This window comes from Callorhinus ursinus, unplaced genomic scaffold (assembly GCF_003265705.2).
Source record: "Callorhinus ursinus isolate GAN/ISIS: 27379988/994484 unplaced genomic scaffold, GSC_fseal_2.0 scaffold33, whole genome shotgun sequence".
In the NCBI taxonomy this organism is placed as follows: Eukaryota; Metazoa; Chordata; class Mammalia; order Carnivora; family Otariidae; genus Callorhinus; species Callorhinus ursinus.
Window position 1 is genome coordinate 3,621,671 of NW_027397095.1, and position 71,908 is coordinate 3,693,578.

The 71,908-nt window shown below is 44.5% G+C and overlaps 1 protein-coding gene across 4 annotated transcripts; it reads right to left on the bottom strand.

Annotated features, from left to right (window-relative positions):
• Nucleotides 1–7,450: 7,450 nt before the first annotated feature.
• Nucleotides 7,451–38,441, bottom strand: ARHGAP36 (Rho GTPase activating protein 36). Of its 4 annotated transcripts, XM_073879148.1 has the most exons (13): nt 38,306–38,398; nt 33,720–33,977; nt 15,464–15,622; nt 14,186–14,251; nt 13,429–13,664; nt 12,979–13,171; nt 12,710–12,765; nt 12,319–12,469; nt 11,730–11,878; nt 11,348–11,524; nt 11,014–11,111; nt 10,771–10,877; nt 7,451–8,701 (listed from the first exon to the last, which is right to left on the bottom strand). In XM_073879148.1, exons 2-13 carry the CDS (start codon nt 33,820–33,822, stop codon nt 8,544–8,546), a joined length of 1,653 nt encoding a protein of 550 aa, XP_073735249.1. In that variant the 5' UTR covers nt 33,823–33,977; nt 38,306–38,398; the 3' UTR covers nt 7,451–8,543. The 4 variants fall into 4 exon arrangements, with proteins under 4 accessions (XP_073735249.1, XP_073735250.1, XP_073735248.1 ...); XM_073879149.1 differs by lacking the exon at nt 33,720–33,977 and having other exon boundaries at nt 38,306–38,441; XM_073879147.1 differs by lacking the exons at nt 33,720–33,977; nt 38,306–38,398 and adding an exon at nt 27,681–27,795.
• Between the last annotated feature and the right edge of the window lie 33,467 nt (nt 38,442–71,908).

A 71,908-nucleotide genomic window follows, 5' to 3' on the forward strand; every position in this document is an offset into this window, starting at 1 on the left:
TTTTGTGTATGGTGTAAGAAAGTGGTCCAGTTTCATTCTTCTGTATGTGTTGTCCAGTTTTACCAACACCATTTGAATGAGATCTTGCCATTTACAACAATGTGGATGGAAGTAGAGTGTGTGTTATGCTAAATGAAGTAAGTCAATCAGAGAAAGACAAATACCATATGATTTCACTGATATGTGGAATTTAAGAAACAAAACAGTTGAACACAGGGAAAAGGGAAAAACAGAGAGAGAGAGAGGCAAACAATAAAATAGACTCTTAGCTATAGAGAACAAACTGAAGATTGTGGTGGGGGGGCTAAATGGGTGATGGGTATTAAGGAGGGCATTTGTTATGATGAGCACCGGATGTTGTATGTAAGTGATGAATCCCTAAATTCTACCCTGAAACTAATATTGCACTGTATGTCGACTAGCTAGAATTTATTTATTTATTTATTTATTTATTTATTTATTTATTTATTTTTATTTATTTGAGAGAGAGAATGAGAGAGAGAGAGCACAAGAAGGGGGAGGGTCAGAGGGAGAAGCAGACTCCCCACTGAGCAGGGAGCTGGACATAGGACTCCATCCTGGGACTCCAGGATCATGACCTGAGCCGAAGGCAGTTGCTTAAACAACTGAGCTACCCAGGTGCCCCTGACTAGCTAGAATTTAAATAAAAACTTGAAACAAAAAAATATATTTATATATAAATAGGCAGACTTTAAAAAGACATTTCTTTAAAGAATATACATAAATGGCAAATAAACACATGAAAAGATGCTCAGTATTGTGAGTCATTAAGGAAATGTAAGGCAAAAGCACAATGAAATGTCATTTCATACCTACCAGGATGGTTGTAATTTTAAAAGACAAAAAATAACAATATTGGCAAAAATATGAAGGAACTGGAAACCTCACACATTGCTGGTGGGATGGGAAAATGATGCAGCTACTTTGGGAAACATTGTGACATTTCCTCAAAGTATTAAACATAGAGTTTCTATTTGACCCCCAAATTCCTCTATGTATATGTATCTACCCCAGAGAAATAAAAACATATGTCCCCACAAAAATTTTTACTAAAATGTTCATAATAGCATTACTCACAGCAGTCAAAAGTGGAAACAACCCAAATGCCCATAAGCTAATGAAGGTATAAATAAATAGTATGTCCATGATATGGAATACTTATTGCCAATAAAAAATGAATCTAGTACTTATATATAATCCAATATGGGTCAACCTTGAAAACATTATGTGAAGTAAAAGAATGCAGCCACAGAGGACACATACTGTGAAGTTCTTCATATAGAAAATGTTTGCAATAGGTAAATTTATAGAGACAGAACTTAGATTAGTAATTGCCTAGGGCTGAGGGCTAAAGAGAAATGGGGAGTGACTATAAATGTGTATAATTTTTCTTTTAGTGGGGAGATAAATGTTCTAAATGTGAAATGCTTAGAGATAAATCTGACAGAAAGGCAAGACTACTGAAAACTAAAAATATATCTATAATACATATATAATACATAAGAAACTAAAAATACATATTATATATATTATATATTACATATATATAATTCAGCCATAAGAAAAGAAGGAAATCCTGTCCATTTGCAACAACACGGATGCACCTTGAAGGCATTATGCTAAGTGAAATAAGTCAAACAGAAAGACAAATATTGTATGATCTCACTTATACGTAGAATCCAGAAACATCAACTCATAGAAACAGAGAACAGAATCATGGTTGCAGGAGCTAAGGGGTGGGAAATAAGGAGGTATTGGTCAAAGGGTAGAAACTTCCAATTATAAAATGATTAAGTTCCAGGGATCTAATGTACAGCATGATGGTAACAGTTTATAATACTGTATTGTATACTTGAAAGTTGCTATGAGAGTAGAGCTTTAATGTTTCACCACCACAACCACCACCACACAACAATGAAATGGTAATTATGTGATGTTAAGGATAACCTTATTGCAGTAAATACTTTGCACTATATATGTATCAAATTATCACATTATACTCCTTAAACTTACACAATATTATAAGTCAGTTATATCTCAATAAAGCTGGGGGAAAATTCTATAGCAATCAAGAGAGACAATACTGACATAAAAGAAAACAAATAGAACCATCAGACAGAAAAAATGCAGAAATATACACAAAATGAATGGAGAAATTATTATTATTATAGTCTTTTCAATAAATGGTGCTAGAAAATGTGGATATATGTGGAAGAGAAAAAATTGAACTTCAACCCATACCTCACACTATATACAAAATCAACTCAAAATAAATTGTAGACAGATAAAGAAAAACTAAAAATATAATTTTTATTTTTATTTTCCTAATATGTTGCATTACATTAGCATCACTAGACTTTGGTGAAATGCAAATCAAAATCACAATGAGAAATGATTCACACCAATAGAAAGGCTGTAATCAAAAAGACATAATAAAGATAAAAAATAAAATAAAAATGGCTGGCAAGGATGTAAAGAAATTGGAAATCTTATGCATCACTGGTAGGAATATAAAATGGTGCAGTCACTTTAAAAAAAAACTGATCCACATATGAGTGAAACCATATGATAATTGTCTTTCTCTGCTTATTTCACCTAGCATAATAAATTCTACTTAGAATATTAGCTGTATGTTCACAGCTGAGAAATTACACAATAAAATAAATGTTTGCTATGTCTGAAAAAAAAACCGTCTGACAATTTCTCAAAAATGTTAAAAATAGAGTTGCCATATGACCCAGAAACTCCATTCCTAGGTACAATACCTAAGAGAAATAAAACCATATCTTCACACAAAAACTTGTACATACATTTCATAGCAGCATTATTTATGATAAGAAAAAGGGGAAACAACCCATGTGGCTTTCAACTGATGATTGGATGAATAAAACTATAAAACTTCTTGGAATAAACATAACAGAAAATAGTGGGGGGCCTAGGGTGCAAAATTTAAGGACCTTCTCACTCTCTGGGACTTGAACAACTTTTCAAGTGAGATCCTCCTTAAATTCTGTGCCCTAGGGTCCTCATCTCCTCACTGTAGTGTAGACTTTGGGAGAAATGCTTAATGATTTGGGGATAGGCAAACATTCTTACAAATGACATCAGTAGCAAGATCCTAAAATTTTTAACATGGTGATCAGAACTTTGTTAAAATAAAAAACTTTTCTCTTTGAAAGATTCTGTTAAGAGAATGAAAGACAAGTCACAGACTGGAAAAAAAAATAATCCAGAATGTATAAAGAATTTTCAAATTTCTATTAAAATCTCAGTTAAAAATAGGCGGGAGATTTGGACAGACACATAACTAAAGGATGGGGCAAAATATGAAAAATGCTCAACATCATTATTTAATAGGTACATGCAAATGAAATATGATACATCCATATAATAAAATGTTATTTGCTATTAAAAAGGAATGAAGTACTGATGCATGCTATCATTTGGATGAAACTTGAAAATGATATGCTACATGAAAGAAGCCAATCACAATATATCACACATTCTATGATTCCATTTACATGGAATGTCCAGAATAGGAAAAGTCTGCAGAGATAGAAAGTAGTTTAATGGTTGCCTAGGCTTGGAGAAGGGGAGGATAGAGAGTGACTGTCAGCTGGTATGTGGTTGCTTTTTGGAGTGTTGAAAATAGGATTAAATAAATTATGGCAATGGTTGCAAACTCTGTGAATACACTTAAAATATTGAATTGTAAACTCTAAATTATAGATTGTATAACATGGCAATTATACCTAAATACATTTTTAAAAAAATATCCAGGAGACTTCTGCTCAGGACAAGATCACATGGACCTTTTTGCCCAAGTTCCTTCCTACTAAGTACAACTATAAACCCTGGAAATAACTTCAGAGCAAACTGAAGGAGAATTCTGAAAGATGAAAGAGGAAGGTGTACCGTACTGGTTTGGGATCCCAGGACTGGAGAAACAGGACAGTATCAAGACATCCTATGTCCTCTCACCCAAAAGAAAAAGGTGACCCAGGCCTGACAATTCCTGAATGTCAGCTTCATTTTAGCAACAGAAGGTACCCCAGGAAGTCTCATCCTTCCTCTAGATCAAAATGGAAGTCCCACCTACAACAGGTGAGCCAGGCAGCACTACATATCAATAGCAGAAAGATAACAGAAAATTTTTAAAACACTTGGAAACGAAATTAACCTTCTAAATAATCCATGGGTCAAGGAGAAAGTCTCAAGGGGAATTAAAAAATATATTGAACAGAATGAAAATACGACATATCAAAACTTGTGGTACACTGTGAAAGTACTGAATGCGTACATTACTAAGTTCCTACCTCAGGAAATTGGAAAAGAAAGGAAAGAAAACCAGAAAAAAGCAGAAGAGAGGATGTATTTGAGGTGAGTTAGAGTCGAAAGAAATGGAATATGAATGGGTAGAGAATTAGAGAAGGAGATGACCTGGGGCATGTGAAAGGATTGCTGAGTGGCCTGGGGAAGAAGCTCAGGTTGGAAATTTTAACTATTAGGTGCACCAATATGTGGAGTGCTACTCCTTTCTCTCACAGTGGTCATTATGAGATTGGAGAGATCAGATTTTTGGAGGACCTCAAACCTGTGACTAGCACAGATGTGGTATTTGGAGAGCAGGGGGTTGAAGATGCGGTCAGTTCTAAATCAATATACTGTGACATCTGGCTGGATAAGAAAAGAAATAAAGAGGAAAGGAAGGGCTCGAGGTATTAGGCACCTCAATGAGGTCAAATAGCAGATGACGTGGGACCCAGTCACTGATAGGAGATTCGAGTCACAGTGGGATATTGAACTTGAGTCTTCAGAAGTCCAGTCATGCCCAGCGATGCCAAGTGGCTGGGGGTGGTTAAAGTGCTAAGAAGCGAAAGGGCAGGGTGGTGAAGCCAGAGTGTATGGAATGGATCTTCCATGTGGTTATTGTTGAGGTCCACCTAGGATGAGGACAGGACTTGGAGTGTTGAGGAAGCCTACTGAAATCGGCCTTAGAGTACAGGAAAGAGTGAGGATAATACCCACATCTACTCACCACTCTCAGCTCAAACCCTCTGGTTAACAGTCAGCACTGGGGAGGAAAGTAAGAAAAACAGTAAGATCAGGAAAAAATCTGGTTTCAGGGAAAGCCAGGAATTAAAAGCAATGTTTTGAAACTACCTTTCAGCTTATCTGGCTTGTGTGTTGGTTTTTAAGCTGAGCGAGGAAAGCACAGGCAAACTCTTCTGGGGACACATTTTACTATTTTAATCCCATAAAGTTCTGGGAATGGCAGTCAGAAGGTTTATCTGAATATTAATCCAGATCTCTGACTTCAAGCAAGTTGTTTCCCAATAGAAACCCTTGTGTGACCATTTATATAACAAAAGAGTTGGAATGGATGAGCTCTGTATTTCCCAATGGCTTTAATATCTATGGTCCCTAGATGCAAATGCTAGGGTCCACCTGACATAGCAGTTACTGTCTAACACCTTGTCCTATCTAGAGAGAAAGGACCTAGGAGGAAGGAACATGAGACTTGCTTGTTGAAGTGCAAATCCCATCCAAAAAACTGCCCAAAGATATCACCATGCATCTTCTTGTCAGAGGAAGAATTCTGAAATGGGTGGCCCAGCACAATCTAGTGGTTTAACACTCCAGCTTTGGAGACTGGCTGTTTTCCACTAACCAGATATGTCATTTGGGCAGATTATTTGACCTCTCTGTATCTCATTTTCTTCAAGACAAAAATGAGGATTACAGTAGCATGTATCTCAAAGAGTGGCAAATATTAAATAAAATGATGTATGTAAAGCTTCAAACCCAGTGGCAGATACTTTGGAAGAACTCAGTATGTGTCAACTATCATCATAATAATGATTATAATTATTATGGGAGGGAGCTAGTATTACATTTCTGCTCTCTATAAAACTCTATGCAAGGATATATCCTAAAGCAAAGTGTGCAAAAATAAGTAATACACATTTCACTTTCTGGGGCCCTGTCCCTGATATGGGAAATTTCCAAGCATGTCATGAAGTCTTAAGTTTTCAAGAAAGGTTGAAGTTTCCATCAATCAAACTGCTACATGTTCTTCTCTTACCCCTAAAAATCATAGATTTCTAGATGTTTTCAGGTTTTCATTTTTCACTGGTCCAAGGGGAATTTCTCAGTTGGGAACATCTAGCTGTCTTTCCCTTTATTCCCCTCCTTTCCCCCTTTAGGGGCCTTCCTTTTAAGCTTTATTCTTTCCCCTACTTCTCCTTCATCCCTCCTTAACCATTTATTCTACTTTAACTCTTCAACTACAGTTCTTCCCCTGTCTTCCATTTTACTCCTTTTTACTGCCCCTTCCTCTTTATCCCATATCCCTCCTCCCCTTTGCTCCATGTCATCCCTCCATCCCCTTTATTCCCCATCACCCCTCCATTTTATCCTACGTCCCTCCCCTTTATTCCATGTCACCTGCCCATTACCTCTGCCTCTTTATTCCCCATCACCCCTGCTTTTTATTCCCCATAAATCCCCTTTTGTTCCCATCACCTCCATCCCTTTATCTCACAACACCTTTCCCCTTCATACCGCATCACCTCCTCCTCTTTGTTTCCCATCACCCCTCCCTTTTATCCCATATCCCCCCTCCTTTTATCCCATATCCTCTCTCCCCTTTATTCCATGTCACCCACCCCTCCCCTTTATTTCCCATCACTGCCTCTTTATTCCCCATCACCCCTGCCTTTTATTCCCCATCACCCCTTTTGTCCTCATCACATCCACCCCTTTATCCCACAACACCCTTCCCCTTTATACCCCATCACCCCTCCCTTTTATCTCATGCATTCTACTTTAACTCTTCCATTCTCTTTATTCAACCACAGCTCTTCCCATCTTCCATTTTACTCCTTTTTACTCCCCATCACCCTCTTCTTTATCTCATACCCTTCTCCCCTTTATTCCATGTCACCCACCCCCCTTTATTCTCCATCACCACCTCTTTATTCTGCATCACCCCTGTTTTTTATCCCCCATAACTTCCCTTTGTCCCCATCACCTCCATCCTTTTATCCCACATCACCCTTCTCCTTCATACCCCATCACCTCCTCTTTATTCCCCATCATCACCCCTCCCCTTTTGTCCCTATCACCTCCACTCCTTTATTCCACATCATCCTTCCCCTTTATTCATTACCCCCTCCCCTTTATTCCATGTCATCTCACCCAGTTATTCCCATCACCCCTCCCCTTTATTCCACATCTCCCCCTCTGCTTTATTCCATTCCTCTCCCTCCCATTATTCCATGTGACCCTCTCTCCTTTATTCCTCTTCCCTACCTCTCTTTCCCCTTCAGCTCCAATCAGAGCTTCCCAACTCACCAACACAATTTTCAAATTAAACACATACACACACACACACACACACACACAGAGTAAGCCATGAATATGCTGCTGTCACAATACAGATGTTTATTAATGATTAAATGCCAGAGAAGTTTTAACAATCACAAATCTTCGAGCTCTGCGGTTGTTATCCATTGTGTGATCAATTTCTATCCCTCAATACAATACATTCTTCATTCTATGGACCTTAGCAGTTGTTACCCATCAATATCAGCTATAATTTTGGATGTCATACATAACCCATATCTGTGTGTTACCAGAGCATGTCCCGCAAATTTGTACCGTCCTGCATAGAGGAACTACAGAGACGATAGTTAAGAACATTTGTAATCAGGTGACTTTAGCTACTTGGAACTGTGTGTTTCTACCTAACTAGCTGTTTTGCTGACAACAGGATGTGAACTCCAGCTGTCTGTAAAACAGATCTAGGTAATAAAATCAAATTTTTCCTCTAACTTTTGATCCCAGAAGGCTAGTTAGGCTTACATTTGAGGTTTCCCTGTTAGCGTGACCTGAGCCAAACTGCACAGAATTTTGAGAGTGGCTGTTGGGTGAGCCATTGGTCTAAATAATTTTGGGGGGGAATCCTGAGGTGGTGGAGTTGCTGCGGGGACACGGCTATGAGTTGGTGTGACATGGTTTAGCATTAATTATTTGTCAGCTGTCAGTAGGCTGACCTAACGTCCTAACATGCCTCTTGAGGGCCTTTCCAATTGAGCTCTCGGGAGGAGGGAAGGAAAGTCAGGAAAAACATGCAATTCCCTTTTGGGGGGAGGGAAAGCACCTCGAGATTTGTGAGCTTCTCTGGGACAAGTTATTTACCACAAATGTCACATCAATTTAAGGAAGGGCTGCAGTGTGGGAAAGCCAAGATCAGGGGTAAAAGAGAAAGGCAAGGTAGCACCAGGGAGCCTGGGCATGACACAGAAACATCTCTGCTTTTACTAGCTAAAGGGACCAAACATCCCCAGTGAAGGGGCTGGCAGTGAGTTTGGAATTCTCAGCCTGACCCGAGCATCAGGTGGAAGTCCTTCTTACCCTCAGATCTTTACCTTCAACATTCTCCTCAATGTTTCCTGTGACATCCCAGGTCTACCCCCACCCTTTTCCCCCGTCCGGCACCTTATAGAAGGAAAAAACATCTAAGGAAAGAAGTAGCCGATGCCAGTTTTGGCCTCCTTCTCCCGGGGCACACGGAGCAATGGGCGGTCTTGCTCTGGAATGGGGGGGTTACCCGCTCCTTCCTCATCGTCATGGGAACGGGCAGTGCCGGGAGGCACAGCTGGCTCCTCAGAGGAACCTGGAAAATAGTAACAATGTTAATTCCTTATGTTTCTAGACTTCATACTTTGCACAGCACCCAAGGGACTAGGACCTAATTTTGCCCTTCAAATACAATACGAGGTAAGAAGTTAGAATAAGAATGAGTATCCCCATTTGACATGTTAAGAAAACCGCAGCCTAACAGTAGAACATAGATCTCTAAATCTAGGCCCACTGTGGAAGGTTTTGGGGGTAGGACTGAGTTAGAGAACAGAAAGAGTGAGACAGATACCCCGTGCTCAGAGCAAATGGACAATACCACCAGGAAGGCGGGGAAGAGGGCAGCCTCCTAACAACCACCACCACCCTACAAGCAGCCTAATTTCACGAGGCAAATGAGTAACAAAGCTGGAGCCGGAAGTTTACAACACTTCATGGAGGGAAGAAAGCAGGTGTTGGTCATCAATGACTCTGGGGAGGACTTGTGGTTCATTACTTGGCCAGGCCGAGACTTGTTTTTAAGGAGTGTTGTATCTACAGGAAACATAACATATCCATCTTCTTTATGGATTGCCTTTGGACTCCAAACTTCTCTGGAGTCAAGATCGTTAGGTATTGGGACAGCTTCCACATTGATGATTTCTTCAAGACTGGCAGCCAGGTCTGGCTGAGGGTCTGGAATTATGCTGAGAATGGAGGTTTCTTCAGGCTCTGGAGCCAAATTGCTACCTTCGTCCTCTTCAAAAGTGTTGGCTTGGTCTTTCTGAGAACTGGGAATTTCCTTGTGAACTTGAGCATCCTCAGGCTCTGGAACCACATTAAGAACTGAGTCTTTTTCAAGATTGAGGTTTTCTTTAGAGTCTTGGATTCCACTGACATCAGAAGCTTCTTCGTGTCCTGGGATTTCTTCAGCATCTGAGGCTCCTTCACTGTTTGGGACTCCACTCACATCTGAGGATTCTTCCTCGTCTTGCATTTCATCAAAATCGGACACATCTTCAGGGCTTGTTACCACATGGAGAGCTGGGACCTCTTCAGGGTTGGAGTCTTCTTTAGAGCCTGCAATTCCATTCACTTCTGGAGTTTCTTCCTGATCTGGAATTTCTTCAGTATCTGAGGTTTCTTCATCATTTGGAACTCCATCAAGAGTTGGCACCTCTTCAAGGTGGGGATCTTCTTCAGAGTCTGAGAGTCCATTAACCTTTGGGGATTCTTCATGATTTAGGATTTCATGACTCCCAGGGGCTTCTTCAGGGCTTGGCACCACATGAAGAGCTGGGACTTCTTCAAAATCAAGGTCTTCATCAGAATCTGAAATCCCATTGATCTCTGGGGTTTCTTCGTGGCCTGGACTTTCTTCAGCATTTGAGGATTCATCATTTGGGATTTCACCAAGAGCTGGGACCTCTTCAAGACTGGGACCTTCTTCAGAATCTGGGTTTTCATCATTACCTGAAGCATCTGCATGGTCTGGGATTTCTTCAGTGTCTGGGGCTTCTTCATTGTTAGGGATTACATGGAGATAGGGAATTTCTGCGAGGTCAAGATTTTGGTTGTCTTCAAAATCTGGTCCTTCTTCAAGGTCGGGGTTTGGGTTTTCTCCAAGATTTGGGATTTCTTGCACATCTGGGGTTCCTTCAGGGTCTGGGACCATATCAAAATATGGTATTTCTTCAAAGTCTGGGATTTCAGTGAGTTCAGGAACTTCATCATCAGGGTCTAGAATATCTTCAAGGGGAGGAAAATCATCAAAATTCAGGGTATCATCATCATCGTCATCATTGTCATCATCATCATTGTCGTCATCATCATCGTCATCATCATCTTCATCAAGCTCTGGGATGCCTTTGAGATGTGGGCTTTGAATCTCAAGGTCATTTGGGATCTCGACACCTTGAACTTCCCCAAGGACTACTCCTTGATTGAGATACTCAAATACTGGCTCTTCATGGACTGACACATCTTCCTTAGAGGATTCATCTTCCTCAAGGGGCTCATCTTCAGCAAGGACCTGGCCTTCAGGAAGGGCCTGACCTTCACCAAGGGACTGACCTTCACCAAGGGCCTGACCTTCACCAAGGGCCTGATCTCCAGCAGGGAACTGACCTTCATCAAAGGGCTTGCTCTGAGCAAGGACAGCAGCCCGGGCTTCAGCAGAATTTTCCACTGGATCAGAAAGTAAAGCATCCTCTTCCATCTTTATGCGTGCACTCCTGGATTGGAATGAATTTGAAAAAGCAAGTCAGTTTTTATACTTAGGTTGTCTAACATGATGGTGGTCTGGGATTAGAAGCCCCCACAGGCAATGCTGCTTCGGGCTAAGCTTAAATAAACCAAGAAAACACTCACTGGATCTTCCTCAAATTCCTGCGTCTGATAAAATCCAGGGCTTCAGGACTGGATTTCCACACACGCTTAGCAACCTGCTTCTGAATATGGGGAGGCACCTGAGGGTAAAATGAGCAATGTTAGCCTTTATTGCATGACATTTTTAAATTTAGACTCATCTCTATCAGGTACCCAGAACTGAAGGCACCATGACCAGCTAATGCAGGAGGAATTTCTGGGAGATTTGGTGGCTGCCTGCTTTGGCTACCCTCAGGGATGCATGTACGTCTCTCCCTTGCCTTGTTAATAGGAGAGAGAAAGCTGTGAAGTAAGTTTGTCCAGAGGTTCCATTTACCTGGAAGAGGATATCCCAGTTATCAATCATGGCACGGACCACATTGACAGAAGCAACATAGTGGTCAATCCCCAGTCTTGTCTTCCTGGACTCCCTCTTGGCAAATCTCCCCTTCTTCAGGAGAGCAGATCCAAACACCAGAGCCAAATTGGTGGAAGTCATACGGTTGCCTGAAACCTATGAAAAGGAAAGCAGAAAGTGATCGACTCTGAGGTGGTGATGGAAATGACACAAATAAATGTGTCTCTTTTTGTTCTTGTTTCCCTCTCCTACTGTGTGTCTCTGTCTCTCTCTCATATACTCCCACACATGTCCCCTACTACTCTTATTACCCTTTTCCAGAGTTTTGTTTTGTTTTGTTTTGTTTGTTTGTTTGTTTTACCAATTGTCCATCAATGCCAATGGAGTCCTCGCAGTTCTCAGTGATTTTATGCAGGGCCTTCAGCAGACGCTCCAGGGTGTCACTATGGCAGGGTGGCATCAGGTAAACCAGCAGTTGCAGGGCAGAAAGCTGATCCTGCGGCTTCAGAGCTAGAAGAAGGAAAACAGGGGCTGGCTCAGGGGGCTAGCCTTGGCAGCAGCCTGATACCAAGAGAGAGGTGATGATGCTTGAAAACTGAGGAAGGCTATGGAGAAAGTACCCAGGCATTTTGTCTTTGCTCATTCCCAAAGCATTTGAGCTCAGGAACCCTAAAAGCAAGAAAGTGCTCCCATCAAAATCAGACCCCTTCTATAGAACCTAGGTTCTTCTTTGCCCTGAGAGGGCACACACAGCTTCAAGAAGCTCTAGAGAAATTTCCAAACAATAGACTTATAATGGAATATGAAAAGATGCAAGGAAAGCATTCTGGATTCTGGTGTTTATTCTGTTTTAGTTCCTTGGGGTCCTGCAGCCAGAGCTCTGTCCCGAGACCCCCACACCCCCATATTACTTCCTTTCTTTGCCTGAGAAGAGAGAGCAGAAGACTCACTTGCTGTCAGAAGGAAGGACATATACAGATCATCTGGCAGCAGAGAGTCCTTCATGTCACGGAAAAACTCCTTGAGGAGTGCAGCCACATCATGCACGTTCTGAGTGTCATCCAGCACGACATCCAGACCTTGATCAAATTCTTCACGGAGCTAGGAAAAAGGAGGAGAATACATGGACCCTCTGCCCTGCCCACCACAGGCCACCTCCTGTCTTATGCTTCAGTGGAAGTAGCTGGCAATATGGTGTGCCTGAGGGGTTACAAAGACCTTGATTCCCCCCACACACACCAGGCATGAAACTCCCCTCAGGACTGTGGGGAAGACCCCCCCACACACACACACCTGCTTTTCCTCACTCAAGGAACATAAGTATAAACATAACCAATTTACCTCACGCACTCTCTCCTCCGAGTATTCCAGGGTGAAAATCCCCACAGTGCTTAAGCCTGAAAGAAAAGACCAAGGGATGCTAAGCGTCTCTGGTCCCCTTCCCCACCGCATTTCCCCCTCCCCAGCTGAATTCCAACCCCAGCTGGTGGCAGGGGAATGTTCCCATCCTCAAACCCGTGACCTCTTTTCTCTCCCCATTTCTAGAACACCATTCTTTCCCTTTAATTGCCTCCTACTTTGATTTAACCATCATTTTCAGGTCCCCTTACCATGTTTTTCAATGAAGCTGCAGCAAGCCTCAACAACCTGGGGGATTTGTTTAGCAATCGGATTGAGGCTCATTTTCCTTTTGGATCCCAGAAGTCGCTGGCCAATTGGAAAGGAAATCTTGGAAAGTTGCAGGGTCTGCAGCAGCAGGGCCCCGTCCTCCAGTTCGGCCAGGCTGTCCACAGATACTGCACCCTGTGGAGAAACCCAGACTATCTTAAAAATGGGGGCAGGGGGCGCAGGAAGGTCTCTTCAGACCTTCCTGAGGATTGCGTCACATTCGTTAACAGGAGACAGTCTCTTCGTGGCAAGCCAATTACAGGCCTCCAACGTGTTCTGTTCACCTCCCCCTTCCTCTGAGGACACGGGTCTTGACCCTCCCCCCCTCCCCCGCATCCCTGGATGTCTCAGTTAGGGCCACTGCCTGAAACCTGGAGGGTTGTTTAACTCACTCGACGCCCACGGCGAGTAAACTCCCGGGGCAAGGAGGGCTCATCCCGCCTGCGACTGAAAAAGCGCCTGATACGCCCAAACATCCTTTGCACCACGTTTCCCCGACGACGGCCCGCAGCCTGACCGGTGGATTCTTCAATCTGCATCGCGGCTGTTAGTTCAAGATGCTTGCGGCGGGTAAGCTCGTTCACCAGCACCTCTTCCAGACGAATGCCAAAAGTCTTGAGTGATACGACTGGGGAGCCAGGGAGAGAAAGAATGAGAAACGTCAACGCTCCGCAGCGCTTAAATCAGGAGGAACTGCAGGGGCTGTGGCATTCCTCTCAGCAACCGTCCGCAGCCAACCCCACCCCTCCAGACCCGCAGCCTCCCTCCCTGAGGAGTGAGCCAAAAAGACCCTGCAGTGGTTTGGCGGAAGGACTCAGCTCCACTCAAACTACCCCGACGGAGCTAAAGGTCCCTGCCTTAAGTCCTGACAGGGGGGCGACAGCCTCGAAGCAACGAGGGCAATTTCTTCTGGGCGATCCCTCTGGGGTGCGTGTACCGGGAAGGCTTAGGCAGATCAGCTAGGACCGACCCGTGCCTGCAGCTAGTGCGCCATTTCCTGAAATCATCCCCCACAGGGCTGGGTGGGGGAGTAGTGCCCCCAGAAGCAGTGGGCCCCGCCCAGTCTCCAGTAGCCAGGGACACAGTATGGGAGGTTGGGGGGTGGGCAGCATCCCATTTAGTTCCTAAGAAAATAAGAGAGCCCCTCACCCCTCTGCTGTCCTCTCAGAATCAGAAACCACTTCTCAAAGGTGTTTGGACGGTCAATAGGTAGAGCTATGGGAAAAGAAAAAGAAAAGACACGCACGCTCACACAAAAAGGATTTAATAAATGTCGAAAACATTGCAATGCATTGATCCGCAGGGAGGGGGGTGGCAAACAGCTGGGTCCAGCACCCTGAAAGTGTTGTGCTTTCTCCCAGCCTCAGTTTCCCCGTTTGACAACGGGACCCAAGCCTATCCACCACACCTGAGTCTCAAAGAATTTAACCAGATCAGACGATTGGAGGCGCCGCGTGCGCACCGCACACCGTGTCACGCACGGCAGTAGCTCCACACAAGGCTTCAAGCCTCAGTTGAGGGCTCTGTGGCGCCGGAACAGTGCAACAGGCTAGGGGAGGGGCTCCGCCTGCGGCGCGGCGGCAAGTAGGGGTCTCCAAGTTCCTGCGGGCGCGTTCGCGGCCCGGCTGCCGTCGGCTCCCCTCGCCGCAGCCGCAAAGCGGCGATTTGCGCCGTCCCGACGCTCAGACCCCCGCAGCGGGGTCTCCTCGACCCTCGCATGAAACCCTCAGGCCGCTGCAGTTGCCGCTGCCGCTGCACTCGCCTGGCGAGCCCGCCGCCCCCCGCACTTTTCACTGCCGCAGAGGCGCCCCTCGGCCCGCGCGCCCCCTCCCGCCTCCCCTGGGCCTCCGAGTCCGCTAGCACCCTCGGCCCTCCCCACACGCTCGGACCCCATCCAGGGCTTTGTCCCGCTCGCTCACCCGCAGCGGGCTGAGGTGGGCAGCTCTCGCAGCGCACCTCCAGCCGACGCTCCCGCGCCCGCACAGCCCTCCCGCTCGGAGCCCGGATTGGCGCGTGTCTCTCCCACCGTCTCGCTATCTCCCTGGACTCGCCGTCTCTCGAGCGCGCCGTCTCTGTGCGTTCCAATCCCTCCTCAGAGTGTCCCTCTGAGCCTCCGCCTCGCTCTGACTCGTTCGCGCACCGCACCTGGTGCGTCAGTCTCTTCACCTGCTCTCTGTCCACCTGTCTGTCCCTGCCATCCGCCCGCCTGTCTAACCGCCCCTCAAGCCCCCCAGTCTTCGACCCAACTCAACTAATCTTGACCTCTCCCACAATTCAAACAGCCTTCAACTCCCGCTTCCTCAGTTGTCGGGACGCCCGGGGACCGGAGCGGGAGCCCCTCCCACCCTCCTGGACCCCAGATTCGGCCCTTCCCGCCCGGGGGTCCGCTCGCCGGAAGACGGGGACGCCACGCTCCGGGCGGCTCACCTCTGTCAGGTTTGAATTCAGAGAGGAAATGTCTGGCCACGAGTTCGTGGTAAGCAGTCTCTTGCAGCTTCAGACGCTCCAGCTCCGACAGGCTGTGTATTGATATCATCTTCATCCTGCGGTCCGGATTGTGTCCTGGGGCTCCTCCCAGGACGTTCACTAAAAAAATGAAGGCGGACAAAAACAGCAAAGGGGGCATGATTCTGGGGCACAGTGTCCTTGCTGCCTTCAGAAAAGGAATGCAGCCACCCATTCTGGAATCGGATGATTATCAAGGCTGCATCATCCAATTGTCACTGGACCTGGTGGAAGGAGCTTTGGGGGGGGGGGGGGGAGGGTGGCAAAGGGGGAGGGAAAACTGGGAGGCGGCTTCACCCTCAAGGAGAGCTGCCTCTGGTTGCTTATTTAAAAAGAAATTAAAAAAAAAAAAACAACTTAAAAAAAAATCAGCCCTGAACCGACAATCGAAAAGAGAAAACCCAATTAGGAAAAAAAAAAAAAAAAAAAAAAAAAGACAGAAAACAAAACAAAAAAGAAAGAAAAGGGAAAAAAAAAGAAGGAAAAAAAGATTAAAAAGAAAATCAACCAACCTTATTCACAATTTTAAAATGTACACTGAGACAAGAATAAGGTAATATTGTCCATCAATTAATTAGAACAGTGATGGAGTTCATTTTTATTTTTTAATGATACTACTCTATGCTGTCCAGGTTGGATGAAATTTGGACACATCCATCTAGGTTAGGAGCACTGAAAATTTGTACAACTCTTCCAGAAAGCAAACTCAACACCTAAGTATGGAGCCAAATATCATCCCCAGGCCCTTTGACCCAGTAATTCCCTTCTAGGAATCTATCCTAATGAAATTTTCCTTTGGACAGGAAAAACCATATGTACATGAGCCATAACAGGAAAACATGTAAGGGGAAAAAGGTAGCCCAGCAACAAGGCTAGTTATATAAATTATGGAATGACCACAGTCTGGAAAATTATGTAATCATTAAAGTGATGTTTACAAAGAGCTTTTAAACAGCAAATAGAAAATATAGAATTGTATTAATTATGATTATAACCATGTGAAGAAAAACATGCATAAAAGTAAAAGACTGAAAAAATGCACCCCCATATGAACAGTATCTGTATTAAGTGGTAGGATTTTGTTTGCCTTTTGCCTTTCTCTATTTACCAAAAATCGTGCAACTTGATTATATGATTCTTTTTTCATGAACAAAACATCAGTTTGTACCAAAACAAACAAACATCATTTCGAGGCCATTTCTAATGAGACTCCCTACTACAGGATTGGATGATCAGAGTGAAGTTTGTCTTAGTGTATTGGCAAACCTGTTTTATATGTCCCTTCTCCGTGGTACCCACCATCTCAAACTGCTCCTGGGCTACATAGGATCCCTCAGTGGGGATCTCCCTGGACCCCATACAGCATTCTTTCCCGCACATCCTGGCCTCTGTTACTCATTTATTCTTTCATTCGTTCATTTTTTAAAAATCTATATGAACTACCCACTTTGTGCCGGGCACTAAAGATGCAAATATGAGCAAGATAATACTACTCTTTTCATAAAGGATCTAACAGTGCAGTGAAGGAGACATACAGGGTGGCAACAATTTACGAAATCTTGTGATAAGTCAATGGCCAAGATATAATCAAAGTACTGTGAGAGCAGAAAGGAGGAAACATCTAAGTCTGCCTGGAGACAGCGGTGGGGCGGGGGGGAGTCCAGAAAGAGAGCAGCTTGTGCAAAGGCAGAGAGATGGGAGAGAGGTTGTTATATTCTTAAAGCTGTCTAAAGGGAATGGAAGGAGACAAATCTGCATAGGCAGGGATGAGCTCAGGAATGGCCCTGAAAGCCATGTTATGGAGCTGGACCCTTCTCCTGAAGGCAGTAGGGAACTACTGCAGGGTTTTCAGTGGGAAGTGACAGTCAGAGCTGCGGTTGGAAAAAGCACAGGGAGCAGTGAAAAGCCTGGTTTGGGGAGAGAGTCTGAAGTAGGTAGATCAGCCAAGAGGCAAAGAGATGTTGATACAAGCCACAGTCACTGGAGCTAGGGCAGGGGATGGATTTTATGGGTAGAATTGATGGAACTTAGGGGAATTGGAATAAAAAGGAAAAATTTAGGACAGCTCCAAAGGTTATGGTTTGGGTGAGTGAGTGGATGCTGGTTCTTGACAGAGAAGATAATTTGGGGGAACTAAACCTTTTGACAAGAAGGGAAGTGGTCATATGCCATTTTTTTTTCTGAGCCCCCGTTTGCCATTGGAGTTTTATGGTAATATTCTATATATTATAATCGAGTTGGGGGGGCTTAAATTCCAAAGATCAGGTAATGTGGCTTTAACAGAGGAAAAGTAGGTAGGAGTTTATCATTTAATAATCTAATAAATGAGCTCTGTCCAAAGGAAACACACAAACAAACGCACAGACCCACAAAAATCCCACCCCTCTTCTGTTTCCAAAATTCACTTTTGCCCACTTTCCTTAATGGCCAAAAGTCATGCATGTCAATAATAAATTCCTGCCAGATAACTGAAGTGCAGTATGAGAAAAGACGAGGAGTCTTTCTATGGCTTCGGAACTGAGCTAGGAGGAAAATCCTTAGCATGGATTTTTTTAAAGCTATTTCAACTGCAAAGCACCATCCCCTGGACCCAAGGTGAATGCCCAAGCCCAACCACCAAACTGCATCCACAAAAATGATCATTTTAACCAAAGATACATGCACAGCACCCACCTCAGTCCCAGAGTAAGTCTCTAGCAAGCCCCCATTCACAATAGCAGGTCCAAAACCTATTAGCCCAAGGTCTCATCCTGACATATACAGCCTAGCTCTGGCTGAATTTTTCTGATATTATTCCCTCTTTCCTCCCTTTCTCTCCTTTTTTCCCCTTTCCCCCCTTCGCCCCCCCCTTTCCCCCTTTCCCCCTTGCCCCGATTCAGACATTTTTGTACCTGCTTTGCAGCTGCAGCTACTTCTTCCAAGGCTTCCCAGATCTGGTCATCCAAAGAGTAGGCTGGTTCTTTAACCCAAAAATCAAGATGAAAATCGATCCCTCTCTCCCCCCAAAATAAGGTAAGAACAAACAAGAAAACCTCAAAACAACACCAGCCAAAAGAGAGAGAGAGAGAGAAAAGCCTTTGAGAGATGAGTCAGCCTCGATGCTTACAATTACGAAGGAAATCAAAGGCCTTAGAATAAACCGTTTGTCATTGCCTCCTGCTCAAAGATAGAGGGCTAAACTTAAGAGCAATCATATGCTGCAGTTGTGCCAGTAAAATTGACACTGTCTTGCTTGCCTTCAAGTCTCTCAAGGCACCAGGAGAATACAAGACAGAAGCAGAGTTAGGGAGGCCAGTGTGCCCAGACAGGAAGCAGATGGAAATGGTGGGGAGTGGGGACAAGTAAGCAGGCTTCAACACCACCAAGAGAGAGAGGCACAGTAGCAGGTTCTTGAGAGCTGAATACTTGTCCTTAGGCCTGGTTTTCCAAGCTCCTCACAGGGAACAAGGTGCCAAGAGATCTCTCTGGCGCCAAAGTGTCTTCCCCTTCCCCCTTCAGCATGCTATGGGGTTGGCCTGAAGTGACCATGACATCAAAAAATACAGGAGAAGGAAGCGGAAAGCGGGGCCTCTCAGTTTTCAGTCTTGAATTCAAGACATTCATGAAAACAATATCCTTAGACAAATACCTGTGGTGGCCCCTGGAGTTAGAGCTAAGTAGAACTAAGTGCAAAGCAGAGCTTTACAATCTCTTAGCTGTGTGACCTTAAGAAAATCAGTTGAATTCTCTGAGCCTCAGTGACTTCCTCTATAAAATGGGGAAATGATACAATGCCCGTTTCAGCAGTTGTGTGAGAATTAAATGAATAAAGTATGTGTGCTATTTAGCATTGGTTTTTAATAAACACGTTAATCTTGAAGTTTCTTTGCAAAGGGCCTGAGTTTACCAGAAAATATCAGGTTTCAAAAGTAATTACATAAAATTAGAATTTGCATCAATGCATACAACATCTTACTCTGTTCAAGCTCTTTTACTAAATTTGAATTAAATTAAAACAGGTAAAGAGATCTTGGGAGACTGTTGGAAATAGATCTTTCTTCTTCAATCTCCAATGGCATCGGGGGCAAGTCTTAAAAAAAACACCATCTTACAAAACTTAGGAAAACTAACCGTATAGGTCCACTTTTCAAATGCTATTATTCAGGTTAGTAAAATGCTTATATGTCTCAAAATTTATTTTTCTTTCAAATATCCAATTTTACATTGTCACTGGTGAAAGAAAGCGTAATTGTATTTAGATCAGTCAAAGGGCTAGGATATTAGCAGATGCCAAAAGAGAGAGTTTGAACAAAGAGCAGAGGGACACCCAGAGCAAGTCTCTGGCAATATCAAAAAGGGAAACACACATAAGTGGCATCAAGCTTGTTCCTCACGTCCTCCCGAAACACATGGCACAGATGGAGAAACAAATTAACGTCAGAAAGGTCACCCGCTTTGACATTGTTAGGACAGAAATGCTTTCAGCGAGGCATAAATCCACAGCCCTCACATTTTGGAGGACTAATTTACTCCATTGCCCCCATCAAATAGTTTGGAATTGAGCAGTGCTCACTAGTAAACAGCTATGAGAATAAAAGTGGGGACTGCACTGATGCCATCATTTGAATCCTTATAAACTTGGCACTTTATGGCACCATCAGAATTTTGCTCTAAGCCTCTGATTGCTCCTCCGAGTTTGAGGAATCGATAGTGGATGAGACAGGCATTGCGTCCAGGTTATTCAAATGTCTACAGGCAGTGACAATGGATAAAGACATCCCCAGTAATATATCACAACATGGGAAAGAGATACAGGTTTCTAGATGAAAACATCTGGGCACCAGTTCGGTCTGCTGGCACAATACCTCATCCATCCCTGAGCATTAGTGAGTTAGCCTTTAAGTTGTTATCCTGTAACCTCCATTTCAGCAAAGGCTGCAGTCATGATGAACAAAATGGCTCATTTTATCCTATGCAGTGATGGTGCCCCAAGATAATTAAATTTGGGGACAGAGTTCTTCAATACGTGAAGTCAGCCCATCACGCCGTAGCCAAAACTCATAAACTGGGGGTAGTATTGTTAAAATATATTGAGAAAGGATGGGGAGGAGGGACAGCTTCTGGCTTCAGAAAAAAAAAAAAGAATGTTTCAGGAACTGCTTAGTATATCAGAATGGATCAGAGAGAGAAGGGACCTTAGCCATCACCTAGTCCATAGCCTCCATTCCACAGTTCAGAAAACTGAGGCTCAGAGAGGGACAGGAGTTTGCCCAAAGCCACACAGCAATTTGACAGCAAAATCTAGACCAGAACCCAGTTCTTCTCAGTTCTAGGGCTCTTCCCACTGCCCCATCCACCTTTACTCTTAATAGCTGCCAAATAACGCATGGTTAACTACCAAAATCAAAAGAATGGACACATAATCAAAGTTTGATTCCATAAGCCAGGGGAAGTCCCATCTGAAGGCAGACCCATGTATTACAATCTCTCTGTGAAATAAGTACAGTCATCATTCTATAGAATGTGGGATGCCCTTTTTGAAATGTTATTAACTACAGAAACTACTGGAGCCCAGAATGGTGAAAGGCAATGTTTATGCTACAGACATCCCAAAGGATAGTGTAAACAAGGTGATGTGACACCAAATACAAGGAGCTATAGATATTCTCACTAGTGCTGGCATCACAAGTCGTGTCACCCTTTATCTGTTTTCCCCTTTTGGTTGCTGCTTCTAGTATGTCGTGGCCAAAAAAGTAAAAAATAAGATGTTCCATCAACAAGAGGTAACCTTTTGAATGTCTTGTCTCGTGCTTCTCATTTTCTCAAAAGCTTTTAATATGCCCATTATCTCTGGGCCTTAGCACACAGTAGGTGTGCAATAAGTGTTCCTTAGGTGAATCATAGGATTATAAACTTTGAGGGTTTTGAGAGAACATAAAGGTCTAGTAATTATAACAGAAACAGCTATTCGTGATTCATGGATAAATGAATCATGCTATTTTATTCTCACAACAACCCCTGGGAAGGAGGGAGGTGGGGTATTATGTTTCCCCATTTTACAGATAACAACAACCTAGGGCTCGGGAGAGGTTGTGACTTACCTGAAGTTGCACAAAAAAGGCCATGGAATCTGATCTGGGAACCAGCTGTCCCTACCTACCCTAAGGCCAGGCCTTGCCTTTCCCACCAAATCATGGTATTTCTTGGTTGTTCATCTGCTGCCCGGAACTGGGACAGTCTGAACTGTGACTGCATTCTTTCCTAAGAAGGCAGCTGGATGTCTGAGGTCTTATTTATACACACTATTCTTGGGAAATGGGAATAGAGGTAGATAAGATAGGTCAATTGATCGACTGATTGTTGGCTATAAGTGAAGAAGATGATGATGATGATGATGAGAGAAAGAACTGGCTCAGAAAGACTATTATGAAAGATAGAGGAGAGGAGTAGATAGAAGAAAAAGGCACCAAAAGCCCTGTGTGTTCCTCCCACCACATCCCTCACCCTGGCCTACCCCCAAGCTGACAGGGTGTCATCCTGGAAAAGTCCTGAGATATGGACTGGAACTTGGGTTCAAATCCCAGCCTCGCCACATGTAAGATCACACACTCACCAACCAAGTGACCTGTAGCAAATTATCTCATGCTTCTGAGCCTCAAGTTCCATCACCTTACAAAATAAGAATCATGATACCTATTAGGTGTGACTGTGGTAAAGATTAAATAAAAGACAGGGCAGAATGAAATAATCCTCCAAAGGACACAGTGCTGTACCAAGGTGAGGAATTGCCCCCCATAATATCTGAAAGTGAAATCTGAGCAGAAGTGCCACTATCTGGAATGAGGCAGACAGTGTCCCCCCTGGAGAGTGCCTTTGTCCCATCCTTTGAAGGCAAAAATGGGTACTCAGCCCCAGTCAGCAGGAAGCACACTTTCAGAGGGGATGAGTTCAACTCTTTCTTCACTGTGTCTTTCAGTAATCAGAGATGCAAGACAACTAACTGTGTGTGGAGGGGGGACAGGGGTTAGTCTAGGCTGTGAAATGTAGACAAAAATGAACTGGCCCACAAAAGGGATTTAGTCTCCACCTTTGTCTTCCACAGCACACTGTGCAAGCCATCTATGCTAGGGATGGGGGAGGAAAGTGGGGAGCCATCTGAAGTGGAAAGCCCCAGTTTCTGCCCTTGGGATCTTACAGCCTAGTTGGAGGTCACATAAATGTCAAGAGCCTTAAGGCCTGTCAAGAAAGGCCCATGGGTCTAATATCATTCTTCCCTGCACTAATTTAAATACATTTCCTCTCCTTTTTTCCTTTAAGGAATATTAAGAATTGACTATTTCCTCAGGTCCACTAGCACTAGGAAGACCCTTACTCAGCTGTAGGTTTTCAGTAACCTTTGATTTATTTTTCCCATCTTCTCGACTCCCCTGTCACCCCAAGCCCCCCTCTTTAAGACACACTCCCTTTCAAAACACAAGCATTCATTCTCATTGACATCCATGCACACACACACTCTCAAGCTCTTTCACATATGTATTTTTAGACACACACACACACACACACACACACACACACAGAATGTATTCGCTACAACAGAGAGAAGGAGAGAAATAAGACCCTGCCATCAAGCATTTGTACCTGCAGACCACAGCTGGGGCTTCTACAGAGTGGGCATAAGACAGAAAAGACCAATGGAGATACTCCCCCAAACTGTCTGGACAGACCCCTAGAAAGGAAACCTCTAGAATAAAGTTGTTCTCAGAATCTATGCTGAGAGCTACCTCTTCCCCATCTTTGTTTCCCCACCCCCACCTGCTTCTCTTCTCCTTTGATTGTATCTTCCCCCAACAAGCATCCAATTTGCTGCCAGTTTTCTTTCTCAAAATCCTGTCTAAGTGGATGTCATAGAGAATTGGGGCTGTGGGAGATGTTTTCCCCGGTAGTTGTCATGCTAAGAATGGTATTTTAAAACTACATTAAAATAACCATATTTTTAAAAATATCAGGTCTGTCTAACTACCTATCTATCCCCTCTTCAAAATTAGACCACCGTCTCGGCTATGATGCAGTGAAAAAAACCCTAGACCAGGAATCAGGAGGCCTGCCTAGTTCCCAAGCTGCTGAGTGGCCTTGGGAAAGTCGGTGAGCATCTCCAAGCCGAAACACAACTGGGGTAATTTATCATCCTGTCTGTCTAAGAGCACGGCAGAAACACAGCTCTCAAGTCTACGGAGTCCTTGGTACTTCCACAGGACTTCCCCAACTCCAGGACACGGGGCCACACTGCCACTGTCCACAGCTGGGAAGAAAGGGCGCCCCTGGCCCCTCCGCAGGCCTAAGGGCGCCAGAGAGCGGAGGGGTTTAAGCGGGTCTCCCGGTCTCTCCCTCCTGCCGCTGCAGCTCTACTGTCTGCCCTTGACCCTCTTCCCCTCCCCCCCTTAACCCCCCCCCCCGCTAGGTGACGGCTGAGGGAGGGAGGGAGGGGGAGGGGGACAGGGACAAGAACCCGCCGGGCGCGGACTTTGCGCCCTCTGCCTCGGAGGCTAGTCCTGGGCCTCCGGCTGCCACCCTGCAGCAGAGCGCGGCCTTCTGGCTGGGGTGCGCCACGCGCGTCCCGCCCCGGTGTGGCTCCAGAGAGCGCGGAAGCTGCAAAGTTAAACAAAGCCCCGCGGCGCGCAAAGACCCCTCTCAGCTCCCACTCCCTGCGGAGAATGCGAAAAATTAAAATCTTGCTCGAGAGCTCGAGGTTTGAACATTGAACGCGAAACCCTGGAACTTGAGCAGCACTCGTGGGCTTCCTCTCCCTCCCTCACGTCGGGTCCTCCCTCCGGGACCCTCACCTCCCACTCTAGCCCCTCAGTGAGCTGCACTCAGGTCCCTGGAGCCCTGCCCCTGCACTACCTCTTGGCGACTCTTCTGGTCCGGCCAGGGAATAAGTGGCTGCGTGACCCGCTGGTCAGTCGTGCGGCTCGGCCACGGCCTGTCCTGGGACGAGCTGCAGGCTCAGCGAGCACTTAGCTCTGCCACTCAGATTCCCCCACTCCCTGTAAAGCCTTCCGAGGTGGGGCAGGGGCTGATTCATAGCAATTTTCCACGCAGCAGCCAGCTGAGTGCCTTACGCATACCTGTTTGCTAAATTCCCTGGGCTACTCCCACTGTTTCTCGCTGTACCCCACAATCTTCGCTCCCTTTAGTCAAAGCTGATCTCTCCTTCAAGATTCAACCCAAGGGTCCCTTCCTCTGAGTGCTCCAAATTTCCCCTCCTCTGGCCATGCTACACAATCTCACATTACAGGCGAAGGAAAGGCAGAAGTGGAGGTTTAGATGGCTAAGAAACTTACCAAAGGGCACAGAGATAATCAGTGGCAGAGTCAAGAGGAAGACCCAGAACTCCTGGACCAAAGCTCAGCGCACTTTTTGCTACCTTTCATTGCTTTCCCTCTGCCCTTATTTGTATGGCACTGGAGGGCAGGGAACATCTCTTGTTGGCCCTTTGCACTCAGGGACGGAACCAGAAATAACCCCCTCCCCTCCTTGCCTCATGCTTCTAGTTCCTTGTTTCCCATCTTGTCCAGGGCCTCTGCTCTTGCAAACTCAGAGACAAAAAGGTCATTTTGTTCAAAGTCCAGGGCAAGAGCAAACAGAAGCTGACTTCACAAAGTCCTCTACCCACCTGGATGAGAATGGTCTCAGTAACCCCCCCCCCCCCCCCCCGTCCCCGCAACACACAAACAAAACTATAGTCTTCATCTTTCTTTTTGTACCTTCTTGGCACCTTGTGAAATCAGAAGGCACTCACACCTGCCCAAACCATCTTACCTTCTAATACCTCTTCCAAAAAATGCTGCCCTTCCAATCTGCAGCCCAGCACTGATATGTACAAATCACTGTTCAGCCAAGCAAAAATATATTATGCACAAGTACTAAATATTCTCATCTGATGCAACAAGGGTAATACGGGGTTATAAACGCAAGCTCTCAAGTGGGGAGAATTTCAAATATGCAATTACACCCCCTCCCAACTGGATTTTATCCTCTCCTGGACAAAGTAAATGGACAAAGGGAGGGTGTTGTTGATGCAGAGGGACAGGAATGGAAAAAGAAAGAGGACAGTCAAGAATGCCAGAGACTATGGGTGACCCTGGCAAGAGGGAAGGAGCAGGAAGCAGAGCCTGGGCAAAGGAGAGAAGGAATGAGAGGGAGGGGGGAGGAAAGTGGGCAGATGCTGACTCCAGGTGTACACAGATACTGGGGCAGCCCAGGGAGACATGGACTGACTCCGCAAAGGCTCAGGGAGGTGGCTCTCAGGGACCTGGACTGGAAGTGAGATCCAGAAGCCCGGTGGCAAGCCTCTCTTATTCCCTAGCAAAGGGAGAGAGCTTTTGGCTCCAGCAGCAGAATGGGTGGCGCTCTTTACACTTGAAGTACCACCTCACCATCATCAGGACCAGGAAGATGCCCTCTTCTCCTCCTCCTCCCTCCCACCCCTCCCCCCACAGTAATTCAATAAATCTTACCCAACACAGGAATGTAATTTGAATGCTCAAGGCAGTTTTCCTTTCCATTGAAGAAGAGGATCTCTCCCTCTCTTCCTGCTGAAAATGGGTTGGATGCTGCCCCTTTATACATTCTAGAGCACCAGATCAGGAGAGGGGGGAAAGGGAGGGAGCTGCAGTTTGAGGCTGGTCCAAATTGTCCCTGGCATCTCTCTCTCTCTCTCTCTCCCTCTCCCCCCCTTTCTCTCTGTCTCTCCCCTGTTGGATTTTTCTGTAGCCCCTCCTTCTGGCCCTGGCAGCTCTGCTCCCCTTCCTCACTGCAGCATCCTGAGCCACTTCTCCCACTTTTGTGATATGGGCCTGATATTGGGGAGCATCTTTCTGGTGATGCTTGCTTTCTAATGTGGGATCTTAGGCTGATATACCAGGGAAAGATTTTAGTGGGGAGTGGGTGGGTGTCACAGAAGATGAAAAGAGAAACCCATTCAGGTAGCCAACTGCCTTGTCAGGAAAGCAACACAAGTCAGCGTTGGGGACCGTTGGGAGTCATGATTTGAACCCGAGTGCATGCGGAGCCAATTTAGGCAGAAGAGCGACAGGTTGTTGGCTTGGGTTACAGTGATTGCCTTGGTAACATAAATACATAAAAACTGCACAATATATTAGTGAAAAGGTAGATCACTGAAGATCACTCAGTCTGTTTTCTCAACTGCAAAATAGGGGAGTAAATGCTCACCCTATAGCACCATGGGGAAGAGCGTGTGAAATAGCATCAGTAAAGTACTTAGCACATGGCCTGGCACAGAGCCCCTTGCCCCCTGAACTTCCTTCTGGTGTTGGCCACAGGAGGGAAAAGAGCTTTCCCAGGGTCACATAGCAAGTAGCAGAGTCAGGATTGGAACTCAGGTATCCCAAACACTCCCCTCCCCCAAGAAGGGTGCTTTCCACTTCACTTCCTCCTCTAAGAAGGCTGTCAGGGCTCTCCTTGGGGACACGGCTGGAGTGGAAGTGGGGAGGTGGGTTAGGAGCCAATTCTATGCATCTGTATATAAAGACTCTATCACTTAGCACCAGCCCCCAGGGGCTCAGGCCTCTGCTTCATCCCCATGCTCATCATCACTCAGGTAATCTCCCCATGCCATCTTGGACTGATTCATTGCCACTTTAGCACCACCCCTGCTGCTCAGCTCTGAGACTGTGAGTCACCCTCTAGCTGGCCAGGGCCTCTGCCCTCCAGGAAAGAGGCTTTCTTCTTAATTGACTGCAGAAGCCTCAGCCGCAGTGGAACAACGCCCTTCCAGGCAGCCTGAGAGATGGACAGCGTTGAGGAGGAAAGGAATAGCCCCCTACCCCAAAGCCTTCGTCCTCTTCATCCCCACAGTGCCTGGGGTGCCACTACTGGAGTCCTCTCTCCGGATTCCTTATGATAACTCCTTTGGTGCCCTCAAGTCTCAGCATTTCCAAAAGATTTTACCCAGGACATGTCTTTGCCGCATGTATACTGCCACAGTGCTGCGTCTGGCACTGTGCTAGGCACCCGCAAGACATAAGGTAAGAGATGTCCCTGGCACCCAATGAGTGTTCACGACAAACTTTTTAAAAAGATTAACGTGGCAACTTGGAAAGGAGGAGAACAACACAGGGAGAAATAAAATAGGAAGTACCTGTGAGGAGTGGAGGTGATGGACAGAAGGGCCTCGCCGCAGCCCCAAGGACTGGGGCTGTGACCTGGAATGTCTTGTGACTATCAAGTGGCATCACTAAAATCACTGGTGCAAGCATTTCCCTTAAACACAGAACATCGCTTAAGTAATTGAATGCTAACTGAACCCCTGTCTGTCCTCTGCCTTTCTGGCCTGGCTTGGGGGCATCATCTGGTGGCCATATATCCCTCCCTCTGATTCCCCGGTGCCCCAAACTTTCAAATCTTTATCTTTGATTAGGGTTGGGGAGAGGAGGAGGGACTGGAAAGGAACGGAGGTCTTCCAGATCTTAACTGGGATAAGCACTTTGCATGTGTTTCCTCCTTCCAACTTCACGACCACCCCGCCGACCTAAGTCAGTGACTTGCTAAGCTAGTCGGCTAAGCCTGCAGAGTCGGAATTCGAACTCCCAAGGACTCTCGGAAGCCTCTGGCACCGAGCTTTACAAAATGCGCCGCAGGGGGCAGATGTCCTCTTCTTCCACCTCTCTTCCACCCGCTGTCCATCTCAACAGAAAGGATGAAAGCAGGCGACGAGAGCCAGATGGTGATCTGGCCGCGGGAGCCTTCTGGAGTGACCCCTGTATCCTGTAGCCTGTACCTCAGAGTTTCCTGCGGGGGCTACTTCGCCCCGCCTTTGGCGACTCTACCGCCCCCTGCCGCCGGTGGCTCCCCCGCCCTGGCCGCTGTTCTCTGGAGGGCTTGTGCGCTAAGAAAACAAAACACACAAAAAAACTCACCGGTTGCCCAAGAGCTGTCACAGACTGTCGCGGGCTGCAGATAGCTCTACCAGATTTGGTGACATAAGCGGGAGGGAGGAACATTTATGACGCCCTACTATGTGTCCAGCGCGGGGTCAGTGATTTTTATGCAGAAAATTATTTGCTTTGCAAAATAGTGAGTTCTCCATTAAGAAAAGTCTTCAAGCTAGGTTAGGACAGGTTTCGCAAAAAGCTTCTCTGCAGATCTAAACTCCTTACTTCTTGAAACCAATAAAGCCCTCCACCCTTAAACAGTCCCACTCTCTCAGGGAAAGGAGGAAAAAGCACCCCCTGTGGGGCAAAGGTCAAGGCGGTGTAAGGGTTTGGGGGAGAGTGCAGGAGGAGGAGCCTCCCGGGGGGTCGATTATACGAGGAAGCAGGGTCCCCGCCGAGCCTTCATGCTCGCCACACGCCGGCAGATTCCCCCGACCTTCCAGTTTTCCTGGGTTGCGACTGGATCCCGCCTGGACCCCGCCTGGACCCAACTCAATCCCTTTGCTTGGGACGGGGGACCAGGCGCTTTAAGGGGCAACACCTCAGGTCAAAGGGAAAAGAGCCTCTGTGCCTGCACCGCCTCGCCAGCCCATCCCCCCTCTTCCTTCCCCTCCTCCCCTCCTCGCCCCCTTCTCTTCCGCCCGGAGGGAAGGAGGGGGCGGGCTGTGTGTGTATGTATGTATGCATGTACGCGTGTGTGCGCGCGCGCGCGGGTGCGGTTCGTCTGTGTGTGCGTTCGGTGTGTGGCTGGGTGTGGGGTGTGTGTGCGCGGCGCACGTTTTAGCCCGAGTGCTTGGTGTGGAGTGTATTTGGTTTGCGCTCGGACATGGAGCATGTGTTTTGTGCGGTGTTTGTGTGTGCACGCTCTAGGTTGTACGTTTCTGCCCGATTATAGTGTGACTGTGTGGGTGCGATCCGGATGTGGGTGTGTTCGATGTATGGTTTCTGCCGGGGTTCGTGGCCGTGCTGTGGTGAGTGTGTAAATGTGTGCAGTGTGCATGTGTGTGTGCCTGTTGAATCTCATGTGCATATGTGTGTTTGGTGTGTGTTTACCCTTAGATGTGTTGTGCCAATGTGAGTTTACGGGTGGTGTTTGTTGGGGTGTATAGTGTGTGAGTGAGTTCATAAGCGAGATGTCTTTATGTGAGCCTACTTAAGGTGTGTGTTCAAAGGTTCATGTGCATGAAGGTGTGGGGTGTGTGTGTCTTTGGGTGTGATGTGGTCATGTGTGTGGTGGGGTTGCATGTGGCTAGTGTATATGCTCAGATGGAGGGTTGGAGACCGTGTGTATTTTGGAGTGGGGTTGGAGCCTGAGTGTATGGGTATGGTGTGTGAGAGAACAGGGTTGTCTAGAGAATCCAAGTGACTGTGTGCTTGGTGTTTTTTTTTTTTTTTTTATTTTATTTTATTTATTTATTTATTTTTAGTTGGGGGTGGGAGGCGTTCCTCCAGGACTGGGACGAGGAAGGAGGTAGGGGTCCGCGATTCGGGCAGGGTCGCCCGCTGGCCTGCCCTGTCCCGTCTGGGTCCGCCTGCCCCTGGCTGGTGCGAGCAAGGCCCGCTGGGGCAGGGTGTGAGCTTACCTGGCTGCTTAGAGGAAAGAAGAGGAGGGCGCTGCACGTGATTGGCCAGGTAGGGCGACCAGGGGCGCGGTGCAGGGGCTGGTGGGAGTAAACTGGAGAGATTCTTGGTCACTCCTCGACACCCCTCCCCCCCCAGGATATCCCAGTCCTTGCTTAGCTGAGCCCAACTATTTGCTCAGGCCCTTGCTGTTTCACACCTCCTTGGCTTTGTGTGGGCAGATCCAGTTGCCTGGAATCCCTTTCCCCCTGGGCCTCGTGACAAACTCCTACTTATTTTTTGTAAGACCTAACTTAAGAGTCACAAAACTTTCTCTGCTTTTCTGTACCCCTCCCTCCCAGTTGAGTGCTCCCTCCTTTGAGCCACCATAGTTACACTCTTCATACTTCTCATGACATGATCATACATAACTGCAATTATTGGTCTCTCCTTTTAAACTCTGAGCTCCTGTAGAGAATGCCTGGTATATAGTAAGAATAATGGTAGTGATCATCATAATAACGTTACCATTTATTAAGCACTTATTGTGCACCAGGCATTAGGCTAAGCGCTCTTACATGCATTACCTCCTTGAGCCCTCACAATGACTCTGTGAGGTTGGAGCTAGGATTATTGCTATTTTACACACCAAACATCAAGCTCAGAGAAGTTAAGTAACTTCCCCAAGATCACACAGCCAGAGGGAGGTGGAGCTGGTATTTAAATACAGGTTTGCTATGTTCCCCAAACCTTTCTTCTATATCAGGCAGCCTCACCAAGAGTCTCCTGATTCCTGCTAGGCATTGAAGTTTCTATCAAACAGTATCATTTCCCAACAAATCTTTCTTTTGAGTTTACTGACAGCACCAAGAGTGCTCAGCATAATTGCTTTCTTTGTCTCTCAGACAGTTGATACCTTCTCCACCTAATTACCTGCTTTGTTGACACCTCAAAATCTTTAATTACTCTAGGCTCATAAGCACCTCACCAGCTCCAGTTCTGGGAGCTCTCCTTAGGCTGGTGCTGAAAGAAAGATCAGAGAATGAGCATTTTCTAGCCATAGGGTCAGGGGAATTGGGTATGGAGAAGGATGGAGTGAGGGAAGGATTTCACAGCTCCCCCAGACCCATTTTTACAACATTACCACCAGAAGTTGGTATGCAGTAAATTTCAAACAGGACAGGCATCTCCATATCAAGCTGCACATAGAAAAACAAGCAGAACCCCCCCCCCGGAAAAGATTCCTGAATGGCCCCATTTTGTATTATTCATGTTTGGTGGGGAGCACTGTGCTTGCCTAATGGGGCTCATGCTGCTCTAATGCCTTCCAAGCAGCCTCATATGAGAAATCCAAATTAAAACAATACATTGCATTTGGGGGAACACATTTATGGGGGGGTGTCAGGCCAGTCACTGCTTCCAGCTCAGCCCCCGGGGAACCAGCCTAGACTGCTGCAAAGAGGTCAGGGGGTGGATAGAGAGGGACAATTGAACTGTGGTGAGTCACTTCACCACTTTTCAGGGGGGAAAGCGAGAAGCACGATTTAAATTGCTACTGTTATTATTGTGCCCTTTCAACTGGCACAAATGAGCCTGGTGTGCGGCACAAAAGCAGCTGGAACATCCATAAAGCTTCCCCCAAGCTGGGCCTGGGTCAGCACCTCATCATGGGTGGGCAGGAAAAGCATTGCCTAAACTAATATGTAACCAGAAAGTCTCCTTTTGAAAAAAAAAGGGGGGGAATAGAGAGGCCAATCTAAGTCACTCACGGCCCATATGAGGAGTTCATACAAACTTTGGTGTCTCCCAGCAACTAGTCTCAGGCATTTGGCTTTCCTGCTGCTGTGGGCCAGTCTGACACCTCCTCTGAATACACCAGCTTCATGTGCACTTCTCAAAGTCACTCCTGTGAGGCCTCTCCCTCTTCTAAGGTTCTCTTCCTGCCTCCCATTCCAACACACACACACACACACACACACACACACACACACACACACACACACTACTTGGAGCTTAAAATCCTCACTATACGTCTCTCTCTCTTTGGAGTTCATAACATGAGGATTATATGGAGAACTGTAAAGGTGGAAAAATGCTTTAATAACCCCCATTACTCTCAAATGTAAACAACCTGTAGGGGCAAGGCACAAGTGTGAATTTTATTGAGGAGCGAGATCTTGGTTTCCCCATGAGAGTAAAGGCCTTTACAGATGAGAATCTTTGTCTTTTCCATGGGGGCAGAGGAGCTTTGGAGTGCAACAGGTTTGAGTTTATATCCCAGCTCCATCGCTTACTTGCTGTGTGATCTTGGGAAGGTTACTTCATCTCTCTGAATCTGTTTTTTCATCTGCAAATTGGAGATATTAACACCTGCCTTAGAAATGCTCAGATGACTGAAAGGGGTAGACTATGGAAAGTGCCAGCCAAATGCCTAACATGCATAGTAAACGTTCAAGAAAAGGTTAATTCCCTCCCTCGCTGTACTCCCCCCTCCATCATATACCCCAGAGTGTCTCAACCACTTTGTTCAGAGACTGAAGCCGCCTGACTGAGCTGCCAATTTTCCTCATTACTGATGTGTCTGACACTCTTGAAATAGTCCCTCTTCTTTTAGGACAATGTTTTGATCAGCCTAATGTAGCCCGGGAAGAACTGGACCCTTAGTCCAATTCTCACTCTGCAGTTTCTCCTGGCAGTGTTAATGAGACCAAGGTTTCAGTGGCAAGACTCCATGTAGGAAAGTTTCAAACTACCTGCCCAGTGTCTAGACTCCCCCCCCCCCAGTTATGGCCTGAACTCCTCAACCCTCACTGCAGACCCAGTCCCCACTCTGTCTCCTAAATATGTGCCATGGTACTCAAGGGAATGACAGCATGACTCTTTCCTGGCTAAACTGCCCTCCAGGACTCCTGTTTTGTTTATCCACAGCTAACCCAGAAATTAAAAAGCATTTCAAAGGCCACCCTTTCTCTAGCAGCCACCAAGGTTGGGAGGTAGATGGGGTGATAAGGAGAGATATGATGGGTATTTTTCTGAGATATACTTTGCAGCACACAAAATACAGTTCCAATTAGTTGTTTATCTGTTCTCAGTTAAAGGAAAGTAAAATCTACCCTCTGCAGAAAATGGTAAAGGGAGAGAAGACCCCAGTCTGTGCCCTTTCCTCCCTGGTTCTGTTGCCTCCCTCTAGAGACAAAAGCAAGTCACTACAAGCTAAAGCAGCATTTAAGCAGGAAGTGGTAGGGGAAGATTAAAAAGTTGAGTGTAGGGGGTTGATAAAATCCCAGGGAAGGATAAAGGGGCTACAGAGTAGAGAAGTATTGAGATTCGAGGCCGGAAAAAGCTCTGAGAGGCTGGCTCCGGGCGTTCCCAGTCTCTGGAAGCTGCCTTCACCTTCTCCTTCCCCTCACCCTTCTTATCCATCCTGCATGCTACCCCTCACTGACCCCCCGACTCCAGCATGCAACATTATCTCTTCATGAGTCCCTCTGAGGATTTAGGAATTTAGAAAAACTTCTCCAGCACCTACCCATTTCTGCCTCTGAGGAGGCCCTGTAACCTCTGCGTGGAGGAGGGGAAGGGGAGGGGTAGCAATGAAGGGTCAGCTATATCGTACATCTGGTGAAGCAGGGGTTTAGAATAGGCCCCCGGCCATTTAAGAAGCTTCCCTGAGTGCAGGGACCTACCGGTGGCTGGGTATTGGGTGCCCATCCCGAGGAAGCCGCGTGGTTTCTCCAGAGATGTATCTGAGACGTGACAGTAGCTGCCAAGGCTCATCAAACATGCCATCTACCTACTTCTGCTGATACATGCGAGAACAAATGATATTGCCAGAAGGAAACAGAAAGCGTTTCCTAGTGACTCAGAGCCCCAGCGATGAGGACACAGGTGGTATTTGCACTGCATCTTCCAGTTGAAATGTGCACTTCTTCACAGAAAGGGATCTATAAGTAATCAAATAGATCAAAGACCAGAATTTGGACTCTGGGCAAGGGAACAGCATCAACATCATACTGACCACCCAGCAAGTGTCTGCTGTGTATCAGCACAGGGCTGGGAGCTTTGCAAGTGTTCTCTCTTTTAATCTCACTCAAGCTTTGAACTCACACCAAACAGGGTCTGAATCCTTGCTCAGCCACTGTGTGGCAGTGGACAAGTTACTTAACTTCTCTGAGCTTTTGTCTTTTTTTTTTTTTTGGTTCGTTTTTGAGCCTTTGTCTTCAAAATACTGATAATTAATACTTACCTCAGAGAGTTGTAATGAATGTTAAATGAGATCGTTTATGTAAAATGGCTGGTCCGTAGTAAATATTTGGAGAAGGAACAAAGCACATCTTTTGATACCTGAGCCATAGAGGGTATTTAGTGTAATTGATATTACCATATGAATATGATTATTCTTATTTATAACCTGGAAATGTAGGCATTATTATATCATTTGAAGAGAGGTTAAATAACTTGCTCACAGCAACACTACAAAAGCAGGCCTGGGACTCAAACCAGTTTTGCTTCTTCCCACCCACTTTTAGATGACACTTCATGGTCATTAGGGAGACCACGTTTGGCTGACCTGATCTAGACATTACATTTAAACTAAAATTTGAAGGAAAAAAAGCCCTTAGATTAAACACTGCATAGTGGGATTCTAGGTCATAATCTGGACTATTTGCATATCATAGGCCCCGTATTAACCTTTTTAAAACATTTTTATATTACAAGAGTAATGTAAAAACAAACCTGATAAAAGTTTTAAGAAACAGAAATAACTATGGCACCCACTTAATAGAATCTCATACTTTACCTTGTTGCTGAATTTTCTTCCAGTCTTTCAAAAATGCATACTTGACACAATTGTAATCATACTGTTTCCCAAATTGCTACATAGTCTTCATGAACACCATCTTTATGGCTGTAGACTAGTCTAACAAGTGGTACGTCATAGAGTCTGTTTAACTGTTCCGCTAGTGTGGGATGTTTAGGTTATCTTAGTAGATAAGTGTGAAGAAAGGAACAATGTTGCTTTCACCATTGCCATAATCACCCTCAGGGACCTGGTGTCCTGCTCTATCAATGCCCAATACGCTTTTCGTCATTTGATATTTAAGCTTAATGAATGTCAGCTCTACTGCTGGAGCCTGAGGTACTTTTTGCAAGAGTATTATTTTCAGCCAGTCTTCATCACACAGATTCTGTATTTTAGCCTCATGGTGGGTAAAGTGTGCTCTAACCCAAGAACCTAAGCTCTGAAAAATAATCCTGTTACAGCTCAACCAGGCCTGGTCTTAGCAAATTGGTTAGGTCCTGTCTCCAAGAAAAGATCAAATTTGTATGTAAAATGGGCCCCAGGGTCCCTTCAGCTTTAGAGTTTTGGCTGCTTTACAGAAGTCCAACTGTCTGAGGCTAAATCCAATGCCAAAAACAAACTGGAAGAGAGAATTTCAAGTGCGTCAATCGTGCTGTCCCTTTCCCTGGGAAAGAAGACCTTTCTGGGCCACCATTCTTCCCAGATCTCAATGATGCCTCGGCCAGGTGTCTTCATATGGCTGTCCGTTGTCCACTGCTACCCTCAAAAGATTACTCTGACATACCAACTATCTCCTGGGAAAGCGGGGGTTGGTGGGTTAAAGAACACTTAGAATACTTCCCCCACACTTTCCAGTCAGTGGCCAGCTACTTCCCCCCACTTCTGACTCCAGAGGATTTCTGGAAGACATACGAAGGGAGGCACCCAGGGCAATTATAACCCTACGGAGTACCAATAGTTACGCTTCGTGTTGCATGGCATTTGTCAGGAGGAATGCAATGAATGGGTTCTTACCTGGTCAAAAAAACTGTACCTAGAGACTAATTACTTATTGCAGAGTGATGTTGTGTGACTTAAATGAGATCATACATGTACAAGACTGAGGCTAGCGCCCAGCATCTGGGAAGCGTGTCACAGATACTGGCTGCTATTGGATGAGTATAGAGCTGGTGTAGGCAGTGGTGTGCCAGGGGCATATATGGGGGGACAGATCTTACCAGACTGGAAATTCAGTAGCAAACCTAAAATCTTGCACTTGTGTTCAAACACCAACTAAATACAGAATGGAGCCTCTGAAAAGAACTTGGGTTTACTTTTTTTTTTTTTTAAAGGAAGCTTCAGTCGAAAGTACTTCCAATATAAATAAACTACTTGTGTGAACTGTGTGGCATGTACGTGGGATTTGTGTGTAGGATGTGCATGTGTGGTGTGGGCATATTGTATTGTGTGTGAAAAGTACACGATGTGTGTGAAGCATGTGTGTTTGCGCATTCGTGATTTGTATGTGGGCATGTGTGGGTGTGGGAATGTGTACGTATGTGCGTATTTATGGCTACGTATCTGTATACCATGAGTGTAACGTACGCTTCCAAAAGAGGGAAAGTCAGCCATCCAGGACTATATTTACGGGGGCACAGCTGGAAATCCTCTTTTGGCTAGGTCACTAAGCATTCGCAACTTGGAGTGTGTTCAAAGAAGAGCAGCTAGATGCGGGTAGGAGCCTTGCAGCCATATCACATGTTAAACAGATGAAGGAACTGGGGAGGCTGGGCCTGGATAAGAACAAGGGTGAGTGGGGGTGGGGGAATGGGGAGGGCTGGCGCTATTCCCTTGGAAGGATCATGAAGGTCAGTGCTGGGGCCAGAAGGACATAGATTTGGGTTCAGTTTAAGGAAAAGCCTTCAAATTCTAATAGACAAGGGTGTCATTAGATGGGGATGGGCTTCCTTGTGTGATATTAACCCCCTCCCAATGGGGTTATTCATAAAGGAACCATCTTATCCTTGATCTCACTGGAGTCACAGGACAATCTTGTAGGCCAGGTGGGCATGGAACGGTTCCCCCTACCCCTTTTTGAGGATGGGGTGCCTGAGCCATAAGGCCTTAAAAGGCATTTATATAAAACTCCTTCCCCCCTTCTTTTTTTTTTTTTTGATTTACCAGGATCACATAAACCTGAAAGAACGTACAGAACAAAAAGTTAAACTTTCTGTGTGTATGCAGATCTCTTTCCTTCTCAGAGATCTTGTGGCTTGCCAGAGATTATACTTGAATTTGCTAAGCAAGCTGTAGCCCCTTAGCAATACCTTGGACTCCTGGGATGGTTCTCAGCAGGGTGCTGAGGCTGACAAGGACTAAAAACAAGTTTTTGCTGAAATAAGTTGCTGAGGCCCACCTTCTCCCTGCCGTTCCTCCCCCCGCCTATGAGGGGCCAGAGGAAAGAGGAGACAGCCCCAGGTTTGGTCTATGGCTGGTGGCCAATGACGCACTCTCACCAATATAGATTTTGGAGGTGGAGACTATGGAAAAACAGGTGGCAGTGGGGGCAGGTGGCAGCCTGGAAGGGGTGGGGCCTACCAAGGGGGAGTGAAGGACAGTGTGGGTGGGGGTCCTGGGAAATCTCAAAAAGAAAAAAAATCAGTCTCCTGAAACTTTAAGGAGGAATAAAAATAATCGGTTTCCAAAATGTGCTTCATAGAAGCAGTTCCACAAAAGGGGTGAAATGCCACCCACATATTTTGATCCGTGCTGCGATCTTTGCATACTTATGGCCTCAACTCCACGGGGAAAGAGGAACTGAGCATTGATTTCAAGCACCCAAGGAAAGACCCAGACTAAAGACCCCAGGTCTCCGCCCCTGGGCAGTTTGGGGCAGTGGGCAGTTGGCAGGGCTTCAGCAGAACCAGATTTGCTGCCAACTCCTTGTATGACCTTGGGCAAGCCTTTGCCATCTCTGGGCTTCAATGTCGCCATCTCTTAAATGAAGGGGTTGAATTCGACGACTCTAAGGGCCCCACGGTGATATTCCGTAGTTAAGATTGGGATTCGAGGGACAAGCTTCGGGCAAAAGGACACCCCCGCCCCCAATCTTCAGAGTCCCTGGGCCCTGGCCGTCCTGCCAGGGACGTTCCCCCTCGGGACTTTAGGGACCTTGGGCTGCGGGAGGGGGCGTCGGGCCCCAGGGCTCCGCCGTCTCCCCGCGCGGCCAAGCCATGGACTCCGCCCCCGCGCTCGCCCCGAGTCCCGCCGGGCCATTAGCGCGATTGCTCGCCGTTCCCGGCAAAGCTGGTGATTTATGCGGGGCCTCGACGGGGCAGTCCCTGGAGCCAGGAACAATTAGCTAAAAGCCAGCGGGAAGGGAGGCGAGGCGGCGGCGCGCCAAGCCCCAGGGCGCCCTGCCGGGGCTGCAGCCGCCGGCCGCCCCGGGCCCGAGCACCCTAGCCCCCCGACTTGGTGGGCCCCACTCACCACGGCGGGGGCGGGGCTCAAAGGCCGAGGCGAAAAGGCAGTCCAGGATCCACGCCATGACCCGCGCCGAGTGCCCGCCGCCTCGCAGCTGGCTTCCGCGCCGTCCCCGCACAGGGCCGCCCTAAGTAGCCCCCGGTGACCACGCCCTGAGCCGCACCCTGCACCCAGCTCGGAGTGTCTTGGTCACCGGACACCTCGGGCTTGTCACGAAGGGGGCAGGGCCTCAGGGGAGCCCCCCTCCCTTCCGCGGGAGGAGAGGCCGCCGATCCCGCAGCCCCTTCCCCCACCCGGAGGGAGGCCAGGATGCAGCTCCTGTCCCGGGGAGCTCACTCTGAGGGCGGGACCCTGCCCCTACCCCGGGGAGCCCCGAGTCTGAGGGGAGACACCACCTCAGCCCCGGTGAGCCCCGAATCTGAGTGGGAGGGGAGGTCTCTGCCCCCAGGAGCCCTTGATCGGGTGCATAAAAGCGGGCCTGCCCCAAGGAGCTGGAATTTCCAGGCGAGATGGTGCACCTGTCCCAGGGAGCCTCAGGTCTGAGGGGGAGGCTGTATCCCAGCCCTACAAACCCCCACGTTTGCGGGGACACATCATCTCAGTCCTCGGGAGACCCAGTCTAGGGGGGAAGCGGTGTCTGCCTCAGGAGCCATGAATCTGAAGGGGAGGGACTGCCTCAGCCCTGGGGAACCTTCTGTTTTAGGGGAGGCATCACCTTAGCCCTGGGTAACTCCAAATCTGATTTTAAGTCACTGTTCCATTCTACAGAACCAAGAATGTGAGTAGGAGAAAAGAGCTTTGCCCCCCAAGGAGCCCCAAAGCTGAGAGTATTTTACTGCCCCTGTCCTGCGGTTCCCTCGGGGAAGAGGGAGGTTCTATGCTTCCTAGGAACCTTCGTTTTTAGGGAGTTGATCTCCAAGAGAGGTGAAAGAACGCAGTGTCAAGTATGTATAAGTATAGGGTGCTCCCAGTTGCCGCTGACTTACAGATTGCGCCGCCTATACTTTTTGCTCAGGGCACTGGCATAGGAGGGGCACTAACATTTATTTTTAGAAAGAATTTGATATTTGATATTTCAATGGGGAGGTGGTACTGTGTTGGATTTTATTGCACTTCTTCTGTGACTTTGTATTTTAAATTTTAAATACATATGGGGGCAAGTACCATAATGCGTTCAGTGTTTAGGGCATCTGGTAGTAGTAGACCAGCCCTGAGCTGCTTAAGTCCAGAGGCCCAAATTCATTTCTCCCCCAATCCTCCATCGGTAGTTGTAGGGACGTGACTCTGTGCCTTGTTTTTCTCCACTGGGAAAATGGGGCTCTGTCGATCAAAATTCTAGTGAGGAGGTAGCAAGAAATATGAAAAATCCTCTTCCAACAGCTCGATTTCAGGCCTGAGGAGTGGAAACTGCAATCTCGGGTCCTTTGGGGAGAGCAGTTATTACATTTGCTTTGCTAACCATTGATATTAGCATCAATGCAGCGGAAGGGGTGCATAACAGGGAAGAATCACCTGTACTTTGTCATGCAATTCTTAGCAAAGTTGAGCTCTAGTCAGAGTTTAAAGGGCTTCCTTCCACTCATTTGCCTGCCTTTCTGGGAAACATGGTACCTCTCTGCCTTTGCACCAATTTTAAAATCATTTTCAATTTTCTCTGTTTTCTAAAAGCAATCAAAGACAACAAACATTCACCAGACCTGTTCTTTTACCAATTTCTGCTGTACAAATACCCAGTCATCCAAGCCAAACAAGTCTGACATCTAGAAATGTCCGGTTTCAGGCCTTGGATATTGAAATCTCGGCCTTACCTCTTCCCATGAGCTTATCCACCACCAGCTTTTGTCATGGCGTCAATGGGTTTCTTTTCCCCCACCCCTCAGCTGAATGAGCTTTTTTTTTTTTTTTCTTTTTTTGGCTCGCTCATGGGGAGGCTGCCTGCCTAGTCCCATCGAATGGGCCTCAGTAACTGAAGTTTCTCTGCTTCCAGAATAGCTCTACTAGAGGCACAAACTCATGACAACTATCCTCTTTTGTTGCCTCTTTCTGTAAGAGATGTGATGTGGTAAAGGGATAAAGCTAAGGATGCTCATAGACCTAGACTGGAAGCCCAATTCTGCCATGTACTAACTATGTAATCTCAGGAAAATTATTTAGGAAGCCTTTCTGAGGCTTGGTTTTCCTCATCTGTAAAATGGGGATATTAATAGTTGTGAACAAGCTCCAGACAAACCAAGGCCAACTCTTTGGGAAAAAAGAGGGAGAAATATAAGTTCAGAAATCTCAAGAAAATGTACTTAACAGTTGAATTAGCAATTCTCCCCCTCCCTTTTCTTTGACCTACCTCCTCTGCCACTTAATTACTTAGTGTTCAGTTTCCTCTGAAAATCTTTACCCTTAACTAAATGTCACATAAAAGGGGAATGCATCCATTCATTCGACAAATATTTATCAAATGTTCTCTGTATGCAAGATTGTGAGCTATGTATATAATGTTGGTTCACTCAGTGAATGATTGCACAATTATTTTCAAGTGTATAGTTTGAAAGCCTATACGATAACCTGAAAATACACTTGTGATTATTTTAAATGATAAATAAAATGCAAAATGTGTGCACATTATTATATAAGCAGTACAAAGAAATAATAAGCCTATACATTGGGGAAAAAAAGCTAACAGGAAACACACCAGAATCTTAATATTGATCCTATTTAAACAATGCAATTATGGGCAATTTTAACTGTTTTATTATTTCCATATTTTAGTATTTTCCAAACTTTCTTTAATAAACATATATTATTTCTAGAGTTAAAAAATACTACTTATAGAAAAGAAAATCTGTAACCTTGTCTCTGCTGAAGAAAGGATAGGGGAGTGACTGGTGCCTTTCGGCTGGGGTTGTGCTATTGGTGCAGGGCACTGGGGCTGGCTTTGGTGACCCAGAAAAAGCTGAAAGTTGGTCTGTGAGTAAAATGCAGGACTTCTTTCCTGTGTGGAGGCACATAACCAGTTATGACCCCTCGTTCCCAAAAATGCAGAGGCCCTTAGCAACCGCCTCACACTGTCGGAAGCCGGCTAGCCTGAACTTGCAACCTCTCACCGTAAGGTGTGTGCTCACAAGGGGCATGTTGGGTATATCTGCCCTCACCCTGACATCCTAGAGCTTGACAGCCTCTGTTGCCTCTGCAGGGTCTTTCATTGCAATTCCAATTAAGAGCTAAGCACCCTGCTCCTTACTTAGGTCACTGTCTACCATGAGGTCTTTAGCAGGAAGAAAACATATTTTAACTGAGAAGAAGCCACGATGATGAAATCAAGCTAGGGGCTTGTTGACTGTGAGAAGGAAGGCTTCAGACCTTCCTATCTTTTTTCCCTGAAGCTCAAAAGTACTTGTCACCCAGGCAAACAGTTGCTAATTGAGATTTCAAGAATGAAAGCTTGTCATGAATCAGGGTTTCACAAAATATGGCCCATCACACTGGATGTGTCAGAATCACTTTGGATGTTCTGTAACAATGCCGATTCCCTGCCCCCACTCGAGACCTACTGAATGAGAATTTCTGGGCGTGGAGACCAGAAAATAGCATTTTTAGTAACCTCCCCACAGGGGCTTTTATATGCAATAAAGTTAAAGAAACTCTAGTGTAGTGGAAAGATCTCTTTCCCTGAGAACCCCTGAACACCATGTTTTCCCATTGCACTCCAGCTACAAGGAGTACTAGGGCAGCCATTTGGAGAACTTGATCCCTTGAACCCCACTCTACTTCCTTTTGGGGTGTGGGTAAATAAGTAGCAGAAAAAATGGAACAAACCTCAAAACTTGATGGGGTCTAGTGATATTCAAAATGAGCATACTCATAAAAGTCATCCATTTGGATTTTGTGAGAACCCTGGTGTATGTCTATATAGCATTTTTCATTTTATTTAATTTTTTTAAATTTTATTTTATTATGTTCTGTTAATCACCATACATTACATCATTAGTTTTTGATGTAGTGTTCCATGATTCATTGTTTCCCTATAACACCCAGTGCTCCATGCAGAACGTGGCCTCTTTAGTACCCATCACCAGGCTAATCCATCCCCCCGCCCCCCTCCCCTCTAGAACCCTCAGTTTGTTTCTCAGAGTCCATAGTCTCTCATGGTTTGTCTCCCCCTCCTTTATTTTTCCCTTCCTACTATCTTCTTTTTTTTTTTTTAACATATAATGTGTTATTTGTTTCAGAGGTACAGGTCTGTGATTCATCAGTCTTGCACAATTCACAGCACTCATATAGCATTTTTTAGTCTGGTTATCTCATCTGGACTCCCTACTTGTTGGGTTCCCTTGAGTCGCACAAAGGCAGCTGAAGTACAGTGGAAAGAGCGTGGCATTTAAAGTTAAAATATCGGGGGGGGGGGAGGCTGGGCATGCTGACCGACTGGAAGGATGAGTACAATAGGTCTGCTACCCAACCTGAGTGCCAGGTTCCTCCTCTATTAATGGGGATCCCCATCCCCTGGCCCCCTCCCTCAACAGGTTGTTATGAAGATCTCTGTGATTTCAGGGGTGAGATGACAAAGGACTCTGCCTCCAGGGCCCTGGATGGAATTGGTAGATTAACAACCCTCTTTCCCAGTACCTCCTCTTGAGGAGTCCCATTAGAAGGTTTACATGATGTGCACAGGGATCATATGTGCTCTTGAAAAAGGGCTGTTAGCCTTAGGACCTCAGGAATTTGCCTCTCTGCTTTTCTGTTTGGGAAAGATTTATCTGGGCTCATGGTAAATATAGCAAAATTATGGGGGTGGGGTGAGCTCCCTCATTTCTCAAATGGGGATATACAAGGAAAACTTGACGTTCCTTTCTAGCTACTTAGCATTCCTAGGATACACTGCTTCCATAGCATATTTTTCCTTCCAGAACTCTATTGCTTCCAAGCATTTTCATATAACCAAAGCCTGACAAGGTCCTGGCACTATCTTTGCGAGGTAGAAATGCGAGAGAATTATTCCCATTTTTTCAGTTAGAAAAGCTGAGGCAAAAGACAGTAAGTGACTAGCCCAAAGCCAGCCAGAGGAGGAGAGATGAGCCAAGACCAGCCTCCGGATCTTGTTCCCCCCTCCTGTTGCCACCCCGTTCTTTTCCAGTACCCCTCACTAGATCCCAGGAGCTGTCTGTCAGTGTGCTGACACCACTCAGGAAAATGCAAGTTTCATCCTGACACCAGGAAGACAGAGCTACGATTACGCTTCAGTCCCCAGGGAGGCAGAGAAATTGCTTTTAGTTGACAAGTGCATCTCCCACACACATACCCCCTCTGGTTGAATGAAAAGATAAAATCAAGTTAAAAATCCCAAATGCTCACTTAATTTTGTAAAGCATTTTGCTCTTTGAGCTAGGGGTAGGCAGGATGAGAGAATTTTCTAACTCTAGAAGTTTCAACAAGATTGGGGGGAATAGTAGAAAATAAAGGGGAGCACAGAAAGAAATGCCAGAAAGAAGAAAAAGTAGAGAAGTGATCTTTCAGTTTTGTGCCATAATCAATAAGAGAAAATGGAGTTATCGGGGGGAAAAAAAACTAGAAAAAACTGGGGTGTGTGTTTAGGTCCTTGAAAAACATCAAGAGATGCGAGCAAAGGAGATTTCCATTAGAGATGAAAATTCTGGGGCTTCCAGTAACAAGAGTTTGGGGGCTGAGCAAGGGGACTATCCACGCCCATGTGTTAACAGAGACTTCCAGTCCTGGGGCCAGGGAAGTATCGCTCCTGAGCTTTACTTGCTCGGAAGGTCATCTCTGCAAATCACTTGCCCTTACATGTTTAAGTGTGGCAGCTCCCAGTGTGCTCTCATAATCTATTTTCACATCTAAACCTCATACGGCTTTGGAAGGTTGGCAGGACAGAGACTAGCACAATCCCCATTTTATAGATGAAGAAACCAAAGTTCAAGGAAAGGAAGTGACTCGCCCAAGGTCATTCTGCTTTTTCCTCTTTTTTTTTTTTTAATTTGGAAACTGTACTTGAACCATTGTTTGTACCTCCTTCTCTTGTGCTTGGCTCCTTCTCGCACCACCCACATCCAGACTGAAATCTGGTCTTTAGACCTCATATACTTTCTGTCCCTCTTTGCACGCCAGAGACTGGACACATCCCCCTAGGTGAGAATTGCAGAGCCCTTAAAAAAAGCTTCCTGGCTAAGAACATCCTATTCTTAGGAGATATGTGCTGAAGTATTTAAGAGGGAAGTGTCATGATATCTGCAATATACTTTCAGAGGGAGAGCGTGAGTGAGAGCAAGCGGGGGGGAGGGAGGGGAAAGAGAGAAAGCATGCAAACATGGCAAATTGTTAATGAGAGTATGTACAAGTATTTATGTACCATTCTTTCAATTTTATTATATGTTAAAAAGTTTGAAAATATAAACTTGGGGGAAATCTCTCCATCTAGGTAGCCACCCTAACTGCCTGTGCTAAAATCTGGGGGTCAATGGCATATCCCCTCCCACAGGACTCCATGAAGATGGCCCAGCATCAAGCACAGAACTAGCTCAGCAAGAGAGGCAGGCAGGACTCATGAGTGGTTTTAATGTCTTAGATGGAGCGTGGGTGCTGGGAAATGGCCGTGTGTGCTGAGGGAGAGTTTAGGGTGATGGATTTGGTGGCAAAGCAGCTAAACAGTAGCCCTAGAGAAGGAATCCCCCAAAAATTTGAATAGGAATTTTTTCCAAAAATAGATTTTTTTTAATTTCAGGGTTTGCTTATCAGGGTTGGAAGTATCATTAGAGATAACCTAGTCCAACCTCCTCACATCCAAGGGGGACGCTGAGATTCAGGGAAGGAAAGTGACTTACCCAACATCGCCCAGCAAGTTAGTAGCTGAAATGGGACTAGAAGCCAAGTGTCCGGCCCTCTAGTCCAGGGCTCGGTCCATTATATCACTCTGTCATCCCACCTTGGTTCCTGGGCTCTTGAAAAGTCATCTGCTCATCCTAGGGCTTGCTCTCTTCAGACCAGCATGGCACTTGGGGGATTTGCAGTCAGCAACAGTCCCTGCCGCTGGGAGCAGAACCAGACGCCTGAAGATGGCACCTGTCACATCCCATTGGAATGAATGACCTCCCTCTGAAACTGAGACGGGCCAGGCGGAATCTGGAAGCGGTACCTTGAGAGCAGAGTCAGTCCAGGCCTGTGTGGCTGGTGCGCCATGGACATTTGAGGCAGAGGAGGTCACGGAAAATGTCCTGAGCACTGTTTGCTGAGGAGTTTCCCATCTTTCTTGGACCCCAAGTGATTTATTGATCATTTGCAGGGCAGCCACTCTGGTTCATTGGTTTAGCTGCCATTACCCATGAGGGGGCGGGGTGGGGGGGTCTGCCTGCCACTTCCCCTGGTCTGTCTGCTCACAGGATTGGTTCATGGGACAGCTTAGCTGGACCCTTGTGAGCCTGTCGGGATTAATGGCATTTGACTGTAGATCATGAGAAATCACATCAGTAGCTGTGGGTGGGGGTGGATGGAGCAAGCAGGAGGAGGGCAGAGGAAAGGAAGGGAGAAGAGCAAAAGGGGAGGGAGAAAAAGAGGAGGGAGAAGGGAAGAGGAAAATGCAAGAAGGAATTCTCTGACATTTCTGAGCCTGTAGCTTCTCTCACTTTTAATCACCTCCTTTGTTAATTGCCATTTGTCAATGCAATAAGTCTTTCTCCACTATAACTCAATCCTGGAACAACTCAAGTCTAAAAAGGGGACTCAGGTCTAGCCTCAGAGCCCTAATTTTCCCTAGCTAGTGAGTTCTTTGTCCTTCTCCCCTGCATTCCTACCTCCTGGGCACTGTGGAAGCATATATGAGCACTAGAACTGGCCCCAGGACAAAAGATGCTAAGGGCTGGCTTTATTTGCCAAGCTGCTTTGGGTCTGGCACCAGCCCAAGGCCCCCCTCTCCTGCCTTCCAGGGCCCAGAACCCTCTTCTACTTTCAACCATCCACGGCTTATAACTGCCCCGCTGTTCCACCCTCCAAATCCCAAGAGATTTGTCCGACTATAAGCTAAGGGGCAAGGCAAGAAGGAGTCACAAGAACTGTATCTGCCTAGACCAGAGAGCAGCCATGCTTGAGAGGAAGGGCCAGAGCTAGGGCCAGAGCAAATGGCGGTAAGGCCAATATGACGCATTCAACAGGCTGTGTGTGCAAGTCCAAAAGCTGAAGACCAGGCTATATTCAGAAAGTCCTTTTCCTGTCCTCAAAGGAAGAAACATTTGGCCAGGTCACAGGACCCTGGGCCCCCCAGTGCCTTAGCAAATAACAGCAAAACTTGAGCAAGCCTCTGAGTGACCATGGCCCTTCCAAGAGGGGCTCTGATTTCAGAAAGAAAACTGGGGAGGAAGAGACTGTGTGGCATGGATACAGATCCTAGATGGCAGGCTCTCCTGGCTGGGCCATGTTTGGGGCCCAGTTTCCTGGGAATGGGGCCATAGCTTCCTTCCACCTCCCCAGGGAGAGAGCCAGTATATCCACCCAAATCACACATTTTGCTGTCATCAGAGATTGCCCCTTAAATCTACTCAGTGATAATGAGAAGTCCTGAAAGTTATGGGGTCAGGATTGGTGGTATTAGCAACCAAGGCTAGGTTCAAGGACTGAATGTGGAACCTTGGCCTCTCTGTTCTTTTGTTCTTCCCTCCTGCCTCCAAAAAAGAAAGGACCCTCTCTGGGTCCCTCCTTAGAGATGCTCAGCCCCTCTTACTGCTGTCACTTCAGCCGCCAAGGAGCCTCTCACTCCCTTGTCCTTCTACTTGTCTTTCCCTCAGCCTTTCTCTACCTGCTCTTGGGTCTGCAAAGCTTCTCAAATGGATCGTCTCTGCTACCCACTCACTATTTTACTTCTTGCCACTCCACACCCACTACTGAAAGCCCTCATTGCCTCCTACTTCTACACATGGTGGCCTCTCGTCAGTGCTCAGTCCTCTTGATCAAATGGCAAATCCCTCTTCCCGGAGCTGCACCTCCCAGGACTCACCTCAGACTTCTTCTGCCTGTTCAGTATCCCTCTGTGTCACCAGCTTATTCATCTTCTTTTTCCCTGTGGGCTTCTTCTTCCCCATAGCCCACACAGACATTCAAACTCTCCTGTATGGTTTTGAGGATACTGTGCTAGACTAGTGTTCTTACCAATGATTCCTCCTTATCTCTCTGCATTCTCCTCTGGCACCCTAAATGGGAGCATCCCTCAAGGTCCCGTCCTTAATGTTCTGTTCTTATGTGGAGGAGCTCATCCATTCCCATGGCCCTGACCTCTCTGGATTACTCGTAATACCTAAAACAGTGTCCTATGTATAGGAGACACTTAATGTTTACCTAATTGATTAACATTTGTTAACCACACCGTGCCTTGTACATAATGAATGTTCCATAAAGCTGGTATTGGGGGTCTTACAGTTTACAAACATTCCCTGTATATTCATGTGGCTCCCTCCTTACAATAACCCAGTGAGGTTGATTCTTTATTATTCCTATTTTTTTAGAAGAGAGCAGGGGAATGGAGCTAACGTTTGTTTTCTGCCTGTTCTGTACCAAATGCCTTCTACACATTTTCATTTAATTTCCACGACAGCCCTGTGAAGTACCTGTTCTTAGCCACATTTTGCAGATGGGAAAACTGAAGCTCAGAGAGATGCCTAAAATCTCAAGGAGTATATAATTTACCTCATCTGCTATTTCATTGTTCTGAAAATTTGATCATACCAAATTTAGTGAGCAATACTGGAGAGGTATATAAAAGGTATCACAGAGCGATATCATAATTATTGTTTACATGTAAGTATTTTTTTGAGTTTGCATTCCTATGAAATGTAATGTCAGGCATATAAAGAGCCGAAAAGGAAAATAAAACCCTTCTATTTCCAAACATTCCCTGCCTTTCCCCCTGCATATTATAATAATAGGAACTGATTATTGCATGACTACCGTGTGCCAGGCATTACAGTCAGTGCTTTACATGCGTGCTTTCAATTAGGTAGGGGCTCCTATTATATGCCCCAATTTATACATAAGATAATTGTGCTTCATAGGAGTTAAGTAACTGGTTCAAGGGCCCCTAGTTAGTTTGTAAAGTAATTGAAATTTTAAGTCAGGTTGGTCTGACTCCAAAGTTAATGTTCTTTCAATGCCACTAGGCTGCCTTTCTGAGAGGATAGGGAAACCAAGGCTCCAAGAAATTAAGTGACGTCAAGTCTCCTGACTCTGTATCTTGTATTTTTTTCACTTCGTTCCAGCTTCTTGTATCTCTTTGTTGAAGGGATCTCTTTGTATTGTCAATGATCTTTATATGTCTGTGGTCTGTCTCCTCAACCACATTGTCAGCTCTGCCAAACCTCTTTAGATCCCCCGCACAGGGTTTTCACTAAATACTTGTCAATTGATAAGCACAGGGCTCTCTTCAGTTGAGAGAATTATTAATAAACTATCAGGCTTTGACAAAGCCCTTCTCGTCTTCCAAGGAGTTGAGCCCTTGGTGCTTAGGAGATGTATCAATTCCTCACCTTCCCTCAGCTTGAAGTCAGAAGCCCACACTCTCCGCCTCCGCACAGCATCCATTCTCCAGGGAGCCTCAATAGCGTCAGAGTCATTCCACTGAAGGCTGAATTATGTGTGTGACTCTGGGAGGATGAGGTCCCAGTAAAGCGGGAGAAAAATGCGGGCTGTGATTCTGCATGCAGGTGGACCCTGGGGATGTTTCTTTCCATCTGAGATGTTGTGTCAACCTCTAGAAGCCACACTCCATAGAATGAGCTCTAAAGATTGATTGTTAATGTTATCATTGAGAATATTAATAATCATTCTTACATTTATTCGTACGGTGAACTTTCATTTATGTAAAAGGCTTCTGCACACGATTTCATTAGTTTTAGTTTGTGCTGGCTTTCTGCAAAATCTTTTTGGCTTCAATATTCCCCAGAGGGGGGAAAGAAATCCTCTGTCCAGCTTTTGAGGAAGGGAATTACCCCAAGGAAACTGACAGCTGAGACCCCGAGAGGGGAAACACTAGCTGGCTTGAATTGAAGGACAGCAAATGATTCTGCTGAGCAACATGCTGCTGAAACATGTCTAGGGACTGAACACAGATCACCAACCTCCTCCTCCTTCTTTTTTTTTTTTTTTTGCCTGCTCCCAGTACCCCAGAACCGACACGGTCCTCCCAGCCCAAGCAGATCCTTAGCTTCTTCTGCCATTAGAATTCACCCCTCCAAGTCTCTTCCCCCATTGATGGCCTCAGGGACACCTCTGTGGAAGCTGGCTCATCGATTATTCTTCCCCTCCCCCAGACCAATTTTCTCATGCATTTGTATGAGTACGCTCAGCATCCTACAAAGAGACAGGCAGTAGTAATAATCATAGCTAACACTCATGGAGTTTTTACTATGAGCCAGGCACTTTATTAAGCACTTTACATGCATAATCTCTCTTCATCTTCATAACATTCCCATGAGAAAGCCTTATTAGGATTCCCATTTTATAGAGGAGGAAATTGAGGTTCTAAGCGAGTAAACAACCTGCCGAAGGCCACAAAGCTGGCTAATGCAGAACCAGAATTCAAACCCAGGATTCAAACTCCCTGACAATGAACCTCTTCAGTGGACTGTCTCTCAGAATTGGCTTCCACTTTCCAGATAAGAACAGTGAGAACCAGAGATCAGAAGACCACCTAGCATTCAGAGGAAAGAGTCTCAGGAAGCCAGAAAAATAGTTTTCCTCCCTTTACTGCCAGTAACAGGCTAGATGACTCTGGGTGAGTCACTTAAAAGCCCCTGCTTCTGAATATGCAAGCAGGGTCCACAGTGTGTGGGATTTAAAAGTGATGAACCAAGGAAGGTTAATCTCCTCCAAATTTATAAAGTTTAAATGCAAAGTATTCCTGATCATAATCCTTAACATTATTATTCCAGCCTATTCATCTACCAATGAACCTGGGATAGAGTTCTGGCTCTGCCCCTGGATTCTGGTGCCATTTAAGTGCCAAGACAAATGGTCTCAGAGAGTCGGGGTGATCCATTATCTGGATATGGATTATTTCTCAGGAGTAAATCGTTAGCCCTGTCGGGCGGCTGATGAATTCTCCCACCACACCTGGGGGCTCATTGCTCTACACGGGACGTGCGGGGAATGCAAGCAGTGGCTGGAGTCACAGTGTGATTCTGCAGACAGTGTCCTGGGTGGGGGGTAGGCAACAAGGATGTTTGGGTTAGATTCCAGGGAGCAATGAGGACCTCACCCATGCGTAGGTGAGAAGACAGATAATGAACCTCACCCACAGCCCAGTCCAGGGCAGAAAAGGACCACTTCTCTCTCCTGATGTTTGCAGCATCCTTGGGGACAACAAAGCACAAAAGATAAGCAGAGAAAGAAAGAAAAGTTTTTTTTAAAAGGAAAAATATATGGGGAAGGGTAAATCTAGAGAGAAAACAAATAGAAACAGAAGAAGAGAAATAAAATAGAAAAATAAGAAAGGGCTCTAAAAAAATAGAAAATGAGACATTAAGAGATAAAGAGAGTGAAAGAAAAAGGGATGGGAGTGGGAGGGAAAAAAACAGATGAAGAAAGTAGAGAAACATGAAAAATGAGAACGAGGTCTTTAGAGCACCAGAAATGGTTTCTTGTTTTTCTTTTTCCTGTTTTTGTCTTTTGCTTTTGCTATGTGGTACAGATGATTTTAATGTGATGCCTCAGGGCTGGTCTTAAGAATGGTCAGATTCACCAGGCTTTCCTCCTAGCTCTGAAAGCTCCCTCCCACTTTCACCGTTCACCATTCTTGTAGGGCAAAGCATTGAAGGCAGAACCAGAAAGGCAGGGATAATTATCTACTGAAATAAAAGCCACAGATACAGAGTGCTGAGCACATAGAAGAACACACACACACACACACACACACACACACACACACACACACACACACGTGAGCATGCACGCATGTGGGCCAAATCAGACGACAAAGAGAAAACGTTCTTAGGCAAATAGGCATGCAGGTGCTGAAAGACTTGAAATATAGGCAGGGACAGACCTATAACAGACAGGTATCAGCAAATTCAGCCTGAACATAAGGATGGGCATGGGCAGAAACTGATAAGGAACTAGATAACACTGCTGCAGATGACACCGAGGCACAGGAAAAGATGGACTCACGACCAGACAGGTGCAGAAGCAGACACACCAGCCAGGGTGGGAGGAGGAGGTTCCACCCTAACTCTGCTTTTCCTCTCTCTCTCCTCTTTGCCTTCCTGAAGTACCCTAATAAAGGGAATTTACCTCCCTGTGTCTCCTGCCCTCAGGATTTCCCTCTGGGCCCTGTGACAGTTGGTAGCAATGTGTTTTATTTAAATAAAATCACTTCTGCTAATGAGTCTGTTAGTTACTGTATCATCCTTCCCAGGGAACAGATGTCACTAACCAGTTTAAATGGCCATATCCAAAAGGTCCCCTCAGGCATGAGTTTCAGTGGTAGATTATCAACTGTGGCTAGGACAGACTTGAGGCCTGCCTTGACTCTTTCTCCAAGACTAGGACATCCCCCCCCCGCCCAGTATTCCATGATCCTTTGTAACTTTATTAGACTTTCCTCTTCTCCTCTGCAGTTTGAAGTAGAGGCCAAGCAGGAAGATCTAATACCTGCATTCCCACTTGAATGAGAGGAACACCATAAGATTTCACTGGATGAAAGAGTTTCTTGCAAAAGAAAAGTTTGAAAACCTCAGGGTTACATAGGGCCAGATGAGATATAAGGGTCTTTCCAGCTCTGACATTCTAGGATTCTATGACTAAGAGCTAATTCGTTCAAATCTAAACCCTCAGTAATTGGACAAACCTTGATTGAATTTGCCGAGCAAACATGGCGTCACTGTCTGCCCCAATAAATATTTAGCTGTGGCCCCAGTTTATTGATTTTGTGCAGTATCAATATTTCTTGGCACAGTTTCTGACACTGACTGGTAGACCCATGATGATGTGAAACATGCAGGCTCAAGATGCCCTCCTGGGAAAGCCACAGATGGTTGTTGGTATGTTCATCTGGTTTGGGCTGACACACAGACTGAACCAGCCCCCACCCCCCAGACTGTGTTGGACACATGGAGGGGTTATATAACTGCCTTTGGAAGAGACATAATGCTTGGGTGGGTGGATCAAGTTGGTTAGAAGCTCAGGGATAGGGACGCCTGGCTGGCTCAGTCAGTGGAGAATGCGACTCTTGATCTCAGGGTTGTGGGTTTGAGCCCTATATGGGGTGTAAAGACTACTTTAAAAAAATCTTAAAAAAAAAAGTTCAGGGATACTGTTGCCAAATGATCACAAAGAGAACCTAAGTGGGTGGGGCTTGCTCTGTGCAGCTCTACTTTGATGATGGGAACATCCCTTAGAGCTTCTGTCTCACTTACTATTCATTCTACAGTGAGTGATTTCTCCGTGCCAATCTCTGTGCTACAGCTAGGGATACAGTCATGAACAAGATACAGTCAAATATCTCTCAAATACAGGCATACCTTGTTTTGCTGCACTTTACTTTGCTTCAGAGATATTGTATTCTTTTACAAGCTGAAGGTTTGTGGCAACCTTGTGTTGAGCAAGTTCATCAAAACCATTGCTATTGGAAACAACAGTGTTTGCTCACTTCATGTCTCTGTATAACATTTTGGTAATTCTCACAATATTTCAAACTTTTTCATTATTATTTTATTTGTTATGGTGATCTGTGATCAGTGATCTTTGATATTATCGTTGTAATTATTTTGGCTAGCAGTTTTTAGCAATAAAGTATTTTTAAATTAAGATATGTACATTGCTTTTAGACATAATGCTATTGCAGATTAGTAGACTACAGTATAGTGTAAACATAACTTTTATATGCACTGGGAAACCCAAAACTCCATTTGACTTGTTTTACTGTGATATTCACTTTATTGCTGGAACCGAACCCACAGTATCTCTGAGGTATGCCTGTATGTGAGCTCTAGTTGAGAAATATTGATGCTGCTCCACGTCAACAAACTTAAACTATGGATAAATATTTATGAGAAGAAATACTTTGGTAGGAATATTAGAGTATATGCATGCTTTTAATTATTCCCACTGGCAAAACTGATGAATCAGAAACCTTTTTTTGTATGTAGTATTCAAGATGCATAAAAGTCTTGTAATTCAGGTAAAATAACTTGGTTATTTTCTAGGTACAACTCCAAAAAGTGCAAGTTAACTTAATACTTTTTGTTAATCTTTTAGTTACACATTCTTGGTGATGGGGTTTCATTTGTTGGTGTTGGTTGAGAGCATTGTTTTTTGGAGAGAATTGAGGTATTTACTGGAAGGGAAGATTCATCCCTCTCATTGATGCTGCGATGACACTAACCCTATCATTCCCAAACAGAAATATATTTGGGTAAGTTTGTCCCCTTGGTCATTCATTTCTTTTGCTTATTTGGTCTTTCGTCCATATCCCAACCATATATCAAGCACCTTGTCTGAAGGTTGTACTGGGTCAGGTGTGGGGTCACTGAAGAGATTCAGACATAGCCAATGTCCTTGAGGGCCATACACTTAAAGAGGGGAACTAACAAATAATTTGGGGACTTTATAATGAGTGCTGTATAGCAGAGGTGTGGACAAAGGGAAGCTGTGAAAAACAAGGATTAAGAGATGCGGGTAGTTGGAGAAGCTTTAAGAGATGAGGTGACCCATGGATAGGAAGAGGTCTGAAGGTCAGCCCTGTTTATCATTGTGGGGTTACACGGAGCCCTTCTTGTTCCTCAAGCTCTTTTTCTTTTAATCAGTAGTATGTATTTGTAAGAGCCACAGAGCTACACAGTGAGATCAGTCTGTGACTAGGGTTATCCCAATAGCCTGCGTCAGTTTAACTGCTTCAATTTAAGGTAAAATATATCCTTTTTTTTTTTTTGAAAAAACAATACAATGAAGCAGTTGGTCAGAGACTGGTTCCTATCCCTTAACTCCAGCTTCTTGAAATTAGACTTTCCTTGCCCACCCTACACCCCTTTCTAGCAGAATTCTTCTCCCATGGGGCAAAGGGGTTTGAGGAGTACTGGGTATCATGGTGGCTTGCAAATTATTCACATTCCAAAGGAGCCTTAATGATTTCCAAGATAATTGGTTGTAGAAATAAGTCCTTCTAAAAACCCAGCAATAGAATATTCGTGATGCCACAGGATGATTCAGAGCATTTGGCCTTAATTACTTTGATTGTCCGCCAGGATTTAATATATGAATATTACATTGCGATCTTCAATTTAATTTCTTGTGTAAATGGATTGTGGCAGAATCCTGTAGTCCTGGAACTGGCACATAATTCAGCGTGGGAGACACTATCTTAACTCATCTCATTACTCAAGCCATTTGTTGTCCTTCAGGCTTTGACAGCCAGGAGATGGGAAAGTAGCAGAGGTGATGTGATCTCTCAACCTGGGTCCAGACAGACATGAGCCATAGTCTCTACTGATTACGTTGTTACACAGACACAGACAGCACTTATTTTCAGAAGAAAAAAAAAAACATTCTTGTCAGTTTGCAGCTGTGTGCCCTGGTCTGTCTTAGCATGGTAGAGTGGAAAAAGCTGGAACATGGATGTAAGAAGCCTGGGTTCTAGTTCTAACTTGCAGTATGATGTTGGACAAATCCCTTCCTTTCTCACCTTGGGCAAGTCTCCAAAATTCTCTGAGTTTTCAATTCCTCATCATTAAAGAAAAAACTGTATGATCTCCAAGTGCTTTCTAGAGTGAAGATTTTCTGCCTATCAGTACCAAATGGCAAATCTGAAAGTCTTGGTACCATGACTGATATAAGGTTGTTGCTATCCATCTTGTAAATAATAAGCAGCCCCCTACGGATGGGCAAAGTCACAGGGAAAGAAGGGAGAAAGCGACAGAAGATCAGCAGGAGGGAGAGAGAGAGAAATGTAGGGAAGATGAAGAAACAAACAGCTCTGCAGCATTAGTGAGGTGTCCCCCACAGCCTGGGAGAGCTTGCTATGATCTTAGCAAAGTGGGGGTCATTTGGGCCCAGAGAACCTGATAGAAATTAGAGGGAGAAAAATGAGACTCGAAAAAGAAAAAAAGAAGAAAAAAAGAAAAAAATGAGACCAGAGAAGAACTGAATGGGAATCCCTGGTGTTGAAGAATTTATTTGTAGCTTGTTTAACAAAGAGCCTGCAGCCAGAATGTATAAACAACCCCTATAAATGACAAAAAAAAGAGAACCCCTACAAATGAATAAGAAAAGGCAGAAAAAAATAGACAACTTACTTAAGTAGAAATTGTATGAAAGTGTATATCCAAAAGGCCAATAAACATATGAAAAGGTTCTCAACCTTATTAGTCACCAGAGAAATGCAAATTAAACCACAATGAGATACCATTGCACACCCACCAGAATGATTAGTTTTAAAGGTTAATAATACTAAGTGTTGGTAATCATTTGGAGCAATGGAAGATGTGAATTGGTATAACACTTTGGAAATCTACTTCGGATCATCTACCAAAGTGGAATATATGCAGCCCCTATGACTCAGCGATTCCACTGCTAACAGAAATGCACGTACATGTGCACCAAAGGCAAACAAAAAATATCCACAGTAATATCAGTCACAATAGCCCCAAACAGAAAATGGTCCATATGCCCATTAACAGTAAAATAGATATATAAGTTGTGGCATATTCATGAAAGGGAATATTATAAGGCAATCAGAAGGAACAAAATAAGCTTCTTGCAATAACATGGATGAAACTCACAAATGTAATATTGAATGAAAGAAGTCAGACATAAGAGTACATCTATGTGTGTGTGTGTGTGTGTGTGTGTACATAATATTGAATGAAAGAAGTCAGACATAAGAGTACATCTATGTGTGTGTATAAAAATTAATAACTCATAAAACTATAGTGTTTAGAGATACATGCTAAAAAGCACAAAAATAAATAAAAGCACAGAGTGATTATAAAAAGTCAGAGTAGTTGTTACCTTTAGGAGGAAGGAAAGAGGTTGTGATTATGGAACGGGCACAAATTGGGCATCAGGGATACTGATAATATTCTATTTTTTGACTGGGTGATAGTTAACATGCATGTTTCATTGACTAAGCTGTATGCTTAAGATTTATGCACTTTTTTTATATGTGATGTGTTTCATACACACACACACACACACACACACACACACACACACACACACAAGCTTTAAAAAGACAAAACTAGGAAAAAGCCAAAGACAAATCTTTGTCTCAGACTGTGACCCTAAGTTCTATGTATCCTTTCAGTATCTTGCTTCCAGCAATGGATCCTAGACTTTAGATAAGCGATAGCAGAGACTGTGACTTCTTCTTTGTATCCATCTGCCACAACTCTCCATCTTTAAAGCCAGCCTGACCCACACTTATACCTAAACAGCTGTCAGCCAATTGACTGGACTCAGAGATACTATCCCTGTTGCTATCTAGGCTCCTTCTCATTCCTCCCATTCTTTTTTTTTCTTTTTAAAGATTTTATTTATTTATTTGACAGAGAGATAAAGAGAGAACACAAGTAGGCAGAGTGGCAGGCAGAGGGAGAGGGAGAAGCAGACTCTCCGCCAAGAAGGGAGCCCGATGTGGGGCTTGATCCCAGCACCCCAGGATCATGACCTGAGCCGAAGGCAGCCACTTAACCGACTGAGCCACCCAGGCACCCCTCATTCCTCCCATTCTTAAACTATTCTTGTTCCATTTCAATTCTTTCTCCTGAGTCCCTATTTTGTCTTTTATTTCCAGTCTTGTTCATGTCCTCTGGGACAATGACAGAGTGATCCGACTGGATTTCCTTGGCTTGAACTTCAGCAAGCTCTGCTTCTCCAAATACTTGAATATCTACCTGCTTCACTGTGGAGCTTCCTCTGCTCCTGGCTGACTCAGGTAGGGTATCCACCCCTACCATGCCCCCAGAGCTTACAGGGCCAAAATGCCCTGTGCAAAATCATCGGGGCCAAATAAGTTTCAGAATTCAGAATTTGGGACATTTATCAAGGTAATCCTATGTGTTTGCCTATATTACATAATACCTCTAACAGGTTGTGGCATAGCTCCCCATGATCAAATACTTTAATATTTCTGTCATGAAGTACATTCATACTGTGTGACAAATAAAGATTATCAATATCTTAATGTATGTTAAAATGAATTTTAGCATTAAACGTGGGAGAAAGTTTTTAGTTTTCAGACTTTTGTCATTTTGGAAGTACAAATAAGAATTGATGCTCTGTAGTAGGAATCCAATGCTTATTTGGTAGATGGAAGCATGGATGGATGGAAGCAATACATTACATATATTTATTCTCTCAAATAAGTGACAAAAGTGCATTTAACAATAGTCTTCATAGCTTTAACCAAGAGTACCCAATTTGGGGCATTTTAGTTTCCACTGCTGGCAAAAGGAACACTATTAGAAAAATCTACCACATAAACCTGCTACCACATCATGAATGGCCTGCCTTGAGACAGGTGGCCACCCCTGCACCAATCAGTGGCCACTCCCGTGCATAAAACAGCAAGCCTTTTTCCTGACTCTGGGGCTATGGGCAGAGTAAGCCTAACTAGAAAGGAAAAATGGGCATGGCAAGTACCCAGAGCTATTCTGTTGGGTCCGATATGAAAGAAAAAGATAGGCTATGTGTATCTTGAGGTGATCCTCCTTAAATCGTATGGCTCCCAACCAGGCTTTGAAAGTTATTGAGTGGCAGTGAGCTTGAAGTAACCTTCCTGAGCAAGTACTCAGAGTACAGTTAATTTATATTGCTACTTAAAGGTAGAGTTTGCTGTTTTTACTTCCAGTCACCTCGGGGCAGGGGTACTATATCCTGTTGTGCCGGGATGCTCCAGAAACAAAGCAGGGGTTTCTAGAAAAGGCTTGCAAGGAATTAGAGTATGAGTCAAAGTCCAACCTTCAGGCTCCCCTATTCAGGAGATGACAAGGAATCGTGGGATAATCCAGCAGTAGAAAACCACACAGCTACTTCCAGGACCAATGCCTAGAGGTAAAACCTAATGGAGAAGGGGGATTGATGAAAGGTTAGAAGGCTTAGCTTCAGAGCTCCAAGGCACTGGGCTGTTTGCTCCTAGAAAGTGGAAACTAAGAGTGACTAGCTCACTATCGTCCATAGCAATGCCCCAAGCTTTTCAACCTTAAAACAGGGGGACAGGACTTACATGATCTCTAAGATCTCTCCCTGCTACAATTTTCAGCACCCATGAATCTATGATTTTCTTCTAAAAGATGTTTATTGTTTCTCGTGAGAGTAATACATGCTCCTTATCAAAAATTTTGAAAATTAGGTAAATACATGAAAGTTTACATTCACCTATCATCACACCTCTCACACATGTGAATGTATTCCTTTTTGCTTGCTTGCTTTTAATTTTCCATCTATTTGTAAAATTGTGATCATAGAATTTTGTACTTTGAGTAATACACTTAACTATATCATGAGCATCTCTATGTCATTACAAAAGCTACAATTCTAGTCTAATTTGCATGTCCACTGGACATTGTGGGGCACACTAAAAAGTATAAAATATGTGCCTTACCCTTATGGAACTTATAATCTGGTTGAGAAGATGAGACTATATACATGAAACCAATAGTGAAAAACAAAGAAATATAATTAAATGTCATTTCTTGAGACAGACTGGAAGGACAGTACGAATCCAAAGGAGGAAGAGATTGATATGGACAACACTAGTAAGGGAAGGCTCCCAGAGAAGGCAAGACTTAAGCTGGCCTTTAAAGGATAAGAAAAAAAGAATGAAGAAAGCAGAAGCATCATGGAAACAGAAGCAATTGGGGGAGGCTGAACTGAGCAATAAAAATCCCTTTATGCTCTGTTGTTGATGATACAGACCTATCCATGGCCAGGATTTCCAGACTCCAGGGGTTCATCTTACACATGAGCAAATAAACCCAGGTCTCTAACCTAAAGGGGATTTGGAGGATAAACTCATGAAAAAATGAAGCACTCATATTAATGTGGCAGTAGCTTAGGCTCAGACCTTTTCCAGTTTAGTAATACATTTATTTCTTTGCTGCATCTTGAACAGTGATGGCTCAAACATCATGATGCTAGTCCCCAGTTGGACAACTTCCTATAGATAGCTGATTACATGACTCCAGAGCCCTGGTAACAGTCAATTCACTACTGTGGGTTGGTAATCACAAGAAGAGAGAAATGAGAATATGCCTATGGCATAAGCCTCCTTCTCCATCCACTGAAGATGAGGCTGAAAAACTCATTGAGAAAGTTAATTAAGCCACATCTGTGGTCTGAAGAGCTCCTCAGTTGGACTAGAAGTCTCTTAGGGGCAGGAAACCTGTGGTTTGAAAAACAATAGAAAGTTACCCTTACAGAAATACCACAGTTCGAAATTCATTTGTGATGCATCAGAAAGTGCCCTTGCCTATGGTCAGGAGACTTGCCACTAACTAGTTGTATGACTTTGACCAAATAATTCCATTACCTTTTTAAGTTCACCTCAGTTTTCTTCCTCATCTGTAAAATGGGAATTATTCCAAAGTTCCCTTTTGGCCCATAAACTCAATGAGTCTATGAGTTCTTTGGCCCATTACAGCCTTTCAGTTTTCAGGAATCCCCTATGACAATGCAAATAACTCTGAGAAAAGACTACTTCTTACCCTTGTGTTGCCAGTCACCACCATACTTGGGGCTCGAAGTCCTTGGGGAATGGGACCAGGAGATCAAGCAGGTTGAGCCTGCAGGGGGAGGCACAGAAGGAAGTGGGTATGCCCCCAAGATGTCACCAGTTAAGCAGAAGGAGGATCTTGATACCTCTTCTTCTAGCTGCCTCTCTCCTGAGTGCCCAAAAGCAGGCTGTGCCTGACTGGGTGCCTACGTAGGTGTCTGCTTGCCACAGGGTGCCCTGGCTGCCAGCATGCCGTTCCAAGCCAATGGGAGAACCCTAAGGGGAAATATCCTGGGGCCAATCATAGATGGCAATATCTCTTTAATGGCCAGAGAGACTGAATCTTTGGCTCCTTTTCATTGGTTCAGGCCAACTGAAGGCTCTCTGGACTCTGAGCCAATGCTGAGCCATCAGCCAAACAGGAGTGGGCTCGGCTGCTGGATCCTGTTTTCCTCTGAGGCTGATGGGTAGCCCTGCCTTAAGGGCTGCCCTGTCTCCCCACTGTCATCCCTCACTGAAAACTTTTGCCATGAAGCACAGAAGGCATGAACAGTGGGACCTAATCGAGGCAGCCTGATTAAAGGTAGGCATGCTGGGGGCCAAGTGCCATGCCTGGGCCCAGCCCCTGCAGGTGAGTACAGGTGAACCAACACAGGGAGAGAACAAGCAGGTTGAACTGGTATGAATGGGCACTGCAGGATTGAAGCTAAAGGCAGATAGTGAGAGGTAAAACTCTTATTACTTCCTTGCCATAAGCCATTAGTATCCAAGTGGCTTGTCCACAGCCCTATGGCGCCCTCTCTATTCTTGCCCTATAGCCCAAACCACAGCCAGGGAAGTGTTCCTCCCAAGAGAGTGAGAGAAATTTGTTGGTGAAAGTGTTCTGGTTCCCAATTGGAACCTGTATTTCCTGCTTTAGGATGCCCACAATGCCCACAGATAGACTTGGTAACTCTGGACTCCAAGGAGACATGGATCCTATCATCTATGCTTCTTACATCTCAGACTGCAGTCTTACCAGTTCCTCATATGCTTTAAGAAAGGCTAAGATTGTGGATTAAGTCCTTACTAGTCTGGGTAGCTATCATTTTTCTCCTTGGCCACTGCCACTATTATTAGTGTCATCCAAGGGCAAAGCCCCAAACCTGGATAGCCGCTTAAGCAATTTGTACACAGGAGGCAGAGTGGGACAGTATAGAAAGTTTAGTGCAAAGCCTTCCTCATTTATGAAGATGTTCAGTCATTTATCAAACACTTGCTGAGTGCCTTTTATGTGACAAGCCCTCTGCTAGGTGCTAAGGGGACAAAGAAAAGTAAGAGACATGAGCTTTTGGTGAATACCACCAGGGCGGGACCAAGGGAAGAGTGTGTCTTAAGCAGTGGTTACAGACCACTATTTATGTCCTTTAGTAACTGACCTGATGTTATAGTCGGCTTTGGAATGCTCCAGAAATGGCCCTTAGTAAAACCAATCAGAAATGTCTGTCTTCAATGCTGTTAAGGGGCTCCCCTATTAAAACATTTTTTTCAGGAAAGAATCTGCTACAAAGATTACTGCAAGGCCTTGGGCAAGTCAATTCTCAATTCCATCCTCAAAATAAGAAGTTTGGGGTAGGGGCTCTGAAGCCCTTTGCAAATCTGAAAGACCATGTAGGAGTCTATAATAGCAGTCATTTACTCCTCAGTATAAATTTAAGTATCTGTGTTCCTTCTCCCTGGGCTTAGCGACATTTTATACTAAAATTTTTAAGCTTATTATTTTCCTCCAATTATGGAATGAAAAGCTGTGTTAGTTGGTAAAGAAATTTCAGGGATCTGCCTACAAAAGGGAGAAGTATTTGGGGAAGGGAAATGAGGATGAAAGGGGATATAATAAACATCCCCAATATCCTAATATCCTCTTTCATCAGGCTGTGGGACCCTGCATTCTGTTGAGGCTAATCCCAAACCATAGTTGCTGATAAAAGGAATCATTAAAAAAAATAAAACCCTCTTAGGGGCTTACAATGTTTTAATACCAAGGGGCTTTTATAACAGTGAGCTTAGAGGGCTTGGTGGGAAGCTCTGAGTACATGTTCCACAGGCCCAAGATGCAGGGATCACCACAGCATCTTTGCCCACTACTCTTCCCTCCTGCCTATTTCAGGTTCCTTTGGAGCCTAGATCTCACTCCCACTGGCCATGAATATTTTGAATGACACAAGGTCAGGAAAAAGGACAGTGATTCAGAAATGCACATCATTCCTTAAGTACATTTAATTGTAAAAGACATCTAATTAATCTAGTCCCCTGTCTGAACATGGCAGCTAGAAGAGGCAAAGCAAAGCTTTTGCATTTTACTCCAAACCAAAATAAGATGCCAAAGGGGGTGGGATCAATGAATCCAAATCAATGGTCTATATTTATGTTTCTTATATGGTAGTGCTGATTTACAGCTCTCCAGGTGCCAAATGGCATCTGGGAAACATTACTCCATCCCCCAATTGACGTAATAATTAGATTGCATAAATGGCTCCTCTGCAATCACTGCCAGCCCAAGAGACAAATGTTATTGGTGAGCCAATCAATCTTTTCCCTGTTAAAGTTTGAACCTGCGTCAGCAATTATGTTGTGGAGGTTGAAAGCCACCCAAATGAGTGAAAACTGGCAAAGATGAATTTTGGGAGTGGATTATACTACATTATTTCCCAGCAGTGTATATATGGTTGGGACCCAGGCAGGTACATGAACATATCCACAAGTGGACATACGACCAGGACCCAAAAGAGGGAAAGATGTCTAGTGACATCTTCTGCAAGATTTTGCTTTTCTCTATTCCTGTAGCCTGCTTCACATTTAGATAAACTGAGGGACTGAGAAAGTATGCCAGGGGAAAGCACTAGTTGTTTGGTGTTAGTCTTTGTAGTAGGCTGAATATTGACCACTCCTCCACCAAGTAGATCCATATTCTAGCCCCCAGGACTTGTGAATATTACCTTAGATGGGATTTTGCAGATGTGATTAAGTTAAGGATCTTGAGATAGATTATTTTGGGTGATCTGGCTAGATATCTTGAATATCTTGAATGCAATCACAAGTGTTCTTATGAGAGTGAGAGGGAGTTTACAGACAGATGAAGAGGAGAAGGCAATATGACTAGGGATGCAGAGATTGGAGAGATGTGGCACAGCCACAAGCCAAGGAATGCCAGCAGCCACCATGAACTGGAAGAAACAAAGAACATAATCTCCCATAGAGCCTCTGGAGCAAGCATGGCCCTGTCAACAATTTGATCTTGGCCCAGTGAAACTGATATCAGACTTCTGGCCTCTAGATGGTGAGGTAACAAATTTAGGCTGTGTCGAGCCTGACGGTTTGTGGTAATTTGTTACAGCAGCCATAGGAAATGAAAATAGTCCTTCATTACTAAGCTTAGGTCACAGGTCAAGTGATAAATAATTTTCCTGTTTTGGTATGAAGAGCATCAAATCCTCCTATACTTAAAATATGCCTTCCATCTATCACAGTGCAATGCCAAGTACTACAATCTAAAATTCACATGTACATGTCAACGTTTCTACTTTTAGGTAATTGTTTCTTGCTGATACACTGCAAACAGTACATATAAGCCTTTGTTTTCCATTAGTACTTTTGCATGAATTTATATATCCAATTACTTCCAGCAACCAGGCAGGCCTTGGGGGGACAGGGAGGGACATTGAACAGGTAGGGAAATACAGTAAATATGTCTAAATTGAAACCGCAATTGGGCTCAAATCAAATCTCTTTTAGTAATAACACTAAGTAGGGCCTTTAGGAAAACAAGTCATGGCAGAACTAACTTAATTTACTCTTCTGATAAGGTTACAAGGCTTGTGGATCAGGAGAATGTTGTAGACAGGATGCATCTGGATTTTAACAAGGCTTTTGACTTAGACTCTTATAAGCCCTTTGTAGATCAAGTGAAGAAATACAGGCAGTAGGTGAGACTCCAGGGCTAGCAAGAGAGTGTTGATATGTAGATCAGGGTCTTTAGTGACAGGTCACAGGTCTCTATATCAGCCCCAGTCAAGTCACTGGTATCCACAACTCACATGAAGATCAAGCCAGCATTCTCTATGGAGCTAGAGGATCCAGCTGACAGATCAGATGTGAGGTTTTGGGACACAAAACAACAATCAGTAGCCTGGAACATTGACCGACCCCACTGAAATGAAACGTTCAACATTAATAATCCAAAATTCACATGTACAAAGACAGGTTTATATACAGAAGAGCCATCAGAGTGCAGAAAGCAGAGGGGGTCAGCAGGCACATAGCTTGATGAGTCAGAAGAATGGTAAAACTGGCAAAACAAAATTAAAACAAAATAAAACATAACAAAAACAAAAGAAGCTAAATGTAGCCAGAGTGTGCTTCTCCAGAAACAATAGAGAACCATGTTCCCACTTGCATATTTCTTATTGTCTAGGCCATAATGGGGTTCAGTTCTGGGCAAGATTCTTTTTATCTCCCAGATGTATGTTTTCTTAAAAAAAAAAAAAAACTTACCAAAGTACGTAAAGTGAAAAGTGGCACAAAGGTAATTATTGTTAACAGAATAGTATGTTTCCACACATGTTTTTCTATGAAATTATTTATTATATACAACTTATTAAACACAAACAAAAGCATGTTATACATATTGTTCCTGGCTTTGCTTTTTATTGAACAATATGTCACGGGCATTTTCCCATGTCAGATCATAAGAGCTAATAATTATTGAACATTCTCCATGTGCCAAGTACATTCTAAAAAGCATTTCGTGTTTTAATTCACTTAAAACTCACAATAACCTCCTGAGATGGGTACTATTATTACTATCCCCACTGTAGAGAAAAGAAAACAGGTTCAGAAAACTTTCTCAAGGTCACATGGTGATTAAATTGCATAGGTTGGATTTGAGTTCTGGGCTATAGAGTCTGGGCTCTTAACATCTACACCACACTGCCTTCAGTACTTTGAGGGCTACTTCATTAAAAAAAAAAATACAGCCTAAGAGTTTATTGTATCTTCATCAAAATTTATTCAATCTTGTATTAGTGGACATGAGATTGTTACCTTACAGAAGGACTTCTCAGAGCTTTAAATATGCTAATGTGTATAATGACTCTCCCCAAAGGGGGACACAGTAGGCACTGTGTCCCAAACTTCCTTAACCATGACATCCACTTGTTCTCACAGAGCATTTAGAGGACTGGAGCATTGGGGTTCAACTTTTGGTGTGTATCTGCATTATTGAGGCTGCTTTTCCAATGCAGATTCCTAGGCCTCAACTAAAGTGCTTGTGTTGGAGGTAGTTCATAGACCACACATTGAGAAATGCTGCTGTGTGTTATGAGGTTAATCTTCAATGTGGAAAATAAATATGAGTGGCTACACAACCACAGTTTTAGATAGACAAAGGGCATGAGTATTGGTGGGGAGAAGCACTCTTTCTCTTTCCCTCCCCAGGCTATGTAATCATCTGCACTTTATCTGCTCCAATGCCAGAAACCCACAGCTCAATGAAGCATTAATCTAAGATTCTCAGTGATATAAGTTCCCAGGGGAATCAGCCACCAGTAGCCATCACAACACTCTACCTCCCTCAATAAAAGAATTGGTGAAAGGGAGGAAGGAAGGAAGGAAGGAAGGAAGGAAGGAAGGAAGGAAGGAAGGAAGGAAAGAAGGAAGGAAGGAAGGAAGGAAGGAAGGAAGGAAGGAAGGAAGGAAGAAAAAGATGAAAGAAAGAAGAAAGGACGAAGAAAGAAAGAAAGAAAGAAAGAAAGAAAGAAAGAAAGAAAGAGAAAAAGAAAGAAAGAAAGAAAGAAAGAGAAAAAGAAAGAAAGAAAGAAAGAAAGAAAGAAAGAAAGAAAGAAAGAAAGAAAGAAAGAAAGAAAGAAAGAAAGAAAGAAAGAAAGAAAGAAAAAGAGGGAGGGAGGGAGGCCACCGCTGAAAGTATAAGCTAACAATAGGGGGATATTTCTAGGGAGTTCATTCCATATAGATTTGAACTCTTACTACTGGGACCTCTCTCTTCATTACTGTCATCTATAGAAACATTAAGAACAAACATTTACAGACCAAGAATTAACCCAATAGGGGGAGAAAAAAACAAATGTGAGAGAATAAGATTTTTTTTTAAATTGTAACCTTGGAAAAGTATAAAATGACCTGTTCATGCTCTCAAGTTATATTTGATATCATCAAATCCCATTTGCCCTTGCAGGTTATTGCTTAAGGGTCACATGAGGTTGAATTGGAGGAGGACAAGAAAGGGAGGACTTAAAGAGAAAAGGGTGGGAGGGGATGAGCACAGCAGAATGAGTGTTTAGCAAGGAGGCTCCTGGAAAAGTTCATCTCCAGTGAGGGGACAAGGGCCTTACAAGAGAAAGGAACTGAGCAACCTATTGCTGGTTTAACCCCAAGCTCTGCCTTTGAGACCCTCTTCACATAACACATGCTGAGATTTTCAAAATACCTTTACCTTTAGAACCTCAAAGGATCTTCACTTCAGCTGTAAGAGGCTGATGGGGCACTACTACAGACCCTATTTGACAAATGGGGTTTTAAAGGTACTGGGGTTTGGAAGAGGATATACATGGGGGTTAATGGTATAGAACTACACAGATCATGATGCAGTAGAAAGTATACTGAAATACAGGATTTTATATTTAGCAGAATCTCAAGCATGTCAAATTGCATAGAACAAAGCTGGAAGGAAAAATACATCTGATATTGACAGTTATCTCTGAAAGGTTCCAGTACGAGTGAATTATATTTTCTTCTTTTACTTGTCTGGGTCTCTCTTCTCTTCAAATGTGCTACAATTGGCATTGTGGCTTTTATGCACAGGAGAAAAGTAAATAATAAAGAAAAATACAGCATCAGACTGAAAATTTCAAGTTCCAGCTCTGCCCCCATACAAGTCTCTTCACTCTCTGAGACTCTACTTCCACAACCTTCCTAAGAGCCCTAAGTTTGGCTGAAGACATTGGTTGAGAGTAAATGTAAGGAGTAGAAAGGAAAGGAAAGGTTAAGACTGATAAACTCCTGTAGTTTGGGTTATCTTGGGGAGTGGAAATGCTGCTTTCTGATCTCAGAGATGGTGGCTGTGAGAATGCTTTGTAAGCCAATGGCTATTATGCAAGTGACAGGAATTATTGCTGTTATTGATCCCTGATTCTTCACACACATACACACACACACACACACACACACACACACACCTTCCTCAAACTGCTTAAAAATCCACATTTTGGCTCAATTGTCTCTTCTATTTCCCTGCAATATTGCCCTGATGATCTCATTATCAACTCCAGGCAGAGTCTGTTTTCTGCTTGTTACTAGCCAGTCTAGCTACCTTGGAGTCTTTACTATATCTGAGCTCATCCCCCTATAGATTATTCTGTCATTAACAAGTGTCATCTACATAACTCAAAGTCATGTCCCAGGGCTCTGCAGCAGCCTTCATGGTGATTAAAAAAGCAGCCTGTTCAAACCAGGACAGGATCCGGATCTTCTTATTCCAAACCAGATTAATTGCCTTGTTAATGACCATGCCTCACCTGAGTACAGTGTCTATTTTTGAAAAAACAAAACAAAACAAAACAAAAAACCCTGTATACTCCATATCTTTCTGGAGTCTCACAGCAGCACTGGGAGGGAGGTAGAGCAGGGATAGACACTTTTGTTTACAGAGCAAAGAGAGAGCAAGTGACTTGTTCTAGATTCCCAGAGAGTGGATAACAGACAATATCAGAATTGTAACCTGGGCCAGCCTCTTACCCCCACATCATGGCATTAGCTCACAATTGGATGTGGAGAAATGAAAACACAGAAAACAAATCACTGTGAACCTGAGCACTAAGAGATTTGGTATGATATATAGCAAAACCTTTTTCTTATTGGAGTAAGACAAAACCCATGACTTGTAGTAAGACCCCATTTGGGATCTGGGGGCCAGGGATGAGAAAATTTTCTTTCTGAGATTAGCACTGAGTTCTTCCACAAATCATTTATTCTTTTCTTCATTCATTCACTCATTCGTTCACTAATCATTTACTGAACATTTTTATGTGCCATGCACTGTGCTTGGTGCTAGTGGATAAGACACAAGGAAAGGCAGGACCTAGCTCAGGCCCAAAAGGAATTCACCATAGTCTAGAGAGAGAAATTGGAAACAGAATGACTAACCCCAAACACATAGCAAAGTAGGACTCATGCCTTAAGAGAGAAAAAATGCTCTGGTAGTCTACAGAGAAGATTCAAATCTTTCAGGAGGGATCTGGGATGACTTCCTGGTGCATGAGCTTGATTATGAAAAATAAGAGGAATTTGAAGAAATGGTAAATGGGTAGGAGTAAGGGCTGCCAGGGAAAGAAAACAGCATGATATAGGCACAGACTTAAGAAACAAGATGGGTTGGATGGAAATCAGTGGATAATTGTATTTTGATGGAGCTGGGATTGGACATGAGAAAGGAAAGATAAGATGGGTAGATATATTTGAGCCAGATTGTGGTAGCTTTGAATACTATGGGCCCAGCCTCAATTTTCATCTTTCTCAGAGGTCAGCCACAGTGACTGCCCAAGAAAGGATTTGGGGAAGGCAACAAAAGATGGATGCTGATCCCTGGGAGCCAAAAACCAAGGGGAAAAAATGATGATGTCTACATGGACTCCAGAAGGGGAGAAGTCACACTGAGGCTCCTTGGCAGAGTGGGTAATAATGGCAAACTGCTTTCAGAAAAAAAGCTTAATTTAGTTCACTAAAATTCTTGCCTAGGCACCTTCCCCAGTTCACCTTGTGGGGCTTTACTTGTGCTAAACACTAAAACTGTTATGTCTTCGTCAGCCCCTCTCCCACCAATTTTGCTCATTGAGAACGCCGATATATTTTTCAAGATGTCCTCCCTGACCTTTGCCTCAGTGGCCCTCTGTTGCCCATAGTTAAAGCCACTGACATTGTCTACTCAGTCCCTTTCCTGGCTCCTCTGTGGCTCATCCTTTTAGGGTTAAACTTGCCCAGAGTTAAGTCCTTGATGCTTTCCTCATAGTCTAATTTAAGTACCTTACCCCAGGTCCACATTCATGGTTGCAACTACAATATCAATGACCTCTAAGTCTGCATATCCAACTGCCTATTAGACATCTATACCTTAATGTGCCACAGTTAACTCCAACTCAAAATATTTCCTGCCATTTTAGGAGAAATAATCTTCCCACACAAAACATACTTTACCACCTAATCTACCATCATATGCCCTATCATCCAAATTAAACACCTGAAAATTTTCCTTGACTCTCCCTACTCATTGTCCCCCAAACATCTAATCAATCAGCAATTCCTTAAGTTTCTACTTCTTTAACACTGGTTAAATATATCTGCTTCTCTCCATTCCTACTGCTGGTATCTCATCTGGATTTCTAAAATAACCTTCTAACTGGTTTCCTTGACCCCAAACCATGTGCCACAATTCTTATGCAAGCCTTGAGTGGATGCTTTTCTCAAATATCACCTTTTCCAGGAAGCATCTCTTGGTCCCTCCCATCCACTCCTCTCTTCAAGACCTCTTAGGTCTTGCTAAGGAGATATTGCAAAACAGCCTCAGAAATGTTGATATTATACCCTGTTTCTGCCAGAGGAAATGAGGAAAAGAGAGATCAGTGCTTCCAGAAATGTTTCCAGGTGTACACCATTGTGGAGAATCCTGAGTTACATATGTGCCTAAGGGAACAGGGTCTTGTGAGTGGACTCCAAGGGAGAAACCAACTCTGTAGAGGCCATACCAATGTACCTTCAAACACTCTGAATTTTCTAAATTTACACTTTTTCTTTGGCTTTCTCACTGAAGATGTGACCCACTCCTGCAAGGATTTGGGAAATAAAATGCATCATTAATCAAAAATTACTCTTCCCTAAAATAAAATATTAGCTCTGTTGGGTAGTTAATTGTATTATCAGAATGAACAGCTCATCCTCTTTTACAAGGGCTTTAAACCCTGATCGCCTAATAAGTGCAGGAATTATAGTTAATCTAGCTCAAAATTTAATTATGATGACTCATACATCACAAAGCAAAGCACACAGGGGCAAAACTCTGGTGAAGTCATGTCCAACTGACCTTGACCCAAGGCCTGCTGGCTGGCTCTTTTTAAGTGGGAAATTGGAAATCCTTCCTGTTTGTGAGATAGCAGGGCCATGCACACAAGACCCACCCCAGTCTACCTCAGAGGTTTTACGGGAAAGCCTGTTTTAATCAAATCTTACCATGAGAAAGCCCAGAAGCAATTCTTCCTCCTGACTCTGCCTTTCCAGATCTTGTTAGGGTATTATGCAGTTAGATTTAAACAACACTACTATAGTGAACCAGGCTGGGACAGAGTATTGAGGAATTGTATGAGACCTTCAAAATTTCAAAAACACATCTATATCTGGATTCAGAGACAGTCTGGGTTGATAGAGACCTAAAAGGTCAACAGTTTCTGCAAGTGATACAGCTTTGAGTTCTCTCATTCTCCTGAATCTTCATAGAACTGAGGACAATTCTCCAGGTGTTTTCTGAGAATAAAAGTATGATCAGACTCCTTCATTTGTAGTTTTCCACTTCTAATAATATGGTTTAAGAAGTTATTACCTCTCTGAGCAGTTAATGGCACCTAAATTATTATCTCACAGGTTGTGATAATTCTTTATTTTTATGCATATGCAGGTTGGACTCGATTACATCACTTCTAATTAATACTTGCTAAATTTTATCCTTTACATTTAAGTCATTATTCCAGCCTGTCATGACTTGGGTAATACCCTTTCTGCCCTCCAACATAGCTGCTACCTTTCCTTACTCCTTCTCATCTGTATTTCTGAAAATCAATCCATTTTTTCTGGCCTGTTTGAAAGTCATTTATATTCTGTCTCCACCACTTCAAGGAGTATCAAACTCCATAATTTATTTTTTGCTAAAGGTATGTGTCTTTATCTTTCTTTCCAACCTCTAGGTTGACTTACTCCTCTTGGTATTTTGGTGCTTGGGAAAAAGAGATTTTACTCTAAGCCTTCTATGATGATAGACATGTTAGTCATATTCCCCTCTTCTCCAATTTGGTTATCTATTTCTATGTAACAAACCACCCAAAATTCAGTGGCTTACAGCAACAGTTTTATTTTATTCACAATTTCATGGATCTGGAATTTAAGAAGGCCTTGTGCTTGCTTCGGCAGCACATATACTAAAATTGGAATTTAAGAAGGCCTTAGCTGGTGGTTTGTCTCTGATTTATATGATGTCTGCTGCAGCACTAGGGCTGGACACACCACTTTCCGTATAGCTTCTTTTCCTACATTTATGGCACTTTGGCCTTTCTCCCTGTCTCTCTCTCTCTGTCTCTCAACATGACATCTCATCCTCCAGGGTCTCCCTACATGCCTTGAGCTTCTCATAGCATTAGCTGTCTTGGGGTGGTGACATGTTGGCTGGCTTTCAAGAGGTAGGAAGTGGAAACTGCCAAATTGATTAAGAGATATTCTAAAAATGGTCACAGTATCACTTTTATTGTATTTTATTGGTCAAAGTAGTCATAGGTCCCATGCAGACTCAGAGAAGTAGAGAAATAGACTCTACCTGTTGATGGGGGAATGACATTGCAGAACAGCATTTGGAATGTGAGATATTGTTGCAGGTATCTTTGGAAAATACAAACTTGCATATCTTCTATAGATTTCTAGACTTAAGTCTTATGCTTTAAAGTACATGTGGGAAAACTGGACAATGAGAAGGAGGGGCTGAGGAAGAGAGAGAGAAAAAGGGAGAGTTAGAGTTTGAAATGATTAAATAAGATCAAATAAGTCTGAGTGGAGGAAGCTTCAGAAAGAAAATTTCAAGAAATTAAGGTGTTTAACTTGAAGATGGGATTATG

What these genes read in the sequence shown, in the direction of transcription:
- ARHGAP36 (XM_073879148.1), bottom strand. Translation starts at nt 33,822, where the DNA reads ATGGCATGTTTGATGAGCCTTGGCAGCTACTGTCACGTCTCAGATACA. An exon ending in AGGAATTTGAGGAAGATCCA is followed by an intron (nt 10,878 to 11,013) that starts GTGAGTGTTTTC and finishes ATTCCAATCCAG; the next exon opens with GAGTGCACGCATAAAGATGG. An exon ending in GAGCAAGCCCTTTGATGAAG is followed by an intron (nt 8,702 to 10,770) that starts GTCAGTTCCCTG and finishes ACTATTTTCCAG; the next exon opens with GTTCCTCTGAGGAGCCAGCT.